The 72,089-nt window shown below is 35.6% G+C and overlaps 3 protein-coding genes across 3 annotated transcripts in view; all 3 read right to left on the bottom strand.

Annotated features, from left to right (window-relative positions):
* The window catches only part of LOC123549464 (uncharacterized), a 7,776-nt gene extending 3,830 nt beyond the window's left edge, over positions 1-3,946 (bottom strand). Inside the window, exon 1 of the mRNA XM_045337587.2 lies at positions 3,413-3,946. Coding sequence (XP_045193522.2) covers positions 3,413-3,768 — 356 coding nt within the window. The 5' untranslated portion in view covers positions 3,769-3,946. The remainder of the gene's footprint in view (positions 1-3,412) is intronic.
* Positions 3,947-15,929: 11,983 nt separating this feature from the next.
* On the bottom strand, positions 15,930-18,668 carry LOC123550630 (toll-like receptor 2). Its single transcript, XM_045339059.2, has one exon. The coding sequence runs from the start codon at positions 18,666-18,668 to the stop codon at positions 15,930-15,932; it is 2,739 nt and encodes a 912-aa protein (XP_045194994.2).
* A 2,467-nt stretch (positions 18,669-21,135) lies between these two features.
* LOC123549465 (enhancer of mRNA-decapping protein 4-like) lies at positions 21,136-69,328 on the bottom strand. Its single transcript, XM_045337588.2, has 28 exons — positions 69,313-69,328; positions 68,767-68,883; positions 57,094-57,214; positions 56,286-56,391; positions 54,678-54,864; positions 54,250-54,418; positions 52,137-52,241; positions 51,577-51,686; positions 49,013-49,096; positions 46,597-46,692; positions 41,375-41,483; positions 40,581-40,755; positions 39,608-39,950; positions 38,887-39,253; positions 38,172-38,354; positions 37,640-37,722; positions 36,922-37,107; positions 36,418-36,483; positions 35,887-35,965; positions 34,691-34,795; positions 30,848-30,992; positions 30,279-30,422; positions 28,154-28,278; positions 27,098-27,263; positions 26,341-26,527; positions 25,445-25,661; positions 24,516-24,679; positions 21,136-23,234 (listed from the first exon to the last, which is right to left on the bottom strand). The coding sequence occupies exons 2-28, from the start codon at positions 68,871-68,873 to the stop codon at positions 23,054-23,056; spliced, it is 4,110 nt and encodes a 1,369-aa protein (XP_045193523.2). The 5' UTR covers positions 68,874-68,883; positions 69,313-69,328; the 3' UTR covers positions 21,136-23,053.
* Positions 69,329-72,089: the final 2,761 nt, after the last annotated feature.

Below are 72,089 nucleotides of genomic sequence, written 5' to 3'. Positions count from 1 at the left end.
TAATGCGAGCTAGAATTATGAAAGAGATCCTGTGAGTTCACGTAATCATGCTAAAATAAGTGTATTTAGTCCAAACGTATTCAGTGCAGTAGTTTCGCAAAAAAACCTTAAATGCAAGATATTTCCGAAAATTTCTACATTAAAAAGGGGAATAATATTGTTTGCACCCTGAGGCTGTCTACAACTATCTAATGGTGCAAAGACTTGTGCAGAGTTTGAAAGCAGTCGGTTATGTAGTTTTAGTAGTGTTGTGAAAGGGTGACAATAATAGCTATACTATACAGTCGAGATCAATCTACCAAACCAATAATTATGTATATAAAAGTATTGTACGAGCTCTTTTCATTTATGTGCAAATAGAATAAATAGAGAATATTACATAAATGTCTTTTCATATTGATATCATTACGTGAGTTGAATGGAATAATAAAATGTGAGGCTCTGTCGAGCATTTTATCATATTTTTCAACGATTATGCTACATTCAATGTAGAAAGACACAAATGTATGTTCTTTTTGTCACATGACAGTTTTTTTCTGCTGAAACATTGAACTTTCTTTCTTCCTAATCTCACTGTCGAGAGCGAGATTCGGCACGTCCTTTCTGTAAATTACTGCCTACCTTTGTGTGCGTGCGTTCGTGCGTACGCGCGTGCGCGCGCGCGCGTGTGTGTGTGTGCATGCGTGCGTGCGCATGTGCGTGTGTATTCGTCTGCCACCTTGGCTGGTCTGTTCCTACACCCAGAAAGGACGCTCTGGATCTGAAGCTTTAACAGGCAAAGTCAATTCGACCAACATCTTCTACGTAAAAAATGGAAGTCAAAGTCAAAATATTATTACACTAGCGTAATGTTAAATTCTAACATGGCTCAATCTGATTCCCAGTTAAACAAAGAAGAAAGTCCAGCTCTGTATATTCTACGATAAATAAATTAACGGTTGACGCAAGGGCCGATAAGGGAGCATTACGAAATCAATTATTACGTCAAATAGCCCGGTTCATTACTAATCGCATATTTATGTAATATTCTCTATTTATTCTATTTGCACATGAATGAAAAGAGCTCGCACAATACTACTATATACACTTATATCTTTTACCACATGTTGCTTCTTAGTATTTATAAACGCCAACTTCTGCCCTTCTCCTTGGCGTTATTTCTTCTCATTCCTTGCACTAATTTCTTCTCATCTCTTGCCGCGCCCACTTTTTCTAATATTTTTCACACTTAGGCATAAATGAAGTCCAGCAAAATTGTTATCAAACTAATTCAATGGGCATGTAGGAATGAAAACAATCAAGGCTTTCTTATAGTTTTTCACAGGCTGGTTCACCGTTCAGATGCTAAGATATTTAACCACTTGGGCTAACGCCCTGGAGTTCAAGTCCTGCGCATCTGAATTCTGAACTTAGATAAATTAATCAACAAAGCAAAAAATGCTTTGATTATTTGATAAACAAAGGCATGGTTTTCTTTTACACCGACGACGTTCAACATGTGATAACCATCTAGTAGTTAATAATATCCTTACAGAGTACCAGTCTGGATTCTTACCTCGCGATTCTACAACTAACCAGTTGACATATTTAAATCGTCATGGTCGGCCAAAATTGAAGCAGGAGTTCCCCATGGTTCTATTTTAGGTCCCTTACTATTTTTAATCTATATTAATGACATTGTGCGCGATATTCAAGCAAATATAAGACTTTTTGCTGATGATACCAGCCTGTCGATATTAGTGGACGATCCTATTCATGCATCAAATATTCTTAATAGTGATTTACAGAAAATAGAATTGTGGGCTGAAACATGGCTAGTTACTTTTAATGCCCATAAGACAAATTCTATGATAATATCTAGACAAAAATAACAAACCATTTCATCCACCAACAGTCATGAAAGATCAGCAAATTGCTGAAGTAACTGAACATAAACATTTAGGACTATTTTTCTTTCTAATGCCTGTACATGGCGTTCACATTTTAATTATATCCTGGACAAAGCTTGGGGTAGAGTAAATGTTATTAGGTCACTCAAATTCAAACTTGATAGAAAGTCATTAGAAACTATTTACTTTTCTTTTATAAGACCTCTTTTGGAATACAGTGATGTTGTATTTGATAACTGTTATTTATATGAAAAACAAGAATTCGACAAAATTCAGACTGAAGCGGCAAGAATCGTGACAGGTACAACCAGATTAGTATCATTTGAAAAACTTTATCATGAAACAGGCTTGCAAACGCTTGAAAATAGGCGTTATATTCATAAACTCACATTGTTTTACAAAATTCAGTATTCTCTTGTCCCTGACTACCTAAACTCTCTTATCCCTACGAGAATTAGTGAACCCAGATATAACTTACGTAATCCAGACTGTATCCCCACCATAGCAAGTAAAACGTCTTTGTTTTACAACTCCTTCTTTCCGTCTACAATTAGAGCCTGGAACTCATTACCTGATGAATTAAGAAATGCCCCGTCTTTGAATATATTCAAGAACCTTCTAAGTAATATAAATAAGCCACCACAAGTCCCCTCTTACTTCTTTCTTGGTTCAAGAAAACTTCAAATTCTCCATACCCGCTTGCGTACCGAATGTAGCGCATTGAATGCGCATCTATTTGCCAGAAATATTGTGGATTCACCGCAATGCCAATGCGGAAGTGAGGAATCGAATTTTCATTACTTTCTCTCTTGTCCGTTTTACATTGATGAAAGAAATATTCTACTGGATGGTGTAAATTCAGTTGCTTCGGATATTGATATTACTACTGATTTATTACTCTATGGCAATTCCTACCTAACAGATGATACAAACACTACAATATTTAAATTAGTCTATAGGTTCATTGAGTCTTCTAAATGTTTTGAATAATACTTGAAATCAACCATCTGCCCATTCTCGTCAAGTCTTTATGTCTCACACTTATTGTTTTCACTTTTTTACAGTTATAATAATCGTTATTACTTCATGACATTTATGAAAAATTGACTATTAGCCCTTAGCCTGCTAAATTTCTAAAATGGACTGGTCCATCATTCAATTTGTGCAGGCTGATCTTGGTCTGCACTGGTCGCAAAGGCAAAAGCAATTGCCACCAGCAGGCTAAAGGTTAGTAATCTCATATACTACCCTGAATGTGTAACTGTTTCATACAGGAAAAGATCTATATAAGCCTTAGGCTTTCGATCCTATCCTAAGCGTTTTTGTGAATTTTGTTGATTGTATATGTATTTTGTAACTTATCTCGCTAATAAAATATGTTTAAACCAACATGTGATAAAGTGCGTTTTACGATAAGTTTATGTTTTGCACAAAACGATACATCCCAAGTGTTGATTTACATGACTACGTTAAGCGTATTTTTGATAAACCTACATTTCAAAAATGTCGTAATATAATAATACCTGTGATCCATAGCAATACATACAGTACAACACACAAGGTCATGAAGTGCGCAGTACATCTTTATTATTTCCGCCGGATGTTTTGAGCACACATCTTGTAGGATGGACTTGGAAGCAGACGTCGCATCCGGTTGACAGTGAGAGGACGCTAAAGAATCTTTGTTGAGAATGGTGTGGAGTTTAAATACTCTGTTATGGAATAGTAAACACCTTGAGCAGAAAAAAGTCCGGCAATCAACACACTGGTATTCGGCTTCAGTATTTTTTCCATCTTCGGAACAAGGAGTGCAGGAAAATTCATAGATAATATCCGAAGAATCAGCCTGTGATTTCATTGATTCACTATTTGAATCCATAATGTAACCATAACTTTCCGTGTTAGAAAAATAATAACTTCCTCCTTAAGCTGTTTTGCACCAAATTTAAACACATGTATATAAGCATGTATCAAAATCCCCAAGATTATTTGATAGCTAATTTTACTCCTACTCCTTCCGTACATAATACATGTATACCGCTGATATGAATGCACTTAGTACGTGTAGCTATGGTATAAAACATATGGAACGCCGCATCTGTCTTAAGAAATTTCATGTGAAAGCGTTAGATGATCCTCTGATCTTACATGCCTGCCTGTGTAAGACGGGGTTTTCCCTACCCGAGGGACAGTGTGGAATGGAAAACCGTTCGTTAGCGAGGTTTTTTATCCAAGCTATCCCAAGGGTTGGGAAAGAGCTGTCTTACACAAGCAGACATGTTAGATCATTTTTCTTGCCTATCATAGACATGGAGACAAAACAATTAGGATATTTCCTGACATTATTTATATGTTTATGACGTCATAATAGTACCAGTACTGTTAGATGTCACCTAAGTGCACGCTATGTTTGACAAGGTTTTTCCCTAGGGAAAGACAGGACTATCTTTTCATGGCGCGAGCTCGGACAAAGGTATACTTTCCCCGCTAGGTAGGCAAGAAAATTATATCATTTCGGTGCGTTATATCATGTGTAGAAATGTAAATGGTACACCTTGTTATCATGATAAATCGGGATCTTATCTCCAGATCACGTTTAAAAACTATTTTATCTTGTGATGATAAAAGCTCTGTCATCCTTTCACGATAACGAGGCAAATTAACATAATAAAACACTATTTGGACATAATATCATAATTTGTCTTTCTTACTTACTTGGTTTGATAAGTCAACACCACACATGAAATGTCCCAACATAAGACAGCTACGGCTTTCCATATAACCACGCTGTGTCGGTATTGATTTTATTTCAAGGGTGTCACATTTCTCTCAGCCTAAACATTAGACGAGTTTATCAAATATTTGAACTGACAAGTACGAAAAAGTGGTATTTATTAGGCTTACAGAGTAATTTTGTAATTTTGTAAAAGGACTGGCTAGCGTAATCGGTATAAAGTTTCTGATAAATACAAAATACGTGCTAATCACGTGCTGAATTTTGTCATTCAACTTTTTTTGTAACAGTTTAATTTAAATGAGCATTTTTTTTCTATTTTCAAACTCTTTTATTTACGAGGAGAACTTTTATAAAATGCCAAACAAAGGCAATCTCAATCCATTTTCCCTACTGTGCAAAACGCACAGTTCTTTTCAATCGCCGCTATACTTGTATTTGTATATCACCAAATACTTATACTTTTGATACTTAATTGTGGGGCATTCGCATTTTCTGTTTTAAGACAATATATACATTACATATGAAACAAAATGAATAATAACAAACTATTTGAATAAACTCGTAAATTAATTCAAGAATGCTACCATTTTTTTGTGAAAATCCATTGAGTGGCTCTGGTTGTTACATACGGTTTGTACAATGTAAAGCGACAACCCGATTTATCAGCACACAATAGCTGACGATTTGTTTGGGCCGGGTACGTGTTACACGATTTTAGTCTCTCGTCGGATTGAGTGCGTACATACGGAATTTAACCCGAAGCTGAAAACAAACGCTGAGAAATTTTCGCCTACGTAATTTCCCTCTGCCCTTCCTCTTTTGTGGCGGTGGGCCTACCGTCCATTAGCAGAAGACAGGCACGGTCAATTCAGAGACACATCTATGTTATTTTATTAAGTATGCACTATCTGTACAACAGACTTTCAGTAACACTTTGTGATAAGTGTTTTTTTCCTGTTTTTTTTCATGATTTAACTAAACAAGCACAGTGATGAACTTTGTATAATTTAGTGTTTATCTCATCACCAGACTGCGGTGATAAACTTTGTTTTGTATGGTGTTTTTGGAGGCTGCCCGTGGTAAGTGAATTTGGCACTTCATTGTTGGTTGTTGTCATTTACTTTGAAAATCTCAAGTACCATGGACGTTAAACTGTCACTCATAATAAAATAAATCATAGATTAAGATTAATACTGTGTTGGTTTTATCTATGTTTGGGTTTCTGGAATTGTGACCCTACTTGTTGCGCTGTTAAAGTTATCTTCTATTTTAAGCTCTGGTGGGCCCTCAAAGGGACAAAACGGAATCATTTAAACAAACCTTATAGAGAGGTTCAACCATGTTGTAAAATTTGACCAGTGGTATCGGAGGAAAATATGTCTAAGTAACAGTGTTGACGACGGAAGAGGACGCCAAAACATCCTTTTATACTAATAACTTAGTTCAGATGAGCTAAAAAGACAGATGTAACAAGCAAGGTCGATCATACACGAAAAAGAAAACAGCAGTGCACCGCCGTGGAGTGGCCAGTTTCAACACTTAGTTCATTAGAAGAAACACAATACCCTCAGTCTGCGCAGGAAGCGTTAAACTTAATTGTTTTCTTTTCAATTTTTTTCTTCATTTGACCAACTCTGGGGAACTTGTAACACCAAACCTCATCTTTTAAACGCTCAGCATGTTCCTTACTTATAAAACGTGAGTTAATATAATTGTTACTTCTTTTTGGTAATAGGGAAAATTTCCCGTTTTGCGTTCAGGAAATAAAATATTTAGATTATTTTACATAAAGGAAATTTTACTGTCATGTCAAGGGTGTTGTTTTTGAGTTATAGTGAACTTTATATATATTTTACAAGTCTTGTACTCTTATAATCCTTATAATCCAATATGCTCCAGTCCTTTTGAAAGAAATAAGTAAAAATGATGACTGTACTTCCCTACTGGAAAGTAAGTTACTAAATTTAGTAACAAGTGTCTAGTTCCGGAAGTGGGGGAAACGCAGTGCTTGACTTCTTCTCGAGTAGGAAGTTTCCCATCACTCATCTGCTTAACAGTTACAACAACAACACAGAAAAAGGTATAAAAAAAAATAAACCAACTGAACCGTAATCGAAACACCGAAACACTATTTAGGGCATATGTCAATTATCAAATTATTCCCTTTGAGGAAATTGTTCATGGCGCCCCTCACATGTCAATAAAAAAACAGAAGAACAAGGATGAATCTCCGACAGATAAAGCAGTGTAAAAAAGCGGAGCCTCCCCAAAGCGTAACCGAAAGCACATGGACATACACGGGACTGGCACAAAAAGACAAACACGTGCATAGACATAGCAGACACAGGACGACAAAACGAACAAATAATGAACACGGTAGGTCATCACCTTTATGCAACTTATGCAAAAGCCGCGCAAAAGTCTGCTGATGAAAATAAAAAAGCTGATGAACTTGTACATGAAAACGCGGAACAGACCACCGACATCGTTATCAAGAAGATCAACTCGCATATACCAGGGATTAACTTAAAACGAGAGGACATATGTATTAGCCATCGGATGCCGGGCAAACCGCCCAAGTCAGGTGATAGGCCTAGGCCTATTATTGTCCAATTCATGTCCAGGCTGACCAAAGACAAAATAATGAGAAATCGCCCACTGTTCCCGAAGGCAATTTCCATTATGGATGACATGACATCCCAAAATTACCAAGCATTCCAGTCAGTTAAATACAAAAAACCAGATCTTGTGAAGTCTGCTTGGTTCAGGAATGGGAAGATATTCTACAAGAACCACTTTGACATTGTACAACAAGTACAGTACAAAAATTTTGGATGGTGGTTAAGTGCACCCTGGCCAGAACGCCGAGCGAATGCCTCTGGCTCTGGAAGATACTAACTGTGTAAATCAGAACATGAACTGATCATGACATGAACTGTGTATTTTGTATTAACCTATTAAACTATTTAATATACCTACATGTGAAAATAGTTCTAAGTGCTATACCGACTATATGAAAAGAGAAATTTATGTGGAAACAAACAAAAAGTGAAAAGTATTTTATTAAATTGTGCATATATGAACTATCACATAAACATATACTATTAAATGTTCCATGACACGAGTTATGTGTCAGCAAGCATATAACAATGATATATTTTTATGAGACTAAAACATATTGATACTGCTCATATTCAGGAAACTATTGTATTAATATGTAGACATTATATTTTGAAAAAGGTACAAATATGATACTTTTTATAATGTTATAACATTATATTTTGAAAAGGGTACAGATATGATACTTTTTATAACGTAATAACATTTACTTAAGACTGAAATTCTGTCCTGCATATTTATAGGTTTGGATTTTATAAAAAGACAAGTCTGTAAAAAGTTTCAATGCATAGCACCATTTAAAAATGAAACAGTCCTGTAAACAAGTCTTTTCTTTCGCTTTTCGCATTTTTAACTAAAAAAGACTAGTTTCACATACAGGAATTATAAATTTATTCTTCGACCAATTCCTACGTTTGTTCTTTCTTTGCTTGGTAACTGAATTAAAGGGCAAAACGTGGATCTTTGGTAATCTGACATCCCTTGATTTTGAGGTATGTCAGCTGTCAAAATATTGAGGGCAGTAATGTTTACAGAACAACACAATCACTCTAAAGGTATATGACCTACGTTTATGCACTACTGATAAATTATTCTTCCAACACACCACTACTTTTTAATATTGAATTAAATAGAAAACAGGGATGTTCATTCTTTTTTATACCTAGTTTCTTTTTGTTTCTGTTTGTGTCTTTTTTTTTTGTACTGCGTAATATTGAATTACACGTAGTATTTTTGTTTTGAGAAACTAGTTTAATAAAAGGTAGCGCAGTGTCAAGTATTCTATGGGTTTTTTTTCCAATGCTACTACTAGCCCTATGACGCATCTCAGCAAAAAAAAATACATGTGGTATTTACGGTTAAATCTGTTTTTTTTATTGACAAACTAAACTCGATTTAAATATTTAAAATCATGTTCATATGATAAATTGTAAATGATCATAAGTATTCTGTATGCGACAAAATACAAAAAAACATGGGTATATACCTTTAACAGGTGAAATGAGAATCACCAGTGCATTACTGATCATGTTCAAAACAGACTATTTTTAGCACAAGGTCAGTTATAAATGAATAGTTGGTAGCTAACTATAGATCTGGAAAACCTACAAAAGTAAGATAATTTAATTTTAAGTATGTAATAAGTATTGGTAGTTGAACTGTCTCTACATGCTTTTTGTGTTAGAAAACATATTTATTCATGAAGTGTTTTTACTCATTCAAATGATATTGAACTAGACCTATCTGTATATACATGTAGATAGAGACAGCAGTCTCGAATCGGCACTATGTAACATAGTATCCAGAAGATATTAGCTAGGTATTTGAGGGTGTGGTTCCATAAACGGTCAGAACGGCATGGCAGTGTGGCCACCTGTTTATTAGTACGCTTCCGTGTTGGTCAGTAACTACTTTTGTCTTTCAACTGCCCTGATCTTGAGTACTGAATAAGAATCTATATAATGTTTGAAGGTTTTGAACAATTACACTTATATATATTAAACTATGCATAACTTCCATGTTTGGTCAGTAACAAATGTTGTCTTTCAACTGCCCTGATTATAAAATACTGAATATGAATCTAGGTAATGTTTGAAGTTTATATATCAAACTATGCATAACTTGTTCCTTTTTGCATATACATCATGTGTTTTACCTCCTTCGGCAATAAGCTTCATAAATTTCATGTCAGTGTATTAAAAATATTTTTGTTAAAAACAATGATACAAATAAGAATGCTTTCAAAAAATGATAACGAAACGTAGAATATTTTATCGGTATTTTTTTTCTTTCTTAAGCTGAAATAGAATTCTAAGATCACATGTTGCTGGTCATATATGAATGTTGAAAAATGGCATTGAGGCCTCTGTTAAAAAGTATGTTTTGTATTTTTTGTGTTTTTTGTGCGTATTGTGTGTTTTTGTTTTTATTTTTCTAAATGTATTTTGCATTTTATCTTACGTAGAAATAACTTTTCAGCTATAGAAAAAAATGTTGATAGTTCTCGCTTTATATGTATTTTTGTGTGTTTTTTTTGTGCGTATTGTGTTTTTTTGTTTTTATTTTTCTAAATGTAATTTGCATTTATCTTACGTAGAAATAACTTTCAGCTATAGAAAAAATGTTGATAGTTCTCGCTATAAATAAGCTCACCACTTAAAAATTGGTACCCTTGACATCTTTTCAAAATATGTTTTCCACTAAAAACAAATTCAGTGTTAGGAAAATGATCGTTTCCATGTTAAGTAAGGTTTTAGTAGCACTACTAAATAGTTCATGGCATCCGTAATTAGCTCAATGAATGTTAGGGGTTTAGGAAATTCAAATAAAAGAAAGCAGGTATTCCAATGGTTAAAATCTCAAAAATTCTCAATATGTCTTCTTCAGGAAACACATTTACCAGATAACAAAAGTACATTCTGGCAATCTGATTGGAATGGTGAATCTTACTTCAGCGGAAATAGTTCCAATAGCGAAGGAGTCGCTATTTTGCTCAATATAGAAGAATCACATAATATAATTAGTTTCAAAGAAATAGTTAAAGGACGACTTATTGCCTTAGAATTAAATTATAAGGACCAAGATATAACAATAATTAATATATATGGCCCAAATAAAGATGACGTCAACTTTTTTAAATCTCTTGAAGAATTTTTAATTGAAAATAATGACAAAAACGTTATCATTGGGGGAGATTTTAATAGAGTATTAGATATAACAAAAGACAAACGAAATGGGAGAGTCGACACTCAACTAAAATCAAGAAATAAACTTAAAGCAATTATACAAGAATGTAGCTTAATTGACATATGGCGACATATGAACAATTCATCCACCCAATTTACATGGAAATCAAACTCAACACCACGTATATACTGTAGACTCGATTATTTCTTAATTTCCGAATACTTATGTAACTTATCAAATAATTGTTATATAATGCCAGGCTTTAAAACCGATCACTCGTGTGTTAATCTGCAAATAAATTTTGACAAATGTAAACGAGGTCCAGGTTATTTTAAGCTAAACAACAGTATTCTTTTAGATGATGATTTTAAATCATTGATAAAAGACAATATTAAGGAATTAGTTAGACAAAACTCTGAAGCTGAACCTGATATTTTATGGGAAATTATCAAAGGTACTATTAGAAATACAGCAATTAAATATTCTACATACAAAAAGAAAATTGAAACAGATCAGGAAAGTAAACTGATAAAAGAAATTGAAAGTTTAAATAAACAGGTACTTGTTGAAAATGAAGACATAAATAATATTAAAGATACAATAACAGAAAAACAGAATGAGCTTGACTGTTTATATGAGAAAAAAGTCAATGGTATATTGATTAGATCAAAAGCTATACATATTGAAGGTAATGAAAAGAATTCTAAATATTTCTCAAATATAGAGAAAAGACGTGCAGAAAAAAAGAACATTACAAAACTAATAATTAATGGTCAAGAAATAACAAAAAATGATCAGATTTTAAAAGAAGAAGTAAACTATTATAGAACTTTATACGAAACACATGAACAAAACCAAACAAATATAAATTTTTTGGATAAGAACATAAACAAATTATCAAATGATGAAATGGAAACATGCGAAGGTTTATTGACAGAAAACGAGTGTAAACAAGCACTACTTGATATGAAAAACAACAAAAGTCCCGGTTCTGACGGGCTAACAACAGAATTTATAAGCTCTTTTGGAACGAAATAAAACTCTACCTCATAAACTCCTTAAATTTCTCGTATAGAAAAGGTGAACTAACAGATTTACAAAAGCAAAGTATATTAACACTATTACCAAAGACTGAAAAGACCAGTCATTACTTTCAAACTGGCGACCTATCAGTCTTTTAAATATAGATTACAAAATTGCAACCAAAACTATTGCCAATAGAATTAAAAAAGTTTTAGATAAAATTATTACTCATGAACAAACTGGTTTTATGAAAGGCCGCTATATTGGTGAAAATGTTCGCTTAATTTATGAAATCATTGAATACCTTGAAGCTAATAATCAACCTGGTCTACTCTTTTTTTCTGATTACCAAAAAGCATTTGACAGCTTAAATCACAGCTTTATGATGCAATGTCTCCATCATTTCAACTTCGGACCATCTTTAATTACATGGTAAAACTATTTTACACCAAAATAAACAGTGTAATAATAAATAATGGTTATATGTCAGAAAGCTTTCCAATAAAGAAGGGTGTTAGACAAGGATGTCCTCTCTCCTCTTCTTTGTTCATAATATGCATTCAATTACTGACAAATTTTATAGCAAAAGATAATACAATAAAAGGTATAACAATAGACAACACAGAAATTAAACAAACCTTGTTCGCAGATGATGCCACTTATGTCAATAATGGACAGAAAGAATCTTTTGAACGACTTATAAAAGTTATAAATGAATTTGGCAAAATATCTGGACTCACACTTAATACAACAAAATCTATAGTTCTAAAGGCTGGTTCACTTAAACAGAGGAACTTAAAATATGCTGAAAACATGAATTTCGTTTGGACTTCTAAACAAGCTAGAACACTTGGAATGACATTTTATACAGATTTAGAATCAAATAATAAGCTCAACCTCGAACCTAAATTGCAAGAATTCAAAAATTGTCTGAAACAGTGGCAACATCGAAAACTAACCCTATTGGGTAAAGTAACTGTGATTAAAACATATGCTCTACCGAAACTTATTTATCCATTTACGGTGCTTGAAAACCCACCAGAAGATACTATCAAAGATATCACGTCAACATATTTTAAATTTTTATGGGACGGAAAAAATGAAAAAATAAAGCGCAAAACATTAGTAAATAACTATGATCTGGGAGGACTTAAACTCACAGACATTAAAGCTTTTCTGTACTCGATCAAAGCATGTTGGGTTAAAAGAATAATTTCAAATGAAAATAACGGTTTTTGGAAAATACTGTATAAGAAATTCCTTAAAAACTTTGGGGCAGTTTAATTTTCGAATGTAATTTACACACACAAGATATTGCTAGAATTTGCAAAAATCACAAATTTTTGAAAGATATTTTAACTTCGTGGTTTAAAATCATGAATTCTTCAAACACAAAGAATGAAGTGAAAAAACATATAATATGGAACAACTCCGACATTAAATTACAACAAAATACAATATATTGGGACAATTGGAACAGAAAAGGGAATAAAATATATTGATCAATTATTTGATTTCCGAACAAACAGGTTTTATAAGTTTGAAGAAGCAGAACGAATACTTAACTTGGAAAAAAGTGATTATCTCAAATACTACCAGTTGGTTACAAAGATACCGAAAATATTAATAGAAAGCATCTCTGAAAATTTTCTGTACGGAAATAAAACAAACATTCATATAGAAAAACTAAAAGTTTGTAAAACACCCAACCAGTATCTTTATAATTTACAAGCAACCAATGTACCATATGAAAAACCAACTGCTGCTGTGAAATGGGAATCTTTTTTTGAAAATGAAAACCTAAATTGGAAGAATATTTTTAGCGTACCATTCCTTTCTACCATTGATACAAATCTACGCAGTTTTCAATACAAATTTTTAATGCGTCTGTTGCCCACAAATAAATATCTATTTATCTGTAAGCTGGCCCCCAGTAACCTATGTGATTTCTGCTGCATGAATACAGAAACAATTGAACACATAATATGGGAATGTCCCAAAGTACAAGCCTTTTGGAACAATATTCAAATCTATTGACTACTAAAGGAATTGACGTGAAACTGAATATCAAAAACATATGTTTCGGTGTAATACAAAACAATAAGAAAAATGATGTTCTAAACTTTATAATAATATTATGCAAATATTTTATATTTAAATCTAAGTACAGCAAAAACATTCCAATGTTTGAGTGCTTTGTACAATACTTGAAAGCTAGGATAAAAATTGAAAAAGAAATCGCATTAATGCAAAACAAGTTAGATAGACATGAAGAAAAATGGTCAAAGTTCGATGAAATATAATAGTTGACTACACTAAACTTTACAACCCCTAAAACTCTTGTACATATACTAGTATTGAGTACTTGCTACTGAAACCAGGAAACGATCACCCTTTATTCCTCATTTTTTAATCTACTTTTTCATTAATCAAAGTTAGAACTCCCAAGTGAAATAGCTCTTTTTTTTCTTCTCTACTTCCTTCTCCTTCCTTCCTGTTTTCTTACCTTCCAAAACTCTTTGCATAATATTCGTATTGAATCTGACGTGATTTTGATTAGAAACATGTTAAGATCATGTTTTGTTTTTTACTATATATGTCATTGACATTGTATATAAAAATTGTATGTCATATACATGTATGTTATGCAAAGAAAAATAAACGGGGTTACCCAGCTGGGGCCTCAAAAAAAAAAAAAAAAAAAAGGTCATCACCTTTGAACGGTCAGTGGCAAAGCAACCACTGGGGAGGTTTAACCGGTTTATGGTGCGCAACTTACCTCACTCTTACCCCCATTGTGTTTCAGCGTCACAGAACAGAGTAAATAAAGGTGATCCCCGCCAGGTGAATCCCTAACGCACGCAATGGCAACATAGGGCAAGGAATGGAAAAACCCCACAACAAAGCCCTTGTAATTTTAAGAATCAAAAATGCATGTATTCAATACATTTTCAGAAGACAGCTCATCAAGGGAAAACCATAAAGGGCCTGACTAAACAAGTCGAAAAACAGAATCAACTCATTCCCAATGGATTGTAAAATATGCCTATCAAAGTTCTCCACTTGATTCGTAAGCCACAATCAAATAGGGAAACATAACGCCCGAAAGTAAAAGAGTTGAATCTGCATTCTCAAAAACAATCAGGCTTTGATGTATCTTCTCGCAGAAGTGTGTTAAATAACTACTAATTTTAAAACCTAATCTGACTCACGATAGTACAGTTAAACAAAATATTATGTATTTGACGAAGGGCTTTCCTTGTCGTGCCCGAAGGTTAGCTCAACCCTTCTGCCAAATATTTATATTTTTACTGGTTGATGTAGGTTCGTTTTTGGGGTGCTACACACCTGGGATCACTAATATTTGTTCCCAGAACAATCACTGAAACAAAGTAATAATTATCTTAGATAATATATTTATTCTAATGTAAAATCTATGCGTATGCTTTTTACAATAAGAAGGCAAGTGCAATGAAGCATTTACACTTGCTCTCAATTATTGCAATACAAAGACATAGATTAAAGGTTAGTACAATTCAGGTCGGGGTAGACAAGGATAACGGTAATTTATTATGTCAAGTATAGGGTTATAGGTTGGAAAAGATATACGGATTTATAGTAAAGAATATTTGGGTGAAATTGTTTCACTGAATCTTAAAAGGGGTGTACTCGATTTAATTACAACAAAAACAGTTTTAGTATGCTTTATATTTTATTTAAGAAGATGTTAAATTCAGAACAACACTGTCATGCCCTATGACATATTGTTAAATAACGATAGCCCCACTGACCAAGTTCATTCATAATATACAGGTTATATTCATTGAAATCCTCAACATAACTACACACTCTGGTAAACCAAATTGATCAAAAAATATATAATCCCATAAGATACATCCCAATCCAAATGAGAGAAACTAACAGTATCAAAACTAATATCAACCCTCATGTTAAAAATTTTAGTATGTATAGCATTACCATAAATAGTGCGATGATCATCTAAAATTGAAACAAAAGTATCCACATTGTTAATTTTATTTAACTGTTTAACTCGAGCTCACAGAGCTAAAAAATCGTCGACCAATCCAGAAACAAATAATTGTCCATATGAAGAATATCTTCCAAATAACGTGAAGTATTTTCAAATACATTTATAATGTCTTCTTATGTATCTGAAGAAAGGCTCAATATAAAATCGTTTTTGTAGCAGGATAAAAACAAATTTGCAACAAAAGATGCGCACTTTCTTCCAGCAGAAATACTAATTACTTATCGAAAAATCTGACGTAAATCAAGTTAAAATCATGTTATGGCATTAAGCATTCTGAGATTTTCTTTTAATAACTTCAAGGTTTCTGTTAGTGTCTTGTTTATTTGTTGATTAATTTAAAATAGACGTAAAATTTAAAATTTTAAACTGAGTACATAACTTTCCATTCATTTATACATCCAGGTAAGAGACACAAAACTTATATTTATTCATTCTTCCACGGGACTAGTTCTAAAATCGAATCGCACACATTATCCCAGGAAGTTTTTATCTCATAAATATCACCGTTCCTCTCCCACAGCAGTCGAGTATTTACCTTATATAGTTCTTGTAGGCTGGGAACCATTTCATTTACATTTACTTCATCTTTCACCATTAGGATAATAGGCTTATTCATACGGAGGGCGTGGTCAAATTCCATACGGCAGTATTCACTGTCACAGAAATTACGCGACAAAAGTAGAAGAACAACTGCTGACTGCTGAAGACATAAAACCATTTCATCATTTATTGGTTTTCCTAACTGAAAATGTCTGTCCCCGAGACAAACCATTCCTCTTTCAATTCCAATCTTTTGTTGTAGGTGTAAGTTTAAGGGATCATATACGTACTCTTTCGCAAAATTGCAATCGTTACTACTGTACGAAAGAAAAACTAAAAATTTTGTCTTAAGCTGATCAAGCCGAATGAGTTCGATACTATTTTGCATATTTTTCCATTTGAGTTTTCTCTGTCTGTATTTCAAGTAGACACGAACTGAGATAGCAGTCAGTGCAGCAATGGTTAAAGGTATCAAGGTTGACAAGATAACTATATTTCGTATCCACGTCTGCTTGTCACACTCTTCTTGGAGCTGATTTACAGCATTTCTATCAAAGGGTATAATATTGCCTCGAGGAGATGTGCATACAAACGTACGTCCAAAACGGTCAATGCTTGGTGCCGTCGCAAGCCATTTCACTGAAGCTAAGTTATCACAGGTTGAACATGTGAACGGGTTATCATCTAAACTGAAAACTACAAACTTGTTTTTTGCAGTCAGAGATTTTAGATTTACAAATGACTCTTGATCCAATATCGCAATTCTGTTGTTCTGTAAATTAAGTACTTTCAGATTCACTAAATGTCTTATCTTAAAACTTATATCCACAAGGAGGTTAGTGGATAAATCAATAAATTTCAACCGCTTATTGGATGTAAACATTTCTCTAGGAATGGAAGACAGTTGATTCGAAGACAGGTGAAGTGTCTCAAGATTTTCATAAAACGTGATCAGCTGTTCAAACAAAGAGCCATTTCGAGCTGCCATTTTAAACAGTTGATTATTACACAGATTCATCTCCAACAGATGAGAACAACAAGTGCACAACTTCGGATGAAAGAATTCGATAACGTTTGACGATAAATCTAGTTTTTCCAACATTGATTCATTGCATAGAAATATAGCATCTAAATACCTTAAACCCAGGTTTCTTATGATAATATTTGTAATGATACAATGACCTTTACAATGTGTACGTAAATTAACAGTTAGATTTTTAATGTCAACTTCTTTGTAGGTCGTGTATATACCAGTAACATTGAGCACACCTGAGGATGAAACAACTAAAGGTAACTCTAACTGCAAAGTAGTTGCTGTCCTTTGTAATTTAAACGCTATGTTTGTTCCAGAAAATGGAAATGGGGAATTGTCATTAATATTTTCAATATGAACGACATGCATATTTACATTTATAGAGCGTACTGAATTAAATGCTTTCAAATGATCATTTGTTCTCCCGGCATAGCAAAGCGCATCCACAAGAAAATACTTAGGAACATTTATTTGGTGTAAATTCAAAGATGTCAGAGGCTTTGAGAATAACGCGTCCAGAAATATTCTTGTTTTCTTCAAAGATTCGTATCCTTCAAAACTGTAACTAGTACCCATTAAAGTCAAATTTGTTAGAGAAAATGCCTCCAGAGTTGGTAGTATTGTTTTGTCAGAGGTAGGTAACGCGGTGGCTATGTCTTCTGCTAAAATACTTCCAGAGTAACTTGCAGAGAAATGTAGATCTTTAAGGTTATCAAGATATGTAAAAGAATTGTCAAATAGAAGCATAGACTGTTTAACAATTATAGTCAGCTGTCTAAGATTTTGAAGGCCTAAAAAAAAATATGGTGGGATTTTGTTGAGTCCATCCATTTGCAATGAATTAAGATGATCCAATCCTACAAAAGTTTCGTTGTGTATTTCAAAACTACTAAAAACACTTAAATTCATTTGCTGCAGGTTTTTAAGATTTGCAAATGCATCAGAATGGATACTATAAATGTTGTTTATTGCCAAAGACTTTAATCGTCCAAGTCCTTCAAATGAACCGTTGTATAATTTAACGATAGGCATTTCATGTAACTTAAGTTGCTCAAGATTTGACAAGCCCGAAAAAGCATTAGGTTTGATTTCTCTTAGTTCATAAATTTCCAGAACCTTTAAACGATTGAGTCCTGTAAAAGATCCATTATATAAGTGTATTCCTATAGAACGAGAACCACCTGGAATCATTCCATGTAGAATTGACAGTTTTGTCAGAATAGAAGGATGAATTCTCTTCAGCTCATCGACGAGTGATGATTTCAAATGGTGAAATCCTGCAAAGGAGTCTTTGTGTATTACCATAGGTTGATTGCTTAAGAGATACAGTTCCTCAAGAGTTGTAAGGCTTGAAAATGCGTAAGGACTGAGTATAGTTACTCCTTTAATACACAGTAACTTTAGATTATCAAGACCGGCAAATGATCCTTTGTCAATTTCGACATTATTGCTAATTAATGTTAGCTCCTCCAGGTTTGTCAAGCCTATCAATTTGTAAGGGTCGATTCTTCCAATTTCGTCTATCCGCAGAACCTTAACATTCTTCCATATTTCTCCTTCAAAATTGATAGTTTCTGCCACACTTCTCATGAATTTGTATAAGAAAAGGTTAATATAGACAAGTGTTACATTTTCAGGTACTCCGATTGGAATCCACTCACAAAAAAGGAATTCATTAACGTGTGTGCATGTCCGACAATTACTGGGTAAACAACACAGAATAAATCCAAGGCTAATAAAACGTGGAATTGACATCTTCATATCTTAAATAAACAGCCTTATCTGTACAGTTAAATTCATCATGGTTTTGTTCAAAAATGTAATGTCTTGATATATAAATAGTGCTAATTAGAGTTAAATTAGTCACAGTGTGTCATATATACCACATGTTGTTTCATATTGTAACTGTATTTAAGTACTGCCCTTAGCTGACTTTATTTCAAGTGTTTCGAATGATTTCCGGCTGTTTTTCTAACAGTTAACTAGCTTTTCTCACGGGAATCATTTCAAACACAGGTTAAAAATCAAGAGCCATGCCATGAGAAAACCAACATAGTGGCTTTGTGACCAGCATGGATCCAGACCAGCATGTGTATGCATTCCCGAATTTTCTCGATCATTTCACATTTACTGGGTAAACAATACAAAACAATAAATCCAATGCTATAAAAAGAGCACCGCCTATGGGTGCCATCGCTCGTCTGCAAGTGCTGGTCGGTATCTAAGAAAAGTGTTTTCTTGCTAGAAAAACTAATCTTACACCCAATAGTGTAAGATGACTCACGTGCTATAATTTATGAATGAATGCGTACATTCATACGCTACTATAACAAAATATCTTCTACACAAATTGAAGAATATGGCATGCAAGAAAAAGAATCAATCACTGCTAGCGGGTAAAGATGGGAATATCCGGCACTCGGGTAACTGTTTAGGCGGTCGCTTTGACTGCAGCACTCAAAGCTTATTTTAGTAATGTATCTCATAAATCTGATCCTTAATGATATTTTTTTGCATAATTACTATCGGTAATGTAGTAATTTCCTTACAAAACAGTATGTCTTAATTGTTAATCAATTGTGGAATAAAAGTGAATTTCCGTTAAGTAGATCTGACCGATGTAAAGGAACAAGTCGAGGTGAATTTTGATATTAAAAAAAACAACTTTATTATATTCGAAAATATCACATCAAAATAAAATACATATGGGAGTTCCGATTTAAGAATATGTGTTCACGACGATATTTTCAGTTTTACTCATGATAAAGAACACTTATCTTAAATATATCTGTCTGGATGCATTATCATTGCCTTTGGTAAGTACATGATAGATAGAGTTGTCATTTTTTGTGATCTAAGTAAAATAACTATTATTCAAAATTATTTCTGTTTCATAATATAAAGGGTAATTTTGTCAACTCGAAACAAGAGCACCGCCTTGCGGGTGCAGACGCTCATCAGAGTTTTTTGTTTCTGTATAACAGAAATATTGTCCTACCCGTGTGTTTTTATGAATTTTTCTAAGTCCAAAAGGGGCCATAATTCTTGCAAAAAGCAGGATGGAGTTATGTTTCTTGCTGTACAGAGTCAGCTTTTGATGGTGAACAAGTGATGCAAGTTTTAAAGCAATAGCTTTGATAATTTAGGAGAAAAGCTGACCTAAACACAAAACTTAACCAAGAAATCTGATTCTCCAAGTCCAAAAGGAAACCTAACAAAGTGGGCACATTTTGGTATTTTTTGGGTACATTCTGACTTTACCATGTGGGTACATTTTGGTTTGGGTACGTTTTGACCATAATCCCGAACTATGTACATTAAGTTGTCATTTCTAACCATTCACATGAAAAAGAGATTTGTTAAGCCCTAATCAGATTCTGGTAGGTTTAACTATTTTACACAAAGAGATCTTAAAACTTTAATATTTTATAAAGTTAGATACTGCTTTCTACAATCATTACGTTAACAGAGACTATTCAGTTATGTTGTTTTTCTCATCTGTGAGCTCTAGTATACATACTTTCTAACATGTATTGCATTCAGGAATATTTTTAATGATCGTTAATTCAATTTTGTCAGTAAAACAAACTTCTTAAAACATACCATCAATCCTAAATATTAACGTCCGTTACGCGTCTTTTTCAAAATTTATCAGTCATATAAACGACAATGTCTACTTGCAGGAATAAGCACAATGCTCAGCTTTATAGCGGTGCCCCACTGAAATATCACGCCGTAGACACGTGACACGATACCCCACCAAGTCACATTATACTGACATCGGGCTGACTGGTCCTAGAACTATCTTTTAATACCGAGTACCAGACGAGGAAGCTTCACATCGTTGGTACGACGCACCCTGGGAGCAAATCCACGACCTCTTGCACTCAGCCGGCGCCCTACCACTAGGCTACTTAGCCTGTTGGTTGCCATTTGCGATAACTTCCCCTATTTAATTTTTTTATAGGGCGCTGTTGCTTTTACAAGGCAGCTCTGCCTTTTAGGTAGCACCTTATTTATTTTTTATAATTATAGATCAAGTCAAAGAAAACAAATGAAAGTTTCATTATTTATTCTAGCCTTCTGCTATTCACTATCATCAGTAAAAACAAAATGTACAAAACTAACAAAACACATAATACCTTTGGTACTGTGTACACAACTGACAGATATACATATAACTGAAAATTAAACTATAATTGTATAGTGGATGAAAGAAGAAGTTACCTAAAATTTCCTTATTCCACCAATTTCAATCAAGACTCAAAACTATAAAAATTAAACAAACAACCTTGTGAGTATTTAAAATAAAGCCTATCTCTATGTTTTTCTGAAGTATTATTTTGTCTTTTTTATTGATTGTTTTCTTTGTAGAGAGGTTTTCTTTGATAAAAACAGGACTTGTGACCTGCTGGTAAGAGAGCAATACAGAGTTACTTGATATCCCAAGTTTTTTTTTCAATTACTGCATGAAACAGTAGGATAAAAGTCCAATAAGAAAAGTCACACTAAAAGAACTCAGTCAGTCCTCGATGGCATATGACCTTTGACCTGTTTCAATCAAGCAGAACACTTGTTTCACCATGGATTTGAATCTACGACCTGGATGGAGCATGACCTTTGGCCTTCTGTTTCAATCAAGGACACTTACATCCTAGATTTGAATCTATGGCCTATCTAACCTTCTCTTCCAGTCAAGGACACTTGTTTCACCCTGGATTTGAATCTATGACCTGGATGGAGCATGACCTTTGGCCTTCTGTGTCAATCAAGGACACTTGTTTTATCCCGGATTTTAATCTATGATCTGGATGGATTATGACCTTTAACCTTCTGTTTCAATCAAGGACACTTGTTTCATCCTGCATTTGAATCTTCGACTGTGATGGAGTATTCTGCTCTACCTATTAAGCTAATAGCATGGGTTACAGTAAATAAGGCTATTTGGTCAAAAAGAGAATGTATATTGTATGAATAGCAGACAGTTTAGTAATCTCTTCTGTAAGACCTCAAAATATAGAAGTAATGCGATTTAAACACTATCTGTGATTAAAGAAAAACTAAGCCGACCATAAACTTCAAGTGAACAAATAATGGTCAAAAGTGTTGAAAAATATACCAGAAAAAGTAAATAAAATAAGCAGATATCATCTGTTTGTCAGATAGATAAATATAGTAATATAAATGGTTGTGAAAAACAGCCTTTGGCTCAGTAAGTATAGAAGTACATGTTTACAATATCATGTTCACTGGATAATGATTTCAAAGTCTACATCAAGCACATTATAAAGTTATGCATCAAGGTATATCAAGAAATATGCTTCTATTGTTTGTTAAGCATTAACAGATTCCTGACACTGAGAAATGTTTGTAACATATGATGAAGTGGTTACTGCTCAAGTCAAAACACTAAAGCATATAAAACCTAAATAGCAGTAGTTCAGCTTATTTCAAGTATTATTAATCTCTGTAAGACTAGATAATTAGAAAGTGTTTTTTGTTACTGTTATCCAGTAAACTTTGTATGTAAGTCTTACAAGAATAGTAAAGGCAAATGGAAACAATTTGTATAATTTCGTTATTTCCTATCACTGTCCATAAAACAGAGGATAAAATAGATGAAATTGAACATTGACCAATTCGCCGATCTTTCTGATAAAAGAATTTAAACATTAAACAGATGTATATAGTAGATTATCTAACAAAATGTTGATTTTTTTTTGCTTTCATTTATTCATTGGAAAAAGGGCTATGATACAATTTCTTGATCTTTCAAAACTTATGTATAACCAAAAGATGAATAATAAATCCAGTTGTTTTCTAACATTGTTCATTTTAATACTCCACATACTGCCGATTTTTTTTCAACCAAAACTGTACTTTGTCCAATAAATGCTGCTCCTGGACAACACACAGAACATTTTTACTGTACATCCTTTTATTCACACTTTTACAGTCACAATCAAGCACCATTTCTACTTTATTAACGACTCTGAAGCCATGAGTAACATTTTCAGTGACCTTGTCACCTTGTCATTAGGATGAGCAGGCATAAAAATTCTTAATTTTTGGTTGAGAGCATAAAGCACTCCTTTCATGTGTTCCTGAGTGACAGAGTCATGGGGGTCAAGGTTCATCACAGCTTCCTCCAAATACCTGAAACATAATCATACCATTTTATTACAGGTTTTTCATTGAATTATTTGAAATAATAGAGTTAACTACATCCGTTTATTTCATGGTAAAAAAAAAATCATGAATTTCTCGCTAGTACAGAACTACAGTCCATATAATTCTTTCTACTTTTTATTATATTTCTGTTGCATAGCTTTTGCTTGACTAAGCTTTTCTTCATATGAGCCGCGCCATGAGAAAACCGACATAGTGGCTTTGCGACCAGCATAGATCCAGACCAGCCTGCGCATACGCGCAATCTAGTCAGGATCCATGCTGTTCGCTTTCAAAGCCTACTGGAATTAGAGAAACTGTTAGCGAACAGCATGGATCCTGACCAGACTGCGCGGATGCGCAGGCTGGTCTGGATCCATGCTGGTCGCAAAGCCACTATGTTGGTTTTCCCATGGCGCGGCTCATATTTTTTATCCCTTTGTATCATTTTTTTCAGCTGGCTAGCATTCTCTAAATTTCCAACAAGGTCATGATAGTCCTATGGCTCAGTTGGGTACTGGAAAATGATTTCTTGACTCTCTACACAAGCTACATGCCAAATACTCAAGCTCCATGCCTTGAGGTTTTAGACAAGAAGATTTTTAAAGGTTTTCCTATATAAGAAAGATCCCCATGGGCAGGACTGATTTTGACCACAAGGGCATGATTTGAACACACCTGGTAAATAACCACTACACAAAGCTACATGCCATATATGTAAGCTCAAGGGCTTAAAGTTTTAGAAAATCAGATTTTTAAAGTTTTTCCTACTTCAGTCTATCTATCTATAAACAAGTGAACCCAGGGCAGGACCAATTTTGATCCAAAAAGTATGATTTGAACAAATTTGGTAAGGGCCCACCTAATATCCCTAATATCAAACTATGGGAATTATGGTTTCAGACAAGATTTTTAAAGTTTAAGTTTTTCCTTTTGGTTGCCATGGCAACCAGAATTCTGCATGGAGTGGAATTTTTCTAAAAGCTTTGGTTAAGGACCATCTAAGGAACATCCAGGCCAAATTTCATCAACTTCCACTAGTTTTAGAAAAGATGTTTAAGTGAAATATTGAGGCAGGATGATGAAAGCAGGATACCAGATGACAGACCATCCCCCTATACTAACAGTTCACCCTGAACAAAGTTCAGATGAGCTAAAATTGAGACAGAAATCTCGAAAAGATGGACCACTTTCTCTGATTGCATGTCCTGACAACAGACTAAAATGCTTCTATATCACTGAATAATCCACATGGTATTCAATACTTACTTGTGCTTCAGATCTGTGTGGTTCTCTAGGTCAGCTGACAGTTGCTGTATGAGGGAGAGCAAGACAGGCTGATGAAGGGGACATGGCTGTTGATTGAACACTTGGGATGGGTTCACTGCCTCACATAAACTCATCACAAGTTCTAGATTAGCTGCTGACAGTGCCTGAAATTGTTCTCAATTTATTAACGAGTATTTAATTATGTGACATGTAGGGTGTAATTGTTTAGTTTATACTAATTAATATTTTGCTCGATTGTGATGAACGCTTGAAGATTATTTTGACTAATTTTGAATCTATTTCCTGAAAAAAAACAAAACAGTATTGGTGCTACATAAGAAGGTATGGTCATGACCCCAGTAGGACTCAAATGAATGACATGCGGTTTTAGTGGCAAATACCTTAATCAAAGGACCACCGCTCCCCTCTAAAATGATCATTTCAACATTATTCCTGCAGATAAATGTGGTATAACACTAATCAAGCTAAACCTCTCTATTAACATTTCACTAGCATTGTCTGCTCCCCTTGCATCTTATACCTTTCAAAACAGGAACTATCTTTGGAAAAATAATCTCAAAGAAGGCTCAGTTGTTCCCTAATATAATGGCAATCCAACAAAGCTGAAAGTCAAAGTTGATGTGATATGAGCCGCGTCATGAGAAAACCAACATAGTGGCTTTGCGACCAGCATGGATCCAGATCAGCCTGCGCATCCGCACAGTCTGGTCAGGATCCATGCTGTTTGCTTTTAAAGCCTATTGCAATTAGAGAAACTGTTAGCGAACAAAATGGATCCTAACCAGACTGCACAGATACGCAGGCTGGTCTGGATCTATGCTGGTCGCAAAGCCGTTATGTTGGTTTACTCATGGTACGGCTCATATATTACTGAATCAGGTGTTCACAAGCTTAAAATAATGACTTACCTGCTGAAATGCTGCATTCAACTGTCCTTGTCGTAGGAGATTCATTATGTGTGTTTTCTCTACCTGGGGGTCAGGGGTCGCTCTCATAGGGGTTACGGCCCCTGACCTCATGGCACTAAGAACGCTATCACTGATGGTGCTACCCTGTTCCCTCATGGCAACAGCCACCTCCTCTCGCACAGCTTCTCTCACATACTGTGACATCTCGTCTTGTAACCTGTCATACATTTGAAAAAATAAAATAATTATTTTTAAAATAAGAACACTCTAGACATGGAAAAATGAAGAATGTGGCTGCTGTTTAAAGAAAAAAATCAAGTAAGGATATCATGCATTTGTAATACTTAACTAACTGGCAGATAATAACTGAAGACTGAGCCGCACCATGAGAAAACCAACATAGTGCATTTGCGACCAGCATGGATCCAGACCAGCCTGTGCATCTGCGCAGTCTGGTCAGGATCCATACTCTTAGCTATAGGTTTCTCTAATTGCAATAGGGTTTGAAAGCAAACAGTATGGATCCTGACCAGACTGTGCGAATGCGCAGGCTGGTCTGGATCCATGCTGGTCGCAAATGCACTATATTGGTTTTCTCATGGTGTGGCTCAGTACTGTTTCAAAGAGTAAGCCAGTGAGTTTCATTTGTTTTCCTGCAATGGCAGTAACATTTTTGTAAACATACATACACTAGCCATTCTCTAAGTTATGAGTTCTGGGCACAAGGAACCAAGAGTTAAGACTTAACAGCCTGAAGAATCTGTTTCAGATATTTTAAAAAGTATTGAAAACACGAAGCACGAAATCCACTGAAAAAAAGTTCCGTTGTCATATTTGCAATGAAATGTAACTTTAATATTAATATGTTTTAGGAAAAGGGAGAGCTGAATTTTTACCTTGATAAAGATTTATGCACTTCGTTGTTAAGTTGTGACTGTATTGTGGCTAACACATGAGATTTCATTTGTTCCGCAGATGTCTGGAAGGAATCTGTAAGTTTCCGTAATTCGGCTACAATGGGGTCCCGAGTTTCTAGATGTTTCTGTCTTATTCCTTCCAAATGTGATTCTAATTGTCTAGTATCTATAAATATAAGTCAAACATCATGCAATTCTTTTGTTTCTGTTGGGTTTAACATCTCAACAACACAATTATAGGTCATATGGTGACTTTCCAGCTTTCATGGCGGTGGAAGACCTAATGTGCCCAATCTAGCATTATTTTAGAACCATCAACTTTAGCAACCCAGCCTAATGACTTTCTGACATGAAAGAGTTCTACACCCCTAGGTGTGGTTCTCAACCCAAAGCAGTGAGGGGCAAGTGATTCAATGTCGCAACCTTTACCACTCTACCACAGAAAAAGTTAGTACTGGTAAAGAATCCAGGAACAAGCCTGTCATTACACAACATAGATAACTGAAAGACATCTGAGCAATGGCATTTTACCCTAAACAAACAAACACAAACTTTAAAGCCCGATTTATCACTAAAATAACTGTCACCTACAAATTCCACTGTTTATGTTGCATCATGTAAAAAAATGTTTGACAACCTCCCCTAATCCACAACATCTTTCTTGTGTTATTTTTAGAACGCAACATTCAGCATCTTGCTGAACTGAATTTTTACAAACATTTGTGACTAAACTTACATTCTTTCGTTCCTCTTTGGAAGCTGTCTGTCACTTGTTGGTACATACTTTGTGTAGTTCTCTCAAATGATGGTATCACAATGTTTTGGAAGGCCTCCCTGTAAGCTGCCTGCATCGGTGCCTGGATTGCATTCCCTGCAGCTACACCCACTGCTTCTACTGTTTGCTGGTAACAAAAGATATGACACACAGTGAATATCATTGGAATTTGTATGTATAATAAAAGTCAACTTTATACAATTATCGTCTTTTTCATAGGTTGATATCAGTATTTATCAATCCGAAAAGAGTTATATTCACCGAGCCTGAGGGTTGATAAATCCTGATATCAACCTATGAAAAAGTCAATAATTGTTTTATTACATGAATAAATGTATAGTCAGTCTTGTTATTACAATTGTATCTTTAATAAAGAAATAAGGAATAAATTTAGACCAAATCAGGTTGATATTGGTTTTCCAAGCACCTACTTTGATCTATTTTTATTTTCGTACTATTTATAACCCAAGATAAGTTAATATGATATGTACTCATTACTTTTAGAACCGTTTTCAGCCAATCAGAGAAACAATAGAATACAGTCATGTAATAAACTAAATTACTGCACATTTCATGCTTAACACTCTTTTATCCTTATACTAGTAATTACCATTGCATCTGCAACTTACAGCACCAAACTTACAAACTCGATAAATACAAAGTACGTAGAACTTACACCGCTACAAAGGTGATGTTTTTTTTGATACAAAGAAAGCAAAGTCTAGTATTTTCCTAAAAGCAAGCCAAATCCACATTACTTTTATACTCACTCAGAAGAATTTACACCTGGCTACTTTTGATATACATGTAACATATAAAATGCCTTAATTTTTTTTTAAACTTTTTTTTATTCTCTTCCCCTTTTAAAAAAAATTTCTTTGCAAAAAAAGGTGATGGAAAAACACTGATATTTGTATAACATTTTCATTAAACGGTCATTGTTATCAAAATCCAATAATCTCAGGTTCACCTTCTAAAATGATCAGCCAAGGTCCACGTCATAGGACAGACACTTACCCGTGACCTGAATGTTTTGGAGATGTGGGAAACATTTTCTCTCAGGAGGGAATCAGCAGCTGTCAGTTTCTGTGACATCTCCTGGTGTATCTGATCTTTAACTGGTTCCAGCACTTTTGTAATACCTGTAATAAATGTCACAATAAATATTAACCCTTATCATGCCGAACATGACTGATTCTGCTTTTGTGACCAGTGTGGCACACACATTTGTGCAGTCTGACCCTGATCTGCACTGTTTGCAATTCAGTCATAATCTTTTGGTAAGCACCCCTTTTAACAGTTAATAGTACAGTCCAAATTGAAATTGAAAGCTGGACAAGTTCATTTTAGAAATAGCAGGGTAAGGATTAATTCAATGTCATCACTGCTTTATCCTTTTTCTATAACATACTTATGTAAACACTTTTATAATAATTCTAAGGCTATTCAAGTCCTTATTTCAAGTTTTTTTTTTTAACCTTTACCCTGCTAAATTTCTAAAATGGACTAGTCCATTCAGTTTGGACAGGACCATTTATTATTTGATAGAATGCTCACTGAAAATTTACTGACTGAATACCGAACAGTGCAGACTATGCACTGGTCGAAAAGGAAGAATCACATGCCGCCAGCAGGCTTAAGGCTAATACAGTAAATTCAAAACAATCAGTGTTTCCTTAAACAAAAAAAAATTATCCTAATGCAACACCTAAATTGTGATGATTCATCACACAAAAATGCATTTGCAAAAACACATATTACCCTAAAAATAGCACACCTGACACAGGGTTAGATGCCCTTGTTTGTGCCACAGAGTTCCCAATCATTTACATTAGATAGCTGGTTCAGGAAGAGTTTCTGACAGACAAACTAAATGACTACTATATTCATCTCTTTTGAGGTGGGGGTGGGGAGCAAACAAAACTGACTATTGAACACTTCTAAGAAAAAAACAGCTTGAAACTTTTTATCACAAGATGTAGATTCATTTTTACAGATACGCAGTTGTTAAATGTCTTACTTTAATGGGAACTAGAGTTGTCACTGGAAGTTGTAAGTACCCTGCAAAACTGTACTGTCACAAGAATTAAGTACATGTATTTAAGCAATGGCAGGGTGCCTCACTTTGACATGATTTGTTTCTACATTTCTGAGCATTACAATAGAATTATTCTATGTAAAATTTATCTATCAAGTTTTTCTTGAGACAAAATTACAGTCCTCCATCTCTGATAAGATAGAATACAGCCCAGGCCTGGCATAGTACAGAAATGAAAATCCTCCTATAAATAAATGTCATCCCATGTGTAACTTTCTAAAACTAGCAACATCACTTTTTTCTGCACACAAAAGATGATAATGCTGACACATGAAATTAATCCAGATAATGCCATTAAATCTGCTTGAATTTTATATTTATCTTAGGCCATATGCAAAAATCTCGAAATCAAGTATTTTTACTAAACAAATCAATAATGTTTTGTCTGACCATATCATAAGTAATGTTGATTTATAACTGCGAAAAGTTTTATCAAAATCTGAACTGTAAAACAATATCTATTTTCAAAAATGTCATCAAAAATTGTGATTTTTCTGTAGATTCTCATTATGAAAGCTTGCTTTTTCCATATCAGTGTAGTAAAAAAAGCAAGAACACTTCCCTGTCTTTTTTATTTGCAAAATTTTCTTGGTATATTTTGAAGTTTCTAAAAATCTAAGTTTAATCAAATTCTACTTCATGGATAAAATTTATCTGCTGTAAAGAATTAACTAAGTAACTTTGAAGAAGCAATCCAAGGGCATATAACTATGACATGCCTACAGGTACTAAAATCACCTAAAAATTTACACTTTATGATGATAATGTGTATAATGTTTCAATTTTATATGAAATTCCTTTTAAACCGTGGAATTAGTAAGTAAAAAAATATTTTGCAACGGAGGGACCAACAGACTAACCAGTTGACCAGCCACAAGATGACTTCTATTGCCCCTCTAAATTTTCTGTGTTTTATGCAAAATGCAGGTTAGAGGTTGGAACAGACATTCAGAATACTTGGGAGAAAACTTCAGACAACAGAGATGTGTATCACTATTTTTATAAATTCATAAGCTTTCAATGTATGTACACTGAAATTCTTACTAGGGATGATGGTGCTGCGTACAACTTTGTCCATGTGACTATTCACTGCCTGACCAAGTGATTGAGCTACCATGTTTTGTAATCTTTCTTGCTTGCGTTCATCTCTCGTTTCCGCTTGCCGTAAAATATCCTGTACTCTCTGATGTAATACTGGTTAAAGAATCATAAATATGCAATTTTAAAATATTAAAAGATTTTTTCCACTTTCCGACAAAACACACAACAGTAAGCAGGCAATATGAGACAGTTATAACAAAATTTTATAAATATGAATACATATCTTTGCATTTAAGAACATATTTTCCCTTTTTCTCATTCTCTATTTTTTTCATCTGCCAAAACAATTCAGTATATTTCAAGTATGCCACCCTAAGAGTCATCATCACTCAATAACCTATACTTAGCCATGTGTTCATAAATCTGTCCATACATTCATCAAAGTTCCAGGCTTCTCATTTCTCATTACTTTTCTAGAAAGAATAGCAGAGGTATTAAGGCAAATGTATCCAGGGTTGAAACCAAGACATCCATCATTATCTTTTACATGGACTTATAAATAAAAAGGATATTTTCTCTTTGTGAGTGCTGGTTAAACAGTCTCTCTACCCTTGAGGTTACAATATTCTCGAGTTTACCGAGATGTTCCTCAATACTCGGTTGAGATCCTTCAGATACCTGATGTAATTGCTCCTGCTCCAGCTGCCGACGCCTTAACTGCAATATATTAAGAAAACGTGATTTATTTTCTTTTCAAACCAGCTAGCACATTTTAGCTAAGAAGGATAATCATTATAGTAATATGGCTTGCTTAAACAATAGAAAAACAATAGGGCCATGATGGCCCTATATATCGCTCACCAGAGTTGATCTGGCCTACTGACCTAGTTTTTGACCCCACATGACCAAGAGTTGAACTTGACCTAAAGATCATCAAGACAAACATTCTGACTAAATTTAATAAAGATTTGGTTACAACTGTGGCCTCTAGAGTGTTCACAAGCTTTTCCTTTGATTTGACAGGTGACCTAGTTTTTGACCCCACATGACCCAGATTCGAACATGACCTATAGATTATCAAAACAAACATTCTGACTAATTCTTATGAGTTTCAAACTTAAATTGTGGTCTCAAGAGTGTTGAAAAGATTTTCCTTTGATCTGGCCTAGTGACCTAGGTTTTGACCCCACATGACCCAGATTCACCCTTGACCTAGAAATGATTAAGACAAACATTCTGACCCAGTTTCATAAAGATTGAGTCACAAATGTGGCCTCTAAAGTGTTCACAAGCTTTTCCTTTAATTTGACCTGGTGACCTAGCTTTTGACCCCACATGACCCACATTCAAACTTGACCTAAAAATCATCAAGCAAAACTTTCTGACTAAGATTCCTAAATATTGGGTCACAACTGTGGCCTCTAGAGTGTGCACAAGCTTTTCCTTTGATTTGACCAGGTGACCTAGTTTTTAATCCAACATGACCCAGTTTGGAACCTGACCTAGAGATCATCAAGACTAACATTCTGACCAAGTTTCATAAAGATTGGGTCACAAGTGTGGTCTCTAGATATTCACAAGCTTCTCCATTGATCTGACTGACTGACCTAATTTTTGACCCCACATGACCCAGATTCAAACTTGACCTAGAGATCATCAATACTAACATTCTGATCAAGTTTCATAAAGAGTGTTCACAAGCTATTCCTTTGATCTGATTTACTGACCTAGTTTTTGACCCCACATGACCCAGTTTCGAACTTGACCTAGAGATCATCAAGACTAACATTCTGACCATGTTTCATAAAGATTAGGTCACAAATGTGGTCTCTAGTGTTCACAAGCTTTTCCTTTGATCTGACCTACTGACCTGGTTTTTGACCCCACATGACCCAGTTTAGAACTTGACCTAGAGATCATCAAGACTAACATTCGGACCATGTTTCATAAAGATTGGGTCAAAAATGTGGTCTCTAGAGTGTTCACAAGCTCTTCCTTTGATCTGACCTACTGACCTAGTTTTTGACCCCACATGACCCAGTTTAGAATTTGACCTAGAGATCATGAAGACTAACATTCTGACCAAGTTTCATAAAGATTGGGTCAAAATTGTGGTCTCAGGAGTGTTCACAAGCTTTTCCTTTGATCCGACCTACTGACCTAGTTTTTGATCCCACATGACCCAGTTTCGAACTTGACCTAGAGATCATGAAGACTAACATTCTGACCAAGTTTCATAAAGATTGGGTCAAAATTGTGGTCTCAAGAGTGTTCACAAGCTTTTCCTTTGATCTGACCTAGTTTTTGACCCCACATGACCCAGTTTCAAACTTGACCTAGAGATCATCAAGACTAACATTCTGACCATGTTTCATAAAGATTGGGTCACAAATGTGGTCTCTAGAGTGTTCACAAGCTTTTCCTTTGATCTGACCTACTGACCTAGTTTTTGACCCCACATGACCCAGTTTCAAAATTGACCTAGAGATCATCAAGGCTAACATTCTGACCAAGTTTCATAAAGATTGGGTCAAAAATGTGGTCTCTAGAGTGTTCACAAGCTTTTCCTTTGATCTGACCTACTGACCTAGTTTTTGACCCCACATGACCCAGTTTCGAACTTGACCTAGAGATCATCAAGACTAACATTCTGACCAAGTTTCATAAAGATTGGGTCACAAATGTGGTCTCTAGAGTGTTCACAAGCTTTTCCTTTGATCTGACCTACTGACCTAGTTTTTGACCCCACATGACCCAGTTTCGAACTTGACCTAGAGATCATCAAGACTAACATTCTGACCAAGTTTCATAAAGATTGGGTCACAAATGTGGCCTCTAGAGTGTTCACAAGGCAAATGTTGACGGACGATGCACAACTGACGCCGGACGCCAGACAATGACCGGTCACAATAGCTCACCTTCAGCACTTGATGCTCTGGTGAGCTAAAAATTGATAGTAAGCACTAAATTGAATACAAATTGCGGGATGAGAGACTGTGGTACAAAATGGTATAAAGTTACTGTTTTACCATCATGCCTTGAAATAAGTAGTGTACTAACTTAACAAGAGCTTTCTAATGATAGCTCCCTCAACTATTAATACTAGCTCATATACAAAAACTTTCACAAAATTTAAATTTAATTTTTGCCTAAATGTAAGCCATATTATGAAACTTCCCAAGTGTGGTAATTTCATGATGTCAAACATGTGAGGAGAGTCTGAAAACAGCTGGTCATGTAGATCCTGGGAGACATGCTTGCATGCAAAACTTCGACAAATTTCTATGTTAAAAGGGCATAATTTTTACAAAACAAGAGCTGTCCATAAGATAGCCTATGCTCAACTATTTGAATTATTGTCCCAGAAGCAAGACTATTAGCCTAAATGTTAAAATATCTATAAGAGTTTCAATCCTGCATCTGCATTAGTTTTGGAGATAGTAACTTACAGGCAAAACTTTAACTTCTAGTATATTACATGCAAAACTTTAAACCAGAAGTATTTAAATTAAAAAGGGAATATAATTTTGCAAAATACATACCAAAGTTATGGGACTTGATGCTATGGCCTAGTTTTATAAACCCAAAGAAACATGTGAAGTTTCAATTCAATATTTGCATTAGTTTTTTAGATGGTAACTTGTATGCAAAACTTTAACCAGGTTTTTTTTTTTAGTCCAAAAGGGGGCATAATTTGGCCAAAATAAATGTCAGAGTTACGAGACTTGACCCAGTGAGGTTGGTAATTGACCTTAAAAAAGGGAAAAAAAATAAGTTTCAAAGCTATATGCCTTTAAATGATACCTGTATGTACTTGCATACAAAACTTTAACAAGATTTTCTTAGTTCAAGCGGTGGCATAATTTGGCCAAAATGCATGTCAGAGTTATGGGAATTGATGCTATCATCTAGTTCTAAAACCCCAAAGACACATGTGAAGTTCCATTTAATATCTCCATTAGTTTTGGATATAGTAACTTGCATGCAAAACTTTAACCAGAATTTCCTAGTCCATAAGGGGGCATAATTTGGCCAAAATACATGTCAGAGTTTGACCCAGTGAGGTTGATAATTGACCAAGAAAAAGAAAAAATAAGTTTCAAAGCTATATACCTTTAATGATAGCTGTATGTATTTGCATGCAAAACTTTTAACCAAGGTTTGATGCCGGGGCCGACGCCAGGGTAAGTAGAATAGCTTGGACTAATCTTCAAATAGTCGAGCTAATACATTTTACAAGCTTAACTCTAGAGTTACATAACATGCCTTGAAGTCAATGCATGATGCTGAAGATAAGTTTGTAGATTTTTAGAAACCTGTTTGTATCACTATGCAAATTTTTGTGACATGGATGCCAACACCGAAGACAACAAAAGGGTGACAAGCTGACAAGGAGACTTGAAAACTAAAACTACCTCGATGTAATTTTCCTGTTGTTCTGTCATATTATGTTTCAACAATTCCATTTGTTGTTGTTGACTCTGTATAGCTTGAAGAATGGCTGCCATGTTTGAATGTAGCTGAAACAAAGACAAGATTATCAATTTTACCTTTAGTCAGTGCAGGCTGATCATGGTCTGAACTGTTCGCTGTTCAGTCAGTAAATTTTCATTTAACATCCCTTTAACAACAAAGTGGTACTGCCCAAATTGAATAATGGAATTGTCCATTTTAGAAATTTAGCTGGGTAAAGGTAAAGTTTATTTATTTTCTAATCTTTATTAAAGTTTACACACAGTCAAAGAAGACTTATCTCTAATGCATAAATAAAATGTATCATCACAATTATTTGGTTGAAGTCTATATGTTAAACTAGTGTCATGATCATTTATCAACATTATCTTTTAACAAGAAGCTGCGTTCAATAAACGCTTGATGCCCCCTGTGGCATCCTTGTCGATAAAAAGCAACCTAAGTCCAAAACGAGGTCAAGGTCAAACTGAGGTCAGGTGATGTTTGAAGATGAGGAATGGTCACATTTACATCTGCATTAGTATCAAGTCATTCTAGTAAGGGGTATTGATGCTAGAGGAAACGGTCCCATTTGGTTAACTAAGAGACGGCCCATACAAAGCAACCCAAGACCAAAACTAGGTCAAGGTCAATGTCAAACTGAGGTCAGGTGATGTTTGTAGATGAGGAATGGTCACAGGTTACATCTGCATTAGTATCAAGTCATTCCAGTGAGAGGCATTGATGCTAGACGAAACGGTCCCATTTGGTTAACCTCGTACGGACGGACAAACAGATGGACAGGACAATCACTATATGCCTCCCGCATCAGTAGATGCCGGGGGCATAAAAACAATTCATTTATTTTGCTTTAGTTAGATTTTAAGTCACACCAACAAAGTTTAGGTCGACTTTCAAGATTTCACGCACAAGGGAAGCCTGAGTAGAACCACCAACCTACTTTAAGCCCAGCTGGACAGCTTCCTCACATAAAAGAATTCATTATCCCAAGTGAGGTTGCAAACCAACAGTGGTATAGGGTAAGAGATTCAAAGTAAGTACACTTAACCACTCGAAACCTTTCATGGACTTAATAAGCCTTTAATTGTTATTCATATTACATGGAAACAACTCGTTGACATTTCTTTCCTTAACCTACCTTCTGTAATTCTGTTTGATCAAACACTTCTCTAATCGTCTCCCTGTGTATCTCCCTCACTTCTACAGGTCTGTTCTCCCTATATATCAATAATAAGCTTTATAAATGATATTCTAAGCAAAAACTGACCTAACGTAAGTCTTTGTTCTTTTTTTTTATCATGGGATTAACGCCATTTTCTAATAGTAGCTCAGTTAACAGCAGTCAGTAAACCTACTCAGATTGATCCTTGACACCCAACCAGTACATTTTCCAGATCTAGCTCACAACTTTCCTACATGAATAATGATGGAGAACATTTGACATAATTATAAAATCTTCTCTTTTTGCCTCTTGATTCAAAATCTACATATTAAAAAAGAAACCTAAATATACAGCATTATCTTTGTCATCAAACACTTTCACCTATTTCTTATAAGTCTTGAAGACAATGCAAACAGCAAAACTCTCCAAATATGAGAAATGACAGAAGTTTCAAGCTATCACCTGCTTCAACAAAGAAAGTTATAAGATCAGATAGTAAATGCATACCTTGGAGAAGCTGCATATCCTGCACCAGCCACAGGTGCTGCCATTGGCTCTCTCTTACTGTCCAAACTGTAATGCAGTAAAAACTAGGTCACATTTCTAGTTCTGAATAGTCTTAAAAAATCAGTAACCTTACCTTCAAAGTACCTACAATAGTTCTACGGTAGATTGTGCTCCAAAATGATCAATACGGTGCTGAAGTTATGAGTTTGTTTGGCTTTAAGTCATACCAATACAATGTATGTTAAAATAATGTTGACTTTATAAATTATACTATAAAGGACCCATTGCTCGTCCTAATATTATTTCAGGAGCAAGGAGGAACCTTGGAAAAAAAACATCAACAATCTGTACAAAATCCAGCTTTCTTATCTATAGGAATTCTACATCCCAGAGAGGTCACTGAAAGTGATCTGAAGTCAGTAACTGGAACCACTTGGCCATGGAGACCTTGCTAAAGTTCTTGACGGGTCGCCAAACTCAACTTTACACTTTAGGGATCCTTACCTTTCCTCTGACGGTTCTTGTTCCTCTTCAATTTCTTCCTCTATCTCAATGTCAGCCTCACCCTCCTTCTCCCCTTCAAAGTCTCCCTCCACAACATTTTCCTCCTCTTCCTCAACAACAACATCATCATCATCATCTTCTTCCTCCTCTTCTTCTTCTTCATCAACATTTTCAGTGTCATCAACACTATCAAGAAAATATATCATTTTAATATTAAATTATTGTCAAATTTCTTTATGGAAAATCAAACATTCCTCTTACATGGAAGCGGCTACTGTAAAATCATTTAATTTTGTGGGCATGAAATTTCATAGTTTTCGTCAAACTACAATTTCATGGGGAAATGATTTCGTTGATTTCAACTTTTGAACATAAAATTATTGGAAATTTTACTTGTTTGATGGGCTTTAATTTCGAGGATTGGCTCAACCATGAAAATTAGACCCCCACGAATATTAATGTTTTCACAGTAACCCAACTCACATACCTGAATTTCTCACCAGTAATGAAAGTTCCCTGCCAGTGACTGACAACTTGCAAAACTACGACTACAGGTGAAGATAGAACAACTTGATGCTTTATCATTGTATAAACAACTTTAACCTCAATATACATGCCACACTTATTTTTAAAGTGTTTTTTATATATAATTATACTGAAATAGACTTAATGGTATTCAATTAATGTAATTAAAGAAAATGAATAGAACGAAGCTTACGTTTCTCCAGTCCCGCCCACATCAGGTGGTTTAGGCCAGGCCCTCAAACTAGACTCTGCACTATCGCCCATCTGGCCAGTATCCTGTAATGATACAAAACAAAATACTGCAGAACCCACAGAAACCTTTACTGCTTATTGCAAATCAGTAGATTAAATATCTTCACCAGTATAAGATTATTTCACTTGTAGAAAATATTTATTACCTAACACAGCATACTTTCAAAAATAATTAAAGTCCAACTCACATGTATCTGAATCTCTAAAAAGCAGGCCTTTTGACAGTATTTATAAATAGACCTACAATGATAAAATGATTTTTTAACTTTCTTTGATGGGGCCCTTGGCTACATACTACCTAAATACTGAGAATTTCCTCACACAAGATTCCAACCTGAAATGGCTACAGAAAACACTGAAAGGTAACAAATCCCCAAAATATGATCTTTCTGATCATTTCTTCAACTGTTTTCTTTTAATAGTTTAAAACTATCAGGACTCTCCACCAGAACAGAATTAGCTTAATGACTTACCTCCCTTTCTTCAAATGGTTGTGTCCCCTCTGCTGGTCCTTCAGAGAACCCGTCCTGGTCCTCTCCCATCACCTCGGCAACTTCCTCATCCATCTCATCATAGGAGCTCTGTGACTTGCCATGCACTCTTCCTTCAGATACCTCATATGCACCAGTGCTCTCTGTACTATCCAGGGATACCATCTAAAACAACAAAATGCACCTAGAAAAAGTTGTCTATACCTGGGTTTCAAAATATTTGTCATTTCTGGGCATCATGAAAGCAAAAAGGTTTCAAATTTAGGCTTACTTAAATCATATCTGATTTGATGACAATAGAAGCACTTAATAACTGAATTCAAACTGTTAAATTTACTCTGTTCCCATCCACAAACTTAAGTTTGAATTTAGTGTGATTACCATAAAATCCTGGTACCTCATATCTTTCCAAGTACAAGTTGAAAATGTATGTGGTGAAATAATATGGAGCAACCTTGCTTTCTTATATCCTTTAGTAAGTTCATAAAATTGACATTTTTTTTTTTATTTTCCAAAATACAGTGTCTCTACTTGTCAACAGCAAAATCATATCAAAGTAATTATGCTCCACATTCTACAATCCTGAACTCTTTAAACAATCTTTGATGATTTAAAGTTATTCACTTTCAACTGCACTCACTTTTCTTTTGTACAAAGCAGTGAGGCACTGTTACAAAGAAATGAGCACCTTCCTTACCTGTAAATCTCTTTTCTCGGAACACTTCTGCTGAAAGAAGTCATCTACTTCTTGAGTTTCTTCTGGTGTCGGAGTTGCTTCCCTTACTTCAGGCTCTCTGGCAGTGGAGGTAGGTGTAGCCAGTTCATGCTCTTCACTGGAGGTTACAGGTGGGAGGGGAACAGATGAAGGTGTTGTTTCACTTTTGGCTGTGGATGGAGACTGGGGCTCCATCTTGGGTGTGGTCGGAGTCTGGGTGATAGTGCTTCCAGAGCTGCTCCTTGGAGACAGGAAGTCATCATTCATTGCAGATACCTGAGTGAAACTGCTTGTACTTGACATACTACCCCTAACTGTATCAAGCAAACTATCATCCGGGTACTGTTTCCTGGAAAAGTATAAGCCACGCATTCAAACAATCTATGATGACCAACAGCACGTAACCAATTACATACTTGTCTAAAAACTATACTTCTAATCTTAATTCTGAAAAAATATGATTTTGAATGGCTACACCAAGCCTGCGTAGTCTGAAGATCTCCTTTTTGATGATGTAACTCAAAGCTTAAACGTTGGAGCAAAATCCCAAATGTAAGCAAGCACAAGTATAAATATTAAACCTCCATAAACATGTTAACTTTAAGTATTAATTGAATTCTAGCTGAAGAATAAGAAAGGAGACAGTATGTAGCCTAAAACAGATTAAAAGCAAAAAGCAAATCTTAATGGTGAAAGGTTATACCTAGGGCTTGAGGTAAAAGCATCTGGTGTAAGAAGCATTGGCTGCCCATGGGCATGGTCTGGAACAGCGCCAGAAAACGAATCACTCTTGTCATGTTCCCCACTACCGTCTACATTCATACTGATGTCTGACAGTCCATCAACAACTCCGCCTTCACTCTGGGATATTGAACTGACGGACGGTGGCGGAGGCTGAGGAGCCGAGGACTCGGGTTTGAATCTGATAAGTAGCTCCTGTAGGGCCTTAGGGTGGACGGTATAAAGTTTGATCTGAACAGAGATACTTGATGTACTCTCTTCAACTTTTCTATCTTCATCATCTAACTCTTCTTTGTCAATCTCACCTGAAATTATTAAGATCATAATGCTAAAGACATACAATGACTGCTCAATATATTAACTTTTTTCTGCCTGGTAAATGGTCAGTGCTTTTTTTGGACTGTTTTCAAGACTGAAATATATGTATTTCCCCTATTTTGACAAAAACTTCTCTAAGTTTTACTCTCTTTTTTTTTTTTTACATATCCCAACCAAAAACTCTTTATACATCTACATAAGTATGTAAAACACAAGATAATATGCTTTAAAAGTCATTTTCTTCCAACAGTAACATATTTATGAAAAACACTTTTTACATTAGGACATGATTTTCCCCCTGTTTTCTTCGTTAAGACATGGCTTTCACTTCCTAATGGGCCCTGCCGCCCTTTCATCAAAACTGACAAAAAACTTCTGGTAGTACTGACCTTAATTATATCTTTTAAATCAAAATCATGAGCCCAGTTTCCTTTTTTTCTGGTAAAGATTTAATAGCAGACTTCAACCAGCAATCATGTTACTAGGTGAATGAAATACATATCAAGTGGACTTGAAAAGAATATGTAACTGCACATACTATTATGAATGAAAAAAAAAATTCAAATCCTGTTTTCACTATGGAGGCCAGAAAGACCTCGTGAGGTTAAAATATATACCTGTTGTTATTTCATCGAGATGCGAGTCATCTCCTTTGGACTTTTTCAGTCTTTTGGTTCCCGCATCTAATATGGCAAAGCTAAGACAAGGCTGGGCTAAAGTGAACTCTGACACTGAACTCACATGAGCAGTATTCTGTTCACTATCTTGATGTAATTGTAGCACATAGAGGACCTTATGATAGAAACAAACAACACAGAGCATTAATATTTCAAGAAATATATCAATAGCAGATTTAAAATATCTTTTTAACATAATTAACCCTTATCCTGCTGAATTTTTAGAATGAACTTGTCCATCTTTCAATCTGGACAGTACCATTAACTGTTAAAAGGGGTGCATACAAAAAGGAGACTGACTGAATGGTGTACAGTGCAGACCATGATCAGACTGCATGGATGTGCAGGCTGATCATGATCTACACTAGTCGCAAAGGCAGAATCAATTGTGTCCAGCACGATTAAGGTTAACACATTTTCAAAAACCATACTTCTCATAATGTTATTTATTTACTACATCTTTCAGCCAAGAGTTTCATCACCGAAGTAGAAGGAAGAGGTTGCAAAGTACAGGGAGTGGGGGACAGGTTCTCCCATTTAGAACTTTATTTCCTACTAGAAAAGTAGCTATTTTCTATTTTATGCATTTTAAGGACTAATTTCAAATTGACAATAAAACTGAAGGAGCAAGCAAGGAATTACGAATAATTATCAAACTGTTCCAAAATTTCATTGGCCACAATGTAAATGACAAACCAAAAGGAAATAAAGAATGGATAAAATTGTTTACATACATTTCTTTTTATATCTGAAAGAATGAAGAATTTGGCACTAAGGTCTAATGAAGCTTTCATACATGGCTCCAAACTAAAATTGGATGGTAAACCTGGTGGACACAGAAACCTGAAATTATAAAGATTATAATAATTCATGCATTCTAGTGAATTCTTCTAATAAGTTACATAATTAAACAAGAGCTGTCACTAATGGTGACAAATGCCCCCGCAGCACCTTGACCTTTGACCTAGTGACCCCAAAGTCAGTAGGGGTGGTGTACTCAATAAGTATTATCAGCATGTGAAGTTTGAAGGTCCTGGGTGCAGTGGTTCGCATGTAAAGTGCCTTCATGCAAAAAGTTAACGTTTGCCCCTGTGACCTTGACCTTTGATCTGGTGACCCCAAAGTCAGTAGGGGTGGTGTACTCATTCAATACTATCAGCACGTAAAGTTTGAAGGTCCTGTGTGAAGTGGTTTGCGAGTAAAGTGCCTTCATGCAAAAAGTTAATGTTGGCCCCTGTGACCTTGACCTTTGACCTGGTGACCCCAAAGTCAGTAGGGGTGGTGTACTCAATAAGTACTATCAGCATGTGAAGTTTGAAGGTCCTGGGTGCAGTGGTTCGCGAGTAAAGTGCCTTCATGCAAAAAGATAACGTTGGCCCCTGTGACCTTGACCTTTGACCTGGTGACCCCAAAGTCAGTAGGGGTGGTGTACTCAATAAGTACTATCAGCAAGTGAAGTTTGAAGGTCCTGGGTGAAGTGGTTCGCGGGTAAAGTGCCTTCATGCAAAAAGTTAACGTTGGCCCCTGTGACCTTGACCTTTGGCCTGGTGACCCCAAATTCAGTAGGGGTGGTGTACTCAATAAGTACTATCAGCATGTGAAGTTTGAAGGTCCTGGGTGAAGTGGTTCGTGAGTAAAGTGCCTTCATGCAAAAAGTTAACATTGGCCCCTGTGACCTTGACCTTTGACCTGGTGACCCCAAAGTCAGTAGGGGTGGTGTACTCAATAAGTACTATCAGCATGTGAAGTTTGAAGGTCCTGGGTGCAGTGGTTCGCGAGTAAAGTGCCTTCATGCAAAAAGTTAACGTTGTGACGAACGAACTAACGAACGAACGGACGGACAGTTGAAAACTAATATGCCTCCCTTTGGGGGCATAAAAAAGAAAACTGTCTAGTAATAATAACATTCCTCTATCCAAAAGGCATTTGTTGCATCTGCTGTTGAAGGAACCAACATGCTTTTTATTTACTGGAACAAAACTGAAGGGCGGGCATATTCTCAAACCCATTATCGCATAAAAAAGTCTCTTTACTTTTCTAAGTGAATGTAGAGTCTATCCTACTGACAGTAAGAAATAAACAAGAGGACCATGATGGTCCTGAATCGCTCACCTCTTCCCACATGACCCAGTTTTGAGTATGACGTCGTTTTTTCTATTATTTGACATAGTGACCTAGTTTTTGAGCTCATGTGACCCAGTTTTGAACTTGACCTAGATATTATCAAGATAAAAATTCAGACCAATTTTCATGAAGATCCATTGAAAAATATGGTCTCAAGAGAGGTCACAAGGTTTTTCTATTATCTGACCTATTGACCTAGTTTTCGAAGGTACCTGACCCTGTTTTGAACTTTATCTAGATATCATCAAGGTGAACATTCTCACTAATTTTCATGAAGATCTCATGAAAAATATGGCCTCTAGAGAGGTCACAAGGTTTTTCTATTTTTATACCTACTGGCCTAGTTTTTGACCGCATGTGACCCAGTTTCAAAACTGACCTAGATATCATCAAGGTGAACATTCAGATCAATTTTCATGAAGATCCATTGAAAAATATGGCCTCTAGAGAGGTCAAAAGATTTTAATAATTTTAGACCTTCTGACCTAGTTTTTGACCGCAGTTGACCTAGTTTCAAACTTGACCTAGATATCATCAAGATGAACATTCAGACCAACTTTCATACAGATCCCATGAAAAGTATGGCCTCTAGAGAGGTCACAAGGTTTTTTTATTCTTTGACCTACTGACCTAGTTTTTTAAGGCACGTGACCCAGTTTCGAACCTGACCTAGATATCATCAAGGTGAACATTCTGACCAATTTTTATGGAGATCCATTCACACGTATGGCCTCTAGAGAGGTCACAATGTTTTTCTATTTTTAGACCTACTGACCTAGTTTTTGACCACACATGACCCTGTTTCGAACTTGACCTAGATATCATCAAGATGAACATTCAGACCAATTTTCATACAGATCCCATGAAAATTATGGCCTTTAGAGAGGTCACAAGGTTTTTCTATTATTTGACCTACTGACCTAGTTTTTGATGGCACGTGACCCACTTTCGAACTTGATCTAGATATCATCAAGATGAACATTCAGACCAACTTTCATACAGATCCCATGAAAAATATGGCCTCTAGAGAGGTCACAAGGTTTTTCTATTATTTGACCTACTGACGTAGTTTTTGAAGGCACATGACCCACTTTCGAACTTGACCTAGATATCATCAAGGTGAACATTCTGACCAATTTTCATGAAGATCTCATGAAATATATGGCCTCTAGAGAGGTCACAAGGTTTTTCTATTTTTAGACCTACTGACCCAGTTTTTGACCGCATGTGACCCAGTTTCGAACCTGACCTAGATATCACCAAGATGAACATTCAGACCAACTTTCATACAGATCCCATGAAAAATATGGCCTTTAGAGAGGTCACAAGGTTTTCTATTATCTGACCTACTGACCTAGTTTTTGATGGCACGTGACCCAGTTTCGAACTTGACCTAGATATCATCAAGGTGAACGTTCTGACCAATTTTCATGAAGATCTTGTGAAATATATGGCCTCTAGAGAGGTCACAAGCTTTTTCTATTTTTAGACCTACTGACCTAGTTTTTGAAGACACGTGACCCAGTTTCGAACTTGACCTAGATATCATCAAGGTGAACATTCTGACCAATTTCCATGAAGATCTTATGAAATATATGGCCTCCAGAGAGGTCACAAGGTTTTTCTATTTTTAGACCTACTGACCTAGTTTTTGACGGCACGTGACCCAGTTTCGAACTTGACCTAGATATCATCAAGATGAACATTCTGACCAATTTTCATGAAGATCTTGTGAAATATATGGCCTCTAGAGAGGTCACAAGGTTTTTCTATTTTTAGACCTACTGACCTAGTTTTTGATGGCACGTGACCCAGTTTCGAACTTGACCTAGATATCATCAAGATGAACATTCTGACCAACTTTCATAAAGATCCCATGAAAAATGTGACCTCTAGAGTGGTCACAAGCAAAAGTTTACGGACGGATGCACGGACGCACGCACGGACGGACGACGGACACCGCGCGATCACAAAAGCTCACCTTGTCACTTTGTGACAGGTGAGCTAAAAACAAGAAGGCCATGATGGCCCTACAAAACTTAACATGTTCATAATAGAAATTGATGGAAAATAAAAAATGACCAGGGTGGTGGGGGTGAATGGGAGTGGGTACATAACTTCACATGTTGTTGATAAATTTTTCCTATAAGTCAATGGACCCCTCAAGCTTGGCATATATTGACCCAGGGTCATGATTTGAATAATCTTGGTAGAAAACCACTAGAGCATGCCACATACTAAATATCTAAGCTCTGGGCCTTATGGTTTGAGACAAGAATTCTTTGAAGGTTTTTCTCTATACAAGAATATTTAAACCATGTGCCCCTCTCCCCTGGGTAGGGCCAGTTTTAACCCCAGGGGATAATTTGATCAATCTTGGTAAAGACTACTACACAATGCTACATATAAAATATCAAAGCTATAGGCCCTGTGGTTGTGTACAAGTTTTCCAAGGGTGGTGCCATATTTGACCCTAGATAATCAGATGACCTCTAGATGATACTACATACAAAATATCAAAGCCGTAGGCCCTGTGGTTTTGGACAAGAAGATTTTCAAAGTCTTTCCCTAAAGAAGTCTATATAAACCATGTGACCCCCAGGACGGGCTATATTTGACCCTAGGGGGATAATTTGAAAACTCTTGTTAGAGGACCTCTAGATGATGCTACATACCAAACATCAAAGCCCTAGGCCCTGTGGTTTTGGACAAGAAGATCTTCAAAGTTTTCCTTATATAAATTTATATAAATCATGTGACCCCCAGAGCGGGACCATATTTGACCCCAGGGGGATAATTTCAATATTCTTAATAAAGGACCACTAGATGATGCTACATACCAAACATCAAAGCCCTAGGACCTGTGGTTTTAAACAAGATTTTAAAAGTTTTTCCTTTCTGTTGCCATGGCAACCAGACTTCTGTATGGAATTCAATTCTTTCAACAATTTCTTAAGACCAACCAAGGAACATCCCTGTGAAGTTTCATCAAAATTGGTCTGGTGGTTTAGGAGATGTTGTATAAAGGCAAGTGTGGACGGATGGATGGACGCCAGACAGTGAGCGATCACAACAGCTCACCCTGAGCACAAAGGTGCTCAGGTGAGCTAATAAAATAATCTGCATATTCTCCATATTGCTACCTATGGCCCACATTTCATAAAAACTATTTTGTACTTCTAAAGTAATGACAGAATCCACCACTTACGACTGTGAGACAGACAAACATGAATGGAGAGAAAAACAGAAAGATAAAATTCTTTGCACCTCAAAGTCATCTCAAATCCCAATTTGCGAGACTGGCAAACTGATAGATGGGTCAATCGGTGAACTGAATTAAATTTTAAAACATCTGCATTGATCTATATCCAAACCTCTTTCGGGAAGAAACCAAATCTGGTCATTTTCCACCTCAATTTGAACAAAAATATTATTCTAAGATAATAAATATAATCATTCTATAATTTGTTTAACAAACTCTATTCGTTCTATCAAATTTAACGAACTCTATTCGTTCTATCAATAAGTTATCTTTCAAAAAATGAGAATTCAAACCTGTTTCAGACACCACAGGGAACCTTTTAACAAAATAACAGCAATCTGTGATCATCAAACTGATTGAATTTTTGTCCAAATGCTCAGTGGTTATTTCATGTTAAATGCTTTTTTTAACAGTATTTCAGTTAAATAATGCTGACAAAGCATCTTTGAGATCACTTGCTACACATGCAGATCAAACTCCACTCCTACTTTCTCCATAAAGGGCTGCCTACTCAGTGTCTGAGTAAATGTAACTTATACTGAATACATACATTGTACATGAAGTTTTTACCTGATGGTTTGAAGACAATTCCATGACTCACAGCTCCAGATTTTGATCTCCTGGTTGTTATTAGCCCCAGTCACAGCAAACTTCCAAAACTGAGCGCTGAAAATAAAATATTTGGAAAATTCTGTGAAATCATACAATTTTGTTGGAATCAAACTTTGCTACAGTTTGTGCATTTCAAATTTATAAGCATTTGAGCCGTGCCATGAGAAAACCAACATAGTGGGTTTGCGACCAGCATGGATCCAGACCAGCCTGCGCATCCGCGCAGTCTGGTCAGGATCCATGCTGTTCGCTTTCAAAGCCTATTGCAATTAGAGGAACTGTTAGCCAACAGCATGGATTCTGACCAGACTGCGCCGATGCGCAGGCTGGTCTGGGTCCATGCTGGTCGCAAACCCACTATGTTGGTTTTCTCATGGCACGGCTCATTTAATATATTCACTTTGGGTTTAATTTTGTAGATTGATGAAGCAACAAAATTCATGAAATTTAGTCCCCCATCAATAAAATTTATTTCACAGTTAGTATATTTTACTTGTATGAAGCGCAGATACTGAAAAAATACTACTTTATAGACAAAACAGTATCCAGTGTTTCACTAAAAGCAAATTTTTAGCAGTATTTAAATTACAGATGATACTCCATTATTACTTTTAAGAAAACTTGCATTTCAACATTCTTGTCACAAATAAATGAAATGATCTTGCCTTGTAAAGCATGAGTCCCATGATGACACATGGCTAACCAGACTTTCACAGTTTAAAACAATTTTTGCCAAATAGCCTTGAAAATTGACCTGCAGATTCAGAGGAGAAGAGTTTCCAAGTTTTCCATACAGCTATACAGGGAAAACTAGTTCAACCCCGGCAGCTGTGTCTTTCACAATTCAAGATGGCTTTTACCAATAGAGGGTTCATCAAAGGAACATTTATGTGAAATTATTTTAATATTGGACCAACTGTTCAGGAAGAGATTATTGCTCTATATTTAGCACTGACAGCCATGTTTTTGACAAAAAAATAATTTGTCTAATCTTAGTGAAGGGTCACCCAAGAATCAATTGTGTAAAATTGTGTTAAAAATTAAAAACTGGATAGTTTTGGCAGTCCCCACTATATACATAGTCATGTGGTGGCCATGTTTTTTGATGAATTAAAGTCATTTGAACAATCTTGGTAAATAGTCACCAACAGAACATTTCAAAATCAGAGCAGTGGTTTAGGAGATGTTTGAAATTTGTCTGCTTTTAGCTCTGGTAACCAAGAGGAACTATTTGAGCAACTTTGGAAGACGATTTCCCAAGGAACATTCTGGCAAAGATCCATCAATTTCCAACTAATGGTTTAATGTTGTTGGAAGATGATGTTAAAGGACAACAGCGAGTGATCAAAATAGCTTACCTTGAGTATGTAGTGCTCTGGAGAGCTAATAAAAGTGGAATGAGAAGACTGCAAGTACGGCCTTTCAAGCCCTAGTTCTCCATCAGAAAGTTTGATAAACATAGTCCAATTAGTTATATAACTCATTCTTCAATAAAGAAACAAGAGCTGTCACTATTGGTGACAAATGCCCCCGATGTAGGCCCAAGAATGCCACAGTTGTATGCGCAAAAGATCACATATCATTTTGTGACCTTGACCTAAGAGGCCTCGGTCATAAGTGTGACACATCTTCTCAATATGGTTAACATTTGTGTCAAATTATTTTCAAATCCCTTGATAAATGGCAGAGTTATGGACCAGACAAGAAACACCTTTGACTTCTAAGTGTGACCTTGACCTTGGAGCTAGGGGTCTGGGCCTTGCTCATGACACGTCATCACATTATGAGGAACATTTATGCCAAGTAATTTCATTATCCCTTAATAAATGGCAGAGTTATTGACCGGTCACGAAACATACCCTGTTAACCTTTGACCTCTAAGTGTGACCTTGACCTTGGAGCTAGGGGTCTGGGTCTTGCTCATGACACGTTGTCTCATTATGGTAAACATTTATGCCAAGTTGTTTCAAAATCCCTTCATGGATGGCAGAGTTATTGACCGGAAACGAAACAGACCATGTTGACATTTGACCTCTAAGTGTGACCTTGACCTTGGAGCTAGGGGTCTGGGTCTTGCGCATGACATGTCGTCTCATTATGGTGAACATTTATGCCAAGTTATTTTAAAATCCCTTTATGGATGGAAGAGTTACAGCCCGGACAAGAATTTACCGGACGTACGTATGGACACCCATACGATTCATGAATTAGGTGGTCATTCCATTGTCTGAAAACTCACGCACGCACAGACGGATGGACAGTGCGATTTTAATATACCAACCTTCGGGGGCATAAAAATTTTATAAACTGTTTTTGAAAAGTTAAAATTTTATAAACTGTTTTGGAAAAGTTAAATCCACGAGATAAAACTTACTCGGGGCTACAGTTTTTGTGATCATCTAAGAAGAACAAACATGACATTGGCTTGCCATTATGTGGCTTCCACTGGTGTAAGCACCTGAAAATAATAACAATAATATCAAATTCAAACATATGAGTTATCTTTACTTTTGGTGTTATTTTCCCATCTTAGATCTGTGGTAGCATACAAAAAGTTGATCATGAACCTTAACAAGCCAGTGGTTGTATGATTGCAAGGTTTCCATCCGGGATGACCATTTTGACTGGTAAATATTCTTGAAGCATTTTAAAAAGTATGTCTGAACATTTTAGATGTCTATTCTGTAATTCATTACCTTCACAACAAATATCTTATCGATCTGTTTTGGGTTTAGCAATGTTCTGAAACACCACTTCAGTTATGAAAGGCCAGGCATTTAATGTATAACCAGTGCTAATTTGTTCTCGGCAAGTAACTGCCAAATTCTTAACAAAAGGATCATGATGACCCTGGATCGCTCACCTGAGTAATATGAGCTACATGTTTCAAATGTCAAACTGATGATTTTTAGAATTTTTTTGGAAGATTTTCCGATGTACAATCAAGTAACACCTGGGGCGGGGCCAATTTTACCCCGGGGGTCATGATTTGATCAAAGTTTGTAGAAGTCTACTAGGCAATGTAACAGATCAAATATCTAAGACCTAGGCCTTCTGGTTTATTTTTAGCAAATTTATGAAGATTTGCCTATGCACAATCAAGTAACCCCTGGGCCTGGGTCAATTTGACCCTGGGGGGGTCAAGATTTGAACAAATTTTGTAGAGGTCCACTAGGCAATGCTACATGTCAAATATCTAAGCTCTAGGCCTTCTGGTTTATTCTTAGAAAATTTTGAAGATTTTTCTATGTACAATCAAGTAACCCTATGGGGCGGGGTCAATTTAACCCCGGGGGTCATGATTTGAATAAATTTTGTAGAAGTCTACTAGGCAATGCTACATGTCAAATATCTAAGATCTAGGCCTTCTAGTTTATTTTTAGAAAATTTTTGAAGATTTTCCTATGTAAAATCAAGTGACCCCTGGGGCGGGGGTCATGATTTGAACAAATTTTGTAGAGGTTCACTAGGCAATGCTACATGTGAAATATCTAAGCTCTAGGCCTTCTGGTTTATTTTTAGAAAATTTTTGAAGATTTTCCTATGTAAAATCAAGTGACCCCAGGGGTCATGATTTGAACAAATTTTGTAGAGGTCCACTAGGCAATGCTACATGTCAAATATCTAAGCTCTAGGCCTTCTGGTTTATTTTTAGAAAATTTTGAAGATCTGGCATTATTTGAACAATTTTGGTAGCGGACTACTAGGCAATGCATCATACCAAATATCAAAAGCCTAGGTCATGTGGTTTTTGACAAGAAGATTTTTAAAGTTTTTTTGTCCTATATAAGTCTATATATTACTTGGGACCCCCAGGGCAGGGCCTCCTTTCACCCAAGGGGTACATTTTGAACAATTTTGGTTGAGAACCATAAGACAATGCGACAAACCAAATATCAAAGGTTTTCAGACAAAAGGATTTTTAACATTTTTTTCCAATATAAGTCTATGTAAAACTTGGGACCCCTGGGGCGGGGCCATATTTGACCCTAGGGGAATAACTTGAACAATCTATGTAGAGGACCACCAGATGATGCTGCATACCAAATATCAAAGTCCTAGGCCGTGTGGTTTTGTACAAGAAGATTTTCAAAGTTTTCCCTATATAAGCCTATATAAACTATGTGATCCCCAGGGCGCGGCCAAATTTGACCATAGGGGGATAATTTGAACAATCTTGGTAGAGGACCATTAGATGATGCTACACATCAAAGCCTAGGCCCTGTGGTTTTTGACAAGAAGATTTTTAAAGTTTTTCCTTTCAGTTGCCATGGTAACCAGAGTTCTGCATGGAATTCAATTCTTTGAACAATTTTGAAAGGTGGCTAAACAAGGATCATTCCTGTGAAGTTTGGTGTAATTCTGCTCAGTGGTTTTCAAGAAGAAGATTTTTTTAGAAAATGTTGACAGACACACAACGGACGACGGACATTGAGCGGTCACAAAAGCTCACCACGAGCCTTTGGCTCAGGTGAGCTAAAAAACAGGACATCGCTATCAGATTAAGAAATTGACAAAGTATTATGCTATAACACTATTTTACTTTATCACATATATATTATGTTCTTCTAAAAAATTCATCTTGATCCCAATAATTAATTTTTTTTCAATATGAAGTATTTCAATTCTATCATTTTTAACCCTCACAAGTGATACTGACATTAACATATGAGCTGCGCCATGGAAAAACCAACATAGTGGCTTTGCGACCAGCATGGATCCAGACCAGCCACTATGTTGGTTATTCATGGCGCGGCTCATATAAACAGCAAACTAAAAAGTGTGAAATTTGTTAAAATTAGTCAGAAGGGTTCTTAAACTGCACCCTCAGCAAAGGGTTCAGGCCAACTGTAAAAGCCGTTTTATTTCAAACGATCTTAAGATATAAAGTTAGAACAAAACATTTATGAAATATTCTCAATGAACAAGCAAGTTTACCTTGGTGATGTTTGTTCATGCATGTACACCTGAAAGAATTTAACTTCACCATCAATACTAGCTGTAGCAAGGGCAGTACCATCGGGTGAAAATGCTGCATCCATAATTGGCTGTAAATCAAAATTAAATTACGTGAATATACCCACTGGACTTTGTATCAATAAGCAAATATACTGGCAACTTCCCTGTATTTGACAATGTAAAGAACTTCCCCATACCTGCTAATGTAAAGAACTTCCCCATACTTGATAATGTAAAGAACTTTCCCACATTTGACAATGTAAAGAAAAATAATCAGAATTTTATTACCTAAGGTTAATAATATTCACAGTTAAATTTTCTTCCAAGTATTCAAAAATATCTTTATTCTTCCTTACATGAAATTAGATACATCATAGATGTAAGTTGCTGAAAGGCCCAACTTAATGGTTTAAAAAAAAACAATTCTCTGCAGAACAAACTTTTCTTCAGACATGGAACAAACATGATGAATCATTTTCCTTGGCCTTAAAACAGTATGTGATAAAATAAATTGGGTGTGAAAACTAATGGCATCATACCTTTACATGGCTATTGATCTGTATCAGGCCTGTTTCAACATCTTGTGGGTACAATGGCCCCAAGCCATATTCTTTTGTTACCAGATCAATACTCCAAATCTCTGCCTACATAAATAAACTCATCTGTACTTTTATCTTGGCAAAATCAGATACAAATGTCCATCATCTTTTCATATTCTCTTTCCTTTTAAAGAAACTGCTGTTAAACATAAGGTCAATATCTTTTGTTTCAAAACCTTTATTGTTTTGTGTTGTGCAGATGTTTTGTATAGAAGTCATTAACTAAGACAAATGTGAAAATATTGCATCTGTTGTTCATTTGCTTAGAGATTTCTATCTTACACTGAAACAAAAATGCACTCTCTACCTCCATCTCATGAAGACCTTTCTCTTAGACTTACTCAGAAATCAAAATTTTTGTAAGTAAAAAAAAAGTTGCTCCCTTTCTATTCCTTCACTGTCCATATGAACTTTTAATTCCACATTTTCATGTACTTTTTCATCTAATAAAGTATTGTCCTGGATCATCATAAGGTACAATGCCCAGCATGCCCATTCACGCACTGCAGTACGTGAATCACGCACAAAATATCAAATGCACGCATAAAAATCACTTGTTGGGGGTACATGCACGCAGAAATTCGGAACCCCAGTTCAGCTGCCAAATCGCTGTTTATTTCATCGCGCACTTGCCAATTGTTTGGTATGGTCTAAAACGCAGATCCGGTCCACGAACGTTATAGTTTCGTTTCCATCACCGAATTCTCGCCGTAATTGTCGTCCCGTAATTCACTAATTGTCAGCTGTATAGAGGGATTTGGTAAATGTTTTAGTCGGACGTCACACGGGTCGTGTGCAAAAAAGAATGGATACGAGACGCAGAAGGGCATTTTAGCTTTAATAAACTCAGCAAAAGGTTAACAGTATTTTATTTTTCGATATTTAACTGCAATTTTGATACACATTGCATATCTGTAATAGTTTGGGCATTTATTATTGATGGACGAATTTTACCAGTCTTCAGTTGACTGTATGTTATTTCGGACGAATCGTGTTCCGTTCACGAAATTGGGAATTCATGAACTTTGCTGAAAACTTATTTATATTTAGTATAATATAGGGAGGGGTCTTTTGATTCAGAATTTCCTATCTTAACTTTGGAAAAACATTTTATATTTTCTAAAATTATCTCATCTGTTATACCCCACCCACGAGAGTTCTGTATGAAAAAAAAAACAAAAAAAAACATGTAAATACAAATTTCAGTAGTTAAATAGAAAATTTTCAGATCTGCCATGTAGTGTACCCCCAAATTTTGAAGTGTACCCCTATTTTGCAAAAGCAGGGGGTACATGTACCCTCAACTTTAAAAATGAGTGGGCATGCTGAATGCCTTCCTATCAAAATTTCTTTTCAAATAAATGAAGGGAGGTAATCAGAAGTAAAAAAGATTGATAAAACTGCTGATCCAGTCTCGACAAGAAAAAATGACCAAAAATCTTTGAACTTTGAGGGTGATCTTGACCATTTATCAAGAGGTCTTGGCCATGAGCACAAGTGGTCTTATGTGGAACAAATAAGCCAAGAAAAATCAAAGTCACTAGATGGATGAAGTTACTGACTAAACACAAAAGAGGTAGTTAATATTTGAACTCTGTGTGGCCTTCACCTTTGAACTATGAATTTGAGTATTGTGTGCAATGCCTCAACTCATTATAGGGTACATTTAAGCAAAGTTCTATTAAAATCCCTTGATGAATGGCAGAGTTAAAGACAGGGCAAAACTGGGAATCCCTGACAGAATAACAGATGAAAGAGGTGCAAATTAACAGTCCCCGAAACTAGTTTTCAACCAGTACTAGATAAACAAGAGATAAAACCTCGTAAAAACCCTAACATAATTTTGTTTGTCATTTCAAAAATGACTCGGACTCTATCATCAATCATCGTGTCATATATTGGAAGAATTTTGCAAGAATTAAAATGTACATCAGATAGGCTAATTTTACAAGACACAAGATTTAACAAACTTAAAGAGGGCTTCCTTTTCTCAAAACAAGTCTGAACAAGTTTACTTTCATATTCAAAGCATGATGCACCTTTATAATCATACCTTTTCGTCATTAGTAAGTACAAGCACACGGCTGGCATTGTCCTGGGTGCTGGAGTCTGTAGCACTACTATCATCAGCATCATCAGGAATGTACGGGCACCAGATTACACGATGATACTCACTGACTAATGTTGTCTCTGGTCGATGAATGTGTAACAGCATAGAGGAGCTAGCCATTGTTAAGAATAATTTATTTTCTCTAAATGAAGTAATATGCTTTTCAGTCTGTATCTATATAATTTATCTTAGACTTCATTAGACAAAGCATGAGAAAAATTACTAAATAGCTTGACAATTTCTATAAATGAAAAAAAGAAGAAAAGTATGGGAAAATTAAATATCTACCAAACCTCACAAAACTATATCATATATCAATCAGAAGTACTGATTGATATCCAAAAATATCATTGCATGATGATTAAGGATACGTTATTTTACTGTCCTCAGTTTGTTTCAGCTCATAGACACACAGATTTCCAATTTCATCGACCACGGCAAGCAATATATCGTCAGTGTGAGCAAACGCTAGATCAATGACACGTCCAACGAAATCCTTTAATAGATGACGATCGGCTGTCCTTCTGTTTGTGATTCTTACCACGCCTCCTGTCTTACCTGAAATAAATATTTAAAGTGACCTGATATACACCTCATCTACATGAAATAGTGAGAAAAAAAAATAAAGAAATTTTCTGAGTATGCTAACTTCTTGCTGCCTAATGCAAGGTGGTCAATTATATTCGAAATAGGCTGAAACCAAATGTAGAAGATTTCTGTTTCTTTAAGATACTGAGGCACTTTTTCTAAACACTTTAAAATCACAATTGAGCCGTGCCATGAGAAAACCAACATAGTGGGTTGGTGACCAGCATGGATCCAGACCAGCCTGCACATCCGCGCAGTCTGGTCAGGATCCTTGCTGTTCACTAACAGTTTCTCTAATTGCTATAGGCTCTGAAAGCGAACAGCATGGATCCTGACCAGACTGCGCGGATGCGCAGGCTGGTCTGGATCCTTGCTGGTCGCAAACACACTATGTTGGTTTTCTCATGGCACAGCTCAATTATATTCACGTAGGACTAATTTTTGTGGATTCTGTGAAATTAAATCCTAAAGCACATTCCCATTCATTTTACGCTCAGTATTTTGAACCTATGAATTCATATCCCCATAAGATAGCTGTTTTGGCATAAACCTGGCTCCGAAATTAAATAATTTCATAGTAATTGACCATCCTGTTTACTGACCCATAGTATGCTGGACAGGATTGCTTCTGCCTTTGTGAACAGTGCAAATCTTTATCAGACTGCACGGATGCTATTCAGTCTACATCTGTTTTGGAAGCACCCCTTTTAACATTAATGGTACTGTCCAAATTGAAAGATGAACAAGTTCATTATAGAAATTTAGCAGGGTAAGGGCTAAAACTGTTATGTACAGGTATACCTCTATTAGTAACATTCACCGTTCCAATTTTCATATCAACCTAAGATGATTGTTATAATATCACTATCTAATTTTCTTACATGCCATTAAGCCATTCTTAATTATTTAAATAAAAAGTTTTATATAAGGCTTCACATGAACTTCACTGGAAAAAGAATGCTTTCAATAACACAACTTAAAAACCACAGACAGTTTTCAAAATGTTAACTACTGTTAAAAATTAAAAGTTTATTTCTAAATCTGTTTAGGTCGACTGTGAAAAAAGTTAAAAATATTTTATAATTAATATAAAATCATTGTGACCACCTTATTCCTAATTTATATATCACCAATGAGGGTATGAGAGAAGAGGTCAGCTTTATTTTGATACTACTGGTACCATATTTCATGTCTCTTGGTATGACAAAACCAGGGATTAAACAAACTACTTCCTGCATTCACAGCAGATGCTTTTACCACTAGGCTACCTTGGCAGTTAAAAATTTAATATTAAACATTGTTTTGTTCTGCAGTTAAAAAACTGAACATAGATAAGATAAATTTGATATGTTTTACATTCATTATGACATATTAATTAATTAATGAAGTACCTTTCAAGACATAGGCTACAAAGCCATTTCCCCTGTGTACAGCCACTAAGTTTCCAATATATCTTCTATTCTCCCAGTCATAATTCACAACAGGAGTTATCTTCACCTGAAATATAGTTACAGTAAATAACACTTTTCAAAAGTATAAAATATATTTCAGCTAAAACGTTATATTCCCACTACTTTAGTGTTTTGGAGTTCTCTATTCTTTATTCCTACATAAGTAACTGGCGATTTTCCATATGAATCAGAGGACAAAACTAAGGCATCAGAAAAAAAGTTGTTTATCAAAGCTTTCCAGAGAACATTTATCTTGCACATATACTAAAGTCTGGTTAAGCCCCTACTGTCATTTCCGGGCAAGGGCATTTTCTGACAGTGAAAAGTACATGAACAACATTTTCATGGAAAGGAAGAAATATAACAAAAAATTGTCTATAACCTGGAATCTTTCTGCTGTCTGGCACCAACATTAATGGGCATAGATAAAATTGTTTGTCACAGAAACTGTTGTTCTTGAAGGGATTTTTCTTAATATGTTAACCTCAAAACACTTGCCCTTTCTAAAGCAGTAATTCTTCTTTCAAGATGCCAGTTGGAACACAAATAACATAACAACACTACTTTCCATGTATCGTTGCATTTTTTCAGAGTTACTCTGAATTAGCTGACACACAATCGCGCAAGTTCTGACCTTAAACAGCGGAAACTCACATCATGTTCTGGTCTGAAAATAATGGGGACAAAGTTAATGGCTTTTTACCATTTTTTTTATTCATGTGTACTTGTATGTCCAATGGTTTGTTACCTTATTAGAGCCTGTAGATCCTGACAAGGACTGAGACTTTGCCATCTGTTTACTAGATATAATATCCACCTCCTGTCCATATACACTGAAACTGTTAGCTGTATCTGTGCCTTGTAAAGTGCTGAAATTATTTACAAATACCTTTTTATCATGGATGCGAAAATAATGCTCAAAAGCAGACAAATTTAAAAAAAAAAGTTGTATATAGTTCGTGTCCATACACAAAAATAAACAGAAATATGGTAAAAATCACAGAAAACAAATAGTTCTTCTTTCCCACTTCAGAACTGCCAAGATTCTGCTATAATACTGCAGAGAAGCTAGTTCCAAACATTAAACAAGATGGTCATGATGACCCTGAACCACTCACCTGAGTAATATGAGCCACATGTTTCAAATGGCAAACTGATGCTTAAATATTAAGAAAGTAGGTCAGTATGTCACATTCATGGTCACTAAAAGTCAAGTTTTAAGATTGGTCTGCAAAACTGTATATGTCATCCAAATTTCAAGGCTGTATCTTAAACAAGAGGGCCATGTATCGCTCACCTGACCTATGGACCTAAAGATCATCAAGATTAACATTCTGACCAAGTTTCATTTTAAGATATGGTCATAAATGTTGTCTCTAAAGTGTTAACTAGCTTTTCCTCTGATTTGACCTGGTGACCTAGTTTTTGACCCCACATGACCCAGATTCAAACTTGACCTAAAGATCAACAAGATTAACATTCTGACTAAGTTTCATGAAGATAAAGTTAAAAATGTGGCCTCTAGAGTGTTAAAAAGCTTTTCCTTAGATTTGACCTAGTAACCTAGTTTTTGATCTCACCTGACTCAGATTAAAACTCGATCTAAAGAACATCAAGATTAACATTCCGACCAAGTTTCATTAAGATATGGTCATAAATGTGGCCTCTACAGTTTTAACTAGCTTTTCCTTTGATTTGATCTGGTGACCTAGTTTTTGATCCTACATGACCCAAATTCAAACTGGACCTTGAGACCATCAAGATAAACATTCTGACCAAGATTCACAGGGCTTAAGGAGGTAGGTTACCTTGTTACAAGGGTAAATTCAAATTAGTTGAACCGCAGCATTTTTCTGTATTTCGTGTAATATGAAGTTTTAACTGCTACAATCTCAATGTCGTTTTTCTCTGTCCTTTCAAGTTCAATTTTTATCCAGGTTTGAAGAGCATGACCCTCCAAAGGTATTTCATATTAAAAGAAGAAGGAAAATACGTATATTTAACACTTTTCAGTGTATTTTAGTTTCATTGATATCCGTAGAAGTCTGCATAATTGATAAATTTATTGGTATGAACGTTATCTTTCTAATATAAGCTTAAAATGTATATGTCGCGGGGCTCGTGTTTCCATGGTAACGCATTTTCTCTCATTTTTAAACAACTATGTATAAAAATAGGGGTTTTCGACGGCTTCAGTGCCATTCTGTTAATGACCAACATGAAATATTTGGGTAATATTATTAGCAAAATACCAAGCACTTTACATGGTACCCTATTTTTCTTAAATTTTAAAGTAACCATGGCAACAGAGATGTTTAAAATAGCTTATATCTTGCTGTTTGTCGTAATTTGTTTAAAAAAGATATTGAATAAGATTATCTTTCTACTTGATGTAGCTTTAAAACATATCATTTCTAACGTAGGTTACATTTTCGTGTTATTTGCATTTATTCAAAGAAATTTCACAGCTTAGAATACGTACAGCAGTACCCCTCGTCTGCCATTTTTCATGGAAAAATCGTTCAGCGTGCTGCTATTATTCTCATGAATATTGTTGAAATGAAAATAAAAAGCCGAAGCTGTGTTTCTTAAATAGACCAGTGTCAACGCTTTTGAATTTTACATTTCGATACATAGGTCACGGGCTTTGTTTCCATGGTAACATCAGTTCAATTCAAGAAACCACAATTTTCTACTGAAATTTGAACAATTTTAGATCTTAGTTTTAGTATGTAAGTAACAAATTATCAATGGAACCTGAAAAATAGGTATTACAAATCAAACTGCTAGACTTTTTATTTGAAAATGGCCGTAAGAAGTAACCTTTCACCCAACTATATTCCAAATAACATTGGTTGCCATCATCCATTTTCTTACATTCCGCATAACATTTCAATATAACTACATAAAAGAAGCAAAATATTGATTATTATTCAGAGCAAAAGACTCATAAAAAATATTTCAGCAAATAATTGTTATTTGAAAATAGCTAAAATGAAGAAGATGTACAGAATTACGTACTTTCAAGATAAAAGCTATTAATTTTTCCGCGGTAACTGACACGTAACGTCATGACGTCAATGACGTCATTTAAGGCAACATTGTTTTGAAGCGTTTCTGCGGCAATTTATTCATTATTTCTGCATTATTAAACCATAAAGCATCAGATCGAAGACAAGTTTATGATTTGTTTTCAAAAGAATGAATATACAAACACATTTAGTTTGTCGTAAACATCGTCGTAAATCGTCACGTTAGCTTCCGGTTAGACATGCGCACATACAAATATGAAGGTAACCTACCTCCTTAAGCTAGGCTAAGATTTTAGGGAGAAGTCACTTCTCCCTCAGCTAAGATTAGGGAGAAGTGGTGAGTTTTTAGGGAGAAGTGGCGAGATTTTAGGGAAAATGGGAAAGATTTTAGCACCATGACATGCAAGTTGAAAAAGGAACTAATTATGCTTAATTAATATAAGTTACTATTATTATTATTTCCTGTCTTTGTTTATTAATTTAAAGTAAATAACAAATTCACTGAAAATGTCAGTGATTCTGTTTTCTTATCATTTTAAACCTTGTGAATCTAATGTGCTTAAACTGCAAATTCAAGTTTTTTTTCACTCCTGCAATGATTGCCCGAACCAAGAAAACCCTTTAAATATGAAAACAATTTAAAAAAAGTTGATTTCATATCAGCAAAAAATAAACCAAGCTCCCAGCTGCACTCAAAGTCAGTCACTAAATAACAAGTGTATGAATTAAAATACTGTACAGTCATGTCAGTAGCAGTGACATCACTATGACATCACACAGAATACAGTCTTCTTTGATCTGCTGGTGTCTCTTTGATATGCTGGTGTCCCCACACATTAAAAGAAACAGTTGTCAAACAGGTTTAACCCAGTTTCTGATGGCAGGTGTCAAAAATTTGGGTAAATTTCAGTAAGGTTATTTTATTCACAGAAAGTGTCAGTGATAATATTATGTTTCTAAATGTTGGGTTTTGAAAAATACGAGTAAAATTAAGTGGATTTAAGGAAATTACTGGAGCCGGTCACGGTAAGATACTTTCTAAAGGTCAAAAAAGAATGTGTAAGCTTATGCAATATAAATCCCTACTGCTTTGTTTATCAACAGTCAGTTTACAAAACAAGTGTCACCTTTGCACTTCTCCGTAATCTGAAGTAGGCGGAGCTTAAATTATGCTTTCGTGTATTCCAGTCAGTGTCAACAGGCCGACAGCGGATAACTGGAGGTGTGTGGATAAAAAAATTGGGTGACTTGTATTTCGCTTTCATGTTAGATTAGAGCGAAGTGGGGAGCTACAAAGTGACTATTTCGCTCAAGTCGCTCCCTAGCCCAAGCCCTGATTCATGAAAATACAGTCATAAATGTGGCCTCTCCAGTGTTAAGAAGCCTTTCCTTTGATTTGACCTGGTGACCTAGTTTTTGACCCCAGATATCTAACTCGTCCAAGATTATATTGAGGGTAACATTCTGACAAACTTTCAAAAAGATTGGGCCAAAATTGTGACCTCTAAAGTGTTAACAAGCTTTTCCTTTGATTTGACCGGGTGACCTAGTTTTTGACTCCAGATTACCCAAAATCAAACTCATCCAAGACTGAATTGTGAGCAACATTCCGACCAAGTTTCATTAAAATTGGGTCAAAACTGTGACCTCTAGAGCGATAACAAGCTTTTCCTTTGATCTGACCGGGTGACCTAGTTTTTGACCCTAGATGACCCAATATCAAATTCATCCAAGATTTATTTAAGAGTAACATCCTGACCAAGTTTCAATAAGATTGAGTCAAAATTGTGACCTCTAGAGTGTTAACAAGCTTTTCCTTTGATTTGACCGGGTGACCTAGTTTTTGACCCCAGATGACCCAATATCAAAACTGTCCAAGATTTAATTGAGAGTAACATTCTGATTAAGTTTCATTAAGATTGGGCCAAAACTGTGACCTCTAGAGTGTTAACAAGCTTTTCCTTTTATTTGACCAGGTGACCTAGTTTTTGACCCCAGATGACCGAATATCGAAATCATCCATGACTTTATTGAGGGTAACATTCTGACCAAGTTTCATTAAGATTGGACCAAAATTGTGACCTCTAGAGTGTTAACAGTCAAATTGTTGACGACGGACGGACGGACGGACGGGACACAGGGCGATCACAAAAGCTCACCTTTGAGCACTTTGTGCTCAGGTGAGCTAAAAACAAGAAAGTAGGTCAGTAGGTCAAGGTCACAGTCAAGTGACCCCTAATCACTTGGGGTCATCAGGTAATTAAAATTAAATAGTCTAGGAAATAAGATCTGATAATTTTTTAAGTATTTTTTCCTGTATAACTCAAATAACAAGTGAGCCCCAGGGTGGGGCCTCTTTTCACCCAAGGGGCATAATTTGAACAATCTTATTAGAGATCAACTAGGCAATGCTACATACCACATTTCAAATGCCTAGGCCTTGAACTTTCAGACAAGATTTTTTCTCCTATATATAAAGTCTATGTTAAACTTGGGACCCCGGGGCAGGGCCTCTTTTACCCCATAGGCATAATTTGAAAATTTTGGTAGAGAAACACTAGGCAAGGCAACATACCAAATATCAAAAGCCTATGCCTTACAGTTTCAGGCAAAAAGATTTTTAAAGGTTTATTTTCTATAGAATATAAAATCTGGAAAGTAGATCCCTCGGAAGCACCGGGAACAAGGCAAATAGTGGAAATTGCAGACTCGGTTTGATTGAGTCTGTTCATGGGCAGTAATGTAAAAAGCAACACTGCCCACGCCCCCTAGCACCGGCTTAAGCAGTATTCAATCTTCAAATCTAAATGAGTTGAAATCAATGATCCCGAAGGACCAGAAAATATAACAACACTGAGATGAAGTCGGGGCGACTTTTTACGGCCGCCACACAGCACTTAACACCCGCTGTTGTAAAGTAAATAAAATCTGGAAAGTAGATCCCTCGGAAGCACCGGGAACAAGGCAAATAGTGAAAATTGCAGACTCGGTTTAATTGAGTCTGTTCATGGGCAGTAATGTAAAAAGCAACACTGCCCACGCCCCCTAGCACCGGCTTAAGCAGTATTCAATCTTCAAATCTAAATGAGTTGAAATCAATGATCCCGAAGGACCAGAAAATAGTCTATGTAGAACTTGAGACCCCCAGAGCAGGGCCTCTTTTCAGCCCATGGTTATAATTTAAAACATTTTGGTAGAGGACCACGAGGCAATGCTATATACACAATATCAAATCTTGTGGTTTTAGACAAGAAGATTTTTAAAGTTTTTTCTTATACAAGTTTATGTAAAACTTGTGACCCCCGGGGCGGGGCCTCTTTTTAACCCAGGGGCAAAATTTGAACAATCCTCATAGAGGACCATTAGATGAAGTCACATGCCAAATATCATGGCTCTAAGCCTTTCAGTTTTGGACAAGAAGATTTTTAAAGTTTTTCCTTTTGAATGACCAATTTTCATTAAGATTGGACCAAAAATGTGTCTCTTAAGTGTAAACAAGTATTTTATTCAATTTGACCTAGTGACCTAGTTTTTGAGCCAAGATGACCCATATTCGAACTTGACCTAGATTTGATCAAGGCAATCATTCTGACCAAATTTCAGGAACCTCAATTGAACAAGAGGACCATGATGGTCCTGAATCGCTCACCTGTTCCCACAAGACCCAGTTTTGTGTATGACGTCGTATTTTCTATTATCTGACATTGTGACCTAGTTTTTGAGCTCATGTGACCCAGTTCTGAATTTGACTTAGATATCATCAAGATGAAAATTCTGACCAAGTTTCATGAAGATCCATTGAAAAATATAGCCTCTAGAGAGGTCAAAAGATTTTCCTAATTTTAGACCTACTGACCTAGTTTTTGATCGCAGTTGACCCAGTTTCAAAATTGACCTAGATATCATCAAGATGAACATTCAGACCAACTTTCATACAGATCCCATGAAAAGTGTGGCCTCTAGAGAGGTCACAAGGTTTTTTATTATTTGACCTACTGACCTAGTTTTTGAAGGCATGTGACCCAGTTTGGAACCTGACCTAGATATCATCAAGATGAACATTCTGACCAATTTTTATGAAGATCCATTCAAAAGTATGGCCTCTAGAGAGGTCACAAGGTTTTTCTATTTTTAGACCTACTGACCTAGTTTTTGACCGCACGTGACCCAGTTTCAAACTTAACCTAGATATCATCAAGATGAACATTCAGACCAACTTTCATACAGATCCCATGAAAAATATGGCCTCTAGAGAGGTCACAAGGTTTTTCAATTATTTGACCTACTGACCTAGTTTTTGATGGCACATGATCCAGTTTCGAACCTGACCTAGATATCATCAAGATGAACATTCAGACCAACTTTCATACAGATCCCATGAAAGATATGGCCTTTAGAGAGGTCACAAGGTTTTTCTATTATTTGAACTACTGACCTAGTTTTTGACGGCACGTGACCCAGTTTCGAACCTGACCTAGATATCATCAAGGTGAACATTCTGACCAATTTTCATGAAGATCTCGTGAAATTTATGGCCTCAAGAGAGGTCACAAGGTTTTTCTATTTTTAGACCTACTGACCTAGTTTTTGGAAGCACGTGACCCAGTTTCGAACTTGACCTAGATATCATCAAGGTGAACATTCATACCAAATTTCATAAAGATCCCGTGAAAAATGTGACCTCTAGAGTGGTCACAAGCAAAAGTTTACGCATGGACGGACGGATGGACAACGGACGCTGTGCGATCACAAAAGCTCACACTGTCACTTTGTGACATGTGAGCTAAAAATACAGCCTCTATCGCACACAAAATGTTTTTCTTTGATTTGTCCTAGCGACCCAGGTTTTGATCCCAGATGACCCATATTAAAACTTGACCTTAATTTCACCAAGGCTATCATTCTAACCAAATATCATGAAGATCAATTGAACAAGAGCTGTCCGTAAGACAGCCAAGCTCGACTATTCGAAATATTGTCACAGAAGCTGGAAATTATTACCCAAAATGTTTAATATCAAAAGAGTTTTTAGTTCAAAAGGGGACATATCAGAGTTATGGGACTTGATGCTATCAACTAGTTTTATAACCCCGAAGAAACATGTTAAGTTTCAATTCAATATCTGCATTAGTTTTGGGGATAGTAGCTTGCATGTAAAACTTTAACCAGAATTTTCTAAGTCCAAAAGGGGGCATAATTTGCTCAAAATACATGTTAAGAGTTATGGAACTTGACCCAGTGAGGTTGGTAATTGACCTAGAAAAAGAATAAATAAGTTTCAAAGCTATATGCCTTTTGGTAATAGCTGTATGTACTTGCACGCAAAACTTTAACCAGGATTTTCTAAGTCCAAAAGGGGGCATAATTTTCCCAAAATACAAGTCAGAGTTATGGCACTTGGTGCTATCAACTAGTTTTATAACCCCGAAGACACATGTGAAGTTTCAATTTAATATCTGTAGTAGTTTTGGAGATAGTTACTTGCATGTAAAACTTTAACCAGGATTTTCTAAGTCCAAAAGGGGGCATAATTTGGCCAAAATACATGTCAGAGTTATGGGACTTGACCCAGTGAGGTAGGTAATTGATCTAGAAAAAGAAAAAATAAGTTTCAAATCTATATGCCTTTTAGTAATAGCTGTATGTACTTGCACGCAAAACTTTAACCAGAATTTTCTAAGTCCAAAAGGGGGCATAATTTGGCCAAAATACATGCCAGAGTTATGGGACTAGACCCAGTGAGGTAGGTAATTGATATAGAAAAAGAAAAAATAAGTTTCAAATCTATATGCCTTTTAGTAACAGCTGTATGTACTTGCACGCAAAACTTTAACCAGAATTTTCTAAGTCCAAAAGGGGGCATAATTTGGCCAAAATGAAGGTCAGAGTTATGGGACTTGGTGCTATCAACTAGTTTTATAACCCCGAAGACACACGTGAAGTTTCAATTCAATATCTGCATTAGTTTTGGAGATAGTAACTTGCATGTAAAACTTTAACCAGAATTTTCTAAGTCCAAAAGGGGGCATAATGTGCTCAAAATACATGTTAGAGTTATGGAACTTGACCCAGTGAGGTTGGTTATTGACCTAGAAAAAGAATAAATAAGTTTCAAAGCTATATGCCTTTAAATGATAGCTGTATGTACTTGCATGCAAAAACTTAACCAAGGTGTGACGCCGACACCGACGCCGACGCCAGGGTGCGTAGAATAGCTAGACTATTCTTCGAATAGTCGAGCTAAAAATACAGTCTCTATTGCATAAACAAGGTTTTTCTTTGATTTAACCTAGTGACCTAGTTTTTGAACAGAGATGACCCATATTTTAACTTGGCCTAGATTCTGACTAAACTTTATGAATATCCATGTAAAATGCAGCCCCTATTGCGTACCCAAGGTTTTTCTTTAATTTGACCGGGTGACCTAAATTTTTATCCAAGATGACCCACATTCAAAATCACCCTAGATTTCATCAAGACAAACATTCTGATCAAATTTCATGAAGATCCGGTTTAAATGCAGCCACTATTGCATACACAAGGTTTTTCCTTGATTTGACCTAGTGACCTAGTTTTTGACCCCTGATGACCCATATTCGAACTTGACCTAGATTTTATCAAGGCAATCATTCTGACCAAAATTCATGAAGATCAATTGAAAAATACAGCTTCTATCGCATACAAAAGGTTTTTCCTTGATTTGACCTAGTGACCTAGTTTCTGAACCCAGATGACCCATTTTCAAACTTGGCCTAGATTTCATCAGGGTAATCATTTTGACAAAATTTCATGAAGATCAGTTGAAAAATACAGCCTCATTCGCATACACAAGGTATTTCTTTGATTTGAGCTAGTGATCTAGTTTCTGACCCCAGATGACCCATTTTCAAACTTGGCCTAGATTTCATCAAGAAAATTATTCTAACCAAATTTGTGAAGAACAATTGAAAAATACAGCCTATATCGCATACACAAGGTTTTTCTTTGATTTGACCTAGTGACCTAGTTTTTGACCCCAGATGACCCATTTTCGAATTTGGCCTAGATTTGATCAAGGTGATCATTCTGACAAAATTTCATGAAGATCAGTTGAAAAATACAGCCTCTATCGCATACGCAAGCTAAATGTTGACAGACAGACAGACAACGGACATTGAGCGATCACAATAACTATAGCAATATCTAACAAGAGGGTCATGATGACCCTGGATCGCTCACCAAAGTAATATGAGCTACATGTTTCAAATATCAAACTGATGATTTTTAGAAATTTTTTGGAAGATTTTCTGATGTACAATCAAGTAACCCCTGGGGCGGGGCCAATTTTACCCCGGGGGTCAAGATTTGAACAAAGTCTGTAGAAGTCTACTAGGTAATGTAACATATCTAATATCTAAGATCTAGGCCTTCTGGTTTATTTTTAGCAATATTATGAAGATTTCCCTATGTACAATTAAGTAACCCCTGGGGCTGGGTCAATTTGACCCTGAGGGGGTCAAGATTTGAACAACTTTTGTAGAGGTCCACTAGGCACTGCTACATGTCAATATCTAAGCTCTAGGCCTTCTGGTTTATTTTCAGAAAATTTTGAAGATTTTTCTATGTACAATCAAGTAACCCAATGGGGCGGGGTCAATTTGACCCCGGGGGTCTTGATTTGAACAAATTTTGTACAAGTCTAATAGGCAATGCTACATGTCAAATATCTAAGATCTAGGCCTTTTGGTTTATTTTTAGAAAATTTTTGAAGATTTTCCTATGTAAAATCAAGTGACCCCTGGGGTGGGGTCAATTTTGACCCCGGGGGTCATGATTTGAATAAATTTTGTAGAGGTCCACTAGGCAATGCTACATGTGAAATATCTAAGCTGTAGGCCTTCTGGTTTATTTTTAGAAAATTTTGAAGATTTTTCTATGTACAATCAAGTAACCCCATGGGGCGGGGTCAATTTGATTCTGGGGGTCACGATTAGAAAATTTTTGTAGAAGTCTACTAGGCAATACTACATGTCAAATATCTAAGATCTAGGCCTTCTGGTTTATTTTTAGAAAATTTTTGAAGATTTTCCTATGTAAAATCAAGCGACCCCTGGGGTGGGGTCAATTTTGACCCTGGGGGTCATGGTTTGAACAAATTTTGTAGAGGTCCACTAGGCAATGCTACATGTCAAATATCTAAGCTCTAGGCCTTCTGGTTTATTTTTAGAAAATTTTGAAGATTTTTCTATGTACAATCAAGTAACCCAATGGGGCCGGGTCAATTTGACCCTAGGGGGGTCATGTTTTGAAAATTTTTTGTAGAGGTCCATTAGGCAATGCAACGCGTGAAATATCTAAGCTCTAGGCATTCTGGTTTATTTTTAGAAATTTTTTTAAGATTTTCCTATGTACAATCAAGTAACCCAATGGGGCGGGGTCAATTTGACCCCGGGGGTCTTGATTTGAATAAATTTTGTAGAGGTCCACTAGGCAATGCAACACGTGAAATATCTAAGCTCTAGGCCTTCTGGTTTATTTTTAGAAAATTTTTGAAGATTTTCCTATGTAAAATCAAGTGACCCCTGGGGCGGGGCCAATTTTGACCCCAGGGGTCATGATTTGAACAAATTTTGTAGAGGTCCACTAGGCAATGCTACATGTGAAATATTTAAGCTCTAGGCCTTCTGGTTTATTTTTAGAAATTTTTTGAAGATTTTCCTATGTAAAATCAAGTGACCCCTGGGGCAGGGTCAGTTTTGACCCCGGGGTCATGATTTGAACAACTTTAGTAGAGGTCCACTAGGCAATGCTACATGTCAAATATCTAAGCTCTAGGGATTCTGGTTTTTGAGAAGAAGATTTTTTAAAGATTTTCCTATGTAAAATCAAGTGACCCCTGGGGCGGGGTCAATTTTGATCCTGGGGTCATGATTTGAACAAATTTGGTAGAGGTCCACTAGGCAATGCTTCACACCAAATATCTAAGCTCTGGGGCTTCCGGTTTTTGAGAAGAAGATTTTTTAAGTTTTTCCTTTCTGTTGCCATGGCAACCAGAGTTCTGCATGGAATTCAATTCTTTGAATAATTTTTGTACAGCTTCACCCAAGGAACATTCCTGTGAAGTTTGGATGAAACTGGCCTAGCGGTTTATGAGGAGATGTCGTTTAAAGTAAAAGTTTACGGACGACGGACAACGTACGCCGGACAGTGACTGATCCTAATAGCTCACCCTGAGCCTTTGGCTCTGGTGAGCTAAAAAGGGAAGGTTTCACAAGCAAAACCTTACCAATAAAACAAATTTACATTTGATTATTCAACCTAAAATCGGCAAAAAAATCCAACCCCAATTAGCAAGGACACAGAGGAATACAGAACATGGAAGCTATGTTGTCTTAATAAAATTTACATACATGAGTTGTCTAGGTGCTGCACCATCATACATGGTCTTCATCAATTCTGTGAGAGTTGGATCAGTGGCATCCCCAGAGTTCTGCACCATACCAGACAAGGTCTGCATGATCTCATGACTGCAATACAGTTAATACACCAATTAGGAATTTTCTTCCTTTAGTCTAAAATAATGGCATGAGCTATGCTTCATTTATTTACACCTTCTAGTTTTTTTTTGTTTTTTTTTTATTTTTCGATTCTTTCTCATTTCTGACAAATACATCACACTGGCAGACCATGAAAAAAATGTGTGTATGCGAATGGTTAAACCTGACTTTTAAACAGTTGAAGTTGTAGATAATGATGTTTGGTTCCCAATTTTTGTTTAAAAAAAATCCACTTCTTAATCTATCTTAAAACTTTACTTTACTGAATATTTAAATGTAATAGCAAAATCATTCCTGGTAAGATGAAACCAGAATCACTTAAGTGACCACTTATGAAGAAACTAACTTCATTTTTCTTTTTTTACTACTACCAGGAAGAATATATAACATCATATTTACCTTTCTTGTACAGTAACTGACCAGACGCATGGGTGAGTCCAATAGCTCTACCTATTCTTTGAATAGTCAAGCTAAAAACAAATCCATAGGCAATTTTTCTTAGTTTGTTCTATTATAGAAAAAACTAAGAAAAATTGCCTATGGATTTGTTTTTATAGTATACAAAGCATTTGGCTACTTATGGAATGCAATACAGGAAAATGGTCAGTAATTTGGTCGAAAATGTGCAAAATAGCCCCAAAATAGATCATAATTTTTGCTATTTTCTGTGCAAATTCATGTAGAACAGGTTCTTGAATCAAAGTTTTTCTAAACTATCTAGAATACATTCTGCATGAAATGAGACAGTTCATGTTTAAATTCCCACAATGGCGAGTTTTACAGATCAAAGCCGAAAGATATGGCTTACTGTGTGAACAAGAGCAAATATGGGCCATTTCTAGCAGACCACCACTGAATGGCATTTTGCTAGGAACTATTTAATCCCCTATTTTCATTTCATTTTTCCATAATTTTATTTATTAAAGAACTTTCATGAAAAACAGGTGTACAAAAGAGTTATGTTCGGTAAAGATACCTAAATATGACCTTAAGTTGTCCGTTTTTACATGAAACATCTTTGAATTAGTGACCTTTTGGCCGCGATTTTGTGAATTCTCACGTTGTTTTGGCGAAAATCGCATAAATTTTTTGCCCAAACTGCGACTTTTGCTGCAATGCAGACTTGCCTTTCAGGGTTCGAATTTAAGTTCGCATACTCGTGAAATGTGAGTGCAAATTTCAAACTGAGAGGTGAGATTTCAGACACCAGCATTTTTTTGCGAGTGAAATTTTTTGGCCGAATAATGTGCATTTCTAACGGTCGTCTCGATCTTACACTGTTCTTTCTTTAACAACTAGCGGTCATTGCAGCGCATTGTCATTTGCAGAACAAATTTCGGAGCACTCTTTCATCTTTCGTCGTATTATGGAAGTTTACACTTGATAGATGTTCTGTGCGCATGTCTTTTCAACTGCTGACAAATACCTGCGCCAATTTTGATGACGTTTATCGCATCCGGTGGGTTTTTTGGTAATCTATAATAAGTTAGAATTTATATAGCGCAAATACGATTGGCTGGACTTGTCACGTGGATGTTTGTGTTAATGTTCTAAAAAAGTGACAAGTCGCGGAAAATGCAAGTTGTTTTTTCATTTAGCAAGTTAAAAAAAATACCACTTGCAAAAAAATGCAAGTAGAAAATCTGGCTAAATTCGAACCCTGCTTTTACTTGCTGATCGTATGACATTTATTAGGCGTTTGAATTTCACTTTTATCTCCATAGAGCGTCCAGTGATAATGATTACCAGGCAAAAATCACCCGTTTTCACGAAGTGTCAAAATGCCACCAAAGAAGAAACTGAAGCATTTGGAAGGCTAAACTTTGCTTCCATTCGCACGGACGAGTAGTGATGACAATAACAACAAGGTGGAGAAACGTTAAAAGTGTCTCTGAAAGGAAGTGTTTTGTTTATTTAAAAGATAAATATTTGTTCTTACAAATAAACAGATGTTTGCTTTTCAGTGTAATAAAGGCTGTCAGCCGATGTCATTTAGTCAAAATCTAATTGATTCAATGCAAACAAGAATTAATCTCATAAAGGTATCTGCCAAAACTGATCCTGCTTTAACATATACTGTGCATAAATTCATAACATCCCAAAATGCCATACCCGAATTGAATACAAGTTTACATGATAAAAAATTTCCATTCGTTGTATCAATGAGAATTGAAGCAACTTTAATGTGTATTTTAAAAGAAAATAGGACTTTTTAAGTCAGAATGAAATAATATATATATATATCTGACACCAACCTGTGGATTTTTGAAGATCCATCAGCTCCTTCAAGAGCCGACTTGTATCTCCGGTAGACTCCATGGAAGATGTTGGAGATTTTGTATCGTCCATCTCGCCAAGCGTTATGACAATGATTACTATCAATCAGAAAATAAATTTGCTCCTAAAAGAAATCAAGTGTTATGAAATAAATCACAAACTACGCCTTATTTTGTCAAAAATCTATCACCGGAAAGTGAAACATTTGCCAAGTATGGCGGCATCCATTGAAATAGACTGGTTGCATGTTTATATAAAAAAAACGGTCCAACGGGACTTTATATAACAGAAAAAAATCAGGTTACAGGTGGCGACTTTAAAGAGGCGCTACAAAATAAATGTATTCTTTTGTATTTCCATGATGGTAATTATACATGATTTGCATGAAAAACTTGGGAAATACAAATATTTAGTTACAAATTATTTATATTAAATTATAATTATAATATATTGATATAATGTACCTTAACAAATTCATATACTATATGTCTTATCAAAAGTTCTATATACATACATACTAATCAATTAAGTCTACGGAAATTTTAATTAACCTTATTTATTGATTTTTTAAGAAATCCATACTATATCATAATATTATGTCATATCAATAAATCATATATTATACATATTTTTACAGAACAATAAAACACACAATTGCATTACTTATCAAAAGTTCTATATACATACATACTAATCAATTAAGTCTACGGAAATTTTAATTAACCTTATTTATTGATTTTTTAAGAAATCCATACTATATCATAATATTATGTCATATCAATAAATCATATATTATACATATTTTTACAGAACAATAAAACACACAATTGCATTACTTATCAAAAGTTCTATGTACAAAACGAATGATACTAATCACTAAAAGTCATTGAAAATTTTGA

This window comes from Mercenaria mercenaria, chromosome 6 (assembly GCF_021730395.1).
Source record: "Mercenaria mercenaria strain notata chromosome 6, MADL_Memer_1, whole genome shotgun sequence".
Lineage (NCBI taxonomy): Eukaryota > Metazoa > Mollusca > Bivalvia > Venerida > Veneridae > Mercenaria > Mercenaria mercenaria.
This window is presented reverse-complemented; position numbering and strand designations above follow the sequence as displayed.

What these genes read in the sequence shown, in the direction of transcription:
- LOC123550630 (XM_045339059.2), bottom strand. Translation starts at nt 18,668, where the DNA reads ATGAGAAGTGTGGCAGAAACTATCAATTTTGAAGGAGAAATATGGAAG.
- LOC123549465 (XM_045337588.2), bottom strand. Translation starts at nt 68,873, where the DNA reads ATGCAGACCTTGTCTGGTATGGTGCAGAACTCTGGGGATGCCACTGAT. An exon ending in CATGAACAAACATCACCAAG is followed by an intron (nt 49,097 to 51,576) that starts GTAAACTTGCTT and finishes TATTATTTTCAG; the next exon opens with GTGCTTACACCAGTGGAAGC. An exon ending in GGATATGCAGCTTCTCCAAG is followed by an intron (nt 35,966 to 36,417) that starts GTATGCATTTAC and finishes ATTGATATATAG; the next exon opens with GGAGAACAGACCTGTAGAAG.